This window comes from Homalodisca vitripennis, unplaced genomic scaffold (genome assembly GCF_021130785.1).
Source record: "Homalodisca vitripennis isolate AUS2020 unplaced genomic scaffold, UT_GWSS_2.1 ScUCBcl_4238;HRSCAF=10300, whole genome shotgun sequence".
In the NCBI taxonomy this organism is placed as follows: Eukaryota; Metazoa; Arthropoda; class Insecta; order Hemiptera; family Cicadellidae; genus Homalodisca; species Homalodisca vitripennis.
The window spans coordinates 36,447-108,535 of record NW_025780403.1 but is presented as its reverse complement, the minus strand read 5'-3'; the positions used below and the strand labels follow the sequence as shown (position 1 = coordinate 108,535).

General features: G+C 34.4%; 2 protein-coding genes across 2 annotated transcripts in view; one reads left to right on the top strand and one right to left on the bottom strand.

The window, feature by feature from the left end:
• Positions 1-10,254, bottom strand: part of LOC124372891 (DNA-dependent metalloprotease SPRTN-like) — a gene marked incomplete at its 3' end in the record, with an annotated part of 12,370 nt that extends 2,116 nt beyond the window's left edge. The window contains exons 1-2 of the mRNA XM_046831302.1: positions 10,147-10,254; positions 2,463-2,565 (exon numbers count right to left, since the gene is read on the bottom strand). Of these exons, the coding sequence (XP_046687258.1) occupies positions 2,463-2,552 (90 nt within the window). The remainder of the gene's footprint in view (positions 1-2,462; positions 2,566-10,146) is intronic.
• A 1,670-nt stretch (positions 10,255-11,924) lies between these two features.
• LOC124372892 (pre-piRNA 3'-exonuclease trimmer-like) lies at positions 11,925-58,529 on the top strand. The gene is made up of 14 exons (XM_046831303.1): positions 11,925-11,997; positions 21,866-22,014; positions 24,217-24,451; positions 24,957-25,244; positions 27,147-27,351; positions 29,099-29,200; positions 30,003-30,125; positions 30,505-30,604; positions 31,559-31,658; positions 34,410-34,496; positions 38,414-38,502; positions 46,388-46,486; positions 52,517-52,585; positions 58,335-58,529. Coding segments are annotated over exons 4-14 (1,188 nt in total). The 5' UTR covers positions 11,925-11,997; positions 21,866-22,014; positions 24,217-24,451; positions 24,957-25,031; the 3' UTR covers positions 58,336-58,529.
• Positions 58,530-72,089: the final 13,560 nt, after the last annotated feature.

Below are 72,089 nucleotides of genomic sequence, written 5' to 3'. Positions count from 1 at the left end.
ATTGAGAACTAACATGTGTTGTAAGTTTTTATTTTTAAGAATGTTCAACAAAATGTTAAATAGGTTTAAATCAGTTATTCGATTAGAAATCAATAGTTTCCAATTAGTGATTTTTATATATTGGCTGAGCTTTAGAGAAGCTTATTACTCAGGAGACTAGAATAATGTCATTTCTGTTCTCTCTGTACAGTATCTAAAAACCAAATTGAGGTATGAATTTGACACTTTGCATGAAGCTTCATATAGGCAACACAATGATGATAATCAATCTAACTTTCACTGGGATATCTCTAGAACGGATTGAGATTTTCTACTTGGAATGTTGCATATTATGCAACCACCAGTGGGCTAACAAAAATTTTGTTTATCTGCCTGTTTTTTTGCAAAATATCTTGAAAATAATATGCGCTAATTTCGAATAAAGCTTCGTATCTATTTAGGCAGAGTGTGATGGTAGTGCCTGTCCCTTTATTGTATTTCACTGACTGTTAGTTTAGTCTGTCTGTTTTACAGGATAACTTAATAACTTATTAAGATTCAAACTGCAGACATTATATTTTGCATAAACGTTTATTTCTTTATGAAAATATAGTTATAACCTACAAGTTAATTTATTTGATCAAGATTATTAGAAAAGGCAATAAAATGCACATAACTTGGAGTCCAATTTTCTCGCCTTACATTAAAAATACAATACATTTACTTTCAAAATTTCATGTAAGGGTTGTTTTTTTTTTTGTTTTAGGGTTCCTAAAAACCGTTTTTTAACTAGTATGCTAAGAACACAAACCTTAAATACTTTTTGACAGTTTTCCCCTTTAATGTTTGCCTGCACAATTTAATTAAGAAGGTAGTTTTTAATAAAGTAAATTTAGCCTATAAGTACACTTTTGAAAAAATCATCTATATTTTCTGTGTAGGACCCATTTTAAGCCTCCCAAATATTGATTCCCCCCCCCCAACTTTTTTCCTGGTTACGCCACTTCTGGTACTTATCATACCAACCAACTATAAATATTTATCTGACTCCCTAACGAACAAGAGAAGAGTGCACATCCCATCTGTTCTGTGGTCACAATCTCCACAACACTGGTGACCATCTTATCACATAAAGAAAAATTATGTGCAGTCATTCAGAAAGTAAGATCTCCAAATAGGTAGGGATAGCGGCACAACCTGGGCAGTGTGATAGTGAAGATCACCACATAAAATTACATAATTTTGTCAAATTTAAATACAATTAATTTATGCAATGAGTGTAACGAAACATAATAAACTACTTGTGGTGATTATGAAACAAAGATGAATGGCTCACATCACACATTATTAGTCTTATTATGATATTTCATAGCATAAAGATGTATACTGGTGATTTTTGCTATAATTGACTTTTTGCTTTATCCGACAAAGTTACATGCGTGATTGGTTACAAAGCCTTGTGTCTACTGTGGTATGTTACTTAGTTTGAATGTAATTATTCATTAGTAAACATAATGCTTTGAATATGATACAAGGTTGTAAAACATTTCTATTATTAGAACCAATTTTTAAGAAATTAAGGCATTTTTATTTACATATTGAACACTAAAGACAGAGTGAAATTGAGTCACATAATAGTCCAAATGTCCTGCTGCTGCGTTACTGTACCTGAAAAATTCCTCCAACTTTATCTTTCTGAGTAAACTAATTGTATCCTGATTTATGACAATTTGAAATCTGTAATATCGTTTGCTGCCATAACGTAAACAAATACTGATGAAAATAAAACATTATTTTTCAGAGCTTTATTTTAGAGAAGTAGCACATGTGGTACTTTCCACATGAATATGTTGTTCACGGAACGAAATTATGTCATTGCTTATAGAAACCTAAAGTGACATTTACAAAAGTATTCCTAACTTGAAAAGATACTCCCAGGACGATTGACTTCTGGCTGGCTTAAACTCCCAGTTGAACCTATAACCAAAAAAACCGATGTGTCACCTTAATCTGGGCAACCCCATGGATGTCCAGGAGCAGCACATCAATAACAGCAAATGTCGAGATATTGGGGGTGAAAGGGTAAATCCATAGATCTAGTATACTGCTAAGAGGGTTAATGCGGATGGAGCTTCCTTAGTGTTAAAGGCTGTAAACTAGTCCAAACATGAGAGAGTTACCTTCGCCTACCCGCTGTTGACTAGAGGCTGAAACAGAGCTGGCCTCTCTCTCCTTCTTCCAAGGGGACAAGACTGAGATTTAATGCTCAAAATTCTTTCTCGTGGATCTCGACAGGAGGCGACCCTACTCCCTCTCTAGCCATCCTGAATATCCTGTCACTCCGGAAGCAGTGAAAAGGTCTTTTACGGGCTTAAAGCAATGAAGAATTCCTTAAAACATTTTTTTTTACTTTTACGCTAAATCATTTAAGTCATTATTTATCCATCTTTCAGATGAATCTCACAAAATTTTTCACTATTTACCTTATCATTTTTCCGTTGCTTTTTAGCTTCTTCATTGAACTTTGCCTGTAGGAGTATAGCCATAGCATGATCTGGGTCGAATGAATTCATTGTCTACATTTATCTGCAAAAAACAAAAGGTTAAGTTCAAATCAGTGTATTTTTAAATTGGTAAGATTGTACATTTGTTTTAAGAAATAGGATAAACTATTATGTTTTATTCCTAAAATAGTCACAATATATAACATGTGAGAAAACACACACACACTTGTATACTGTAATCTAAGATAAGTTATATTTTTTAAGTTAACTGATTCAAGAAATCTTCATTTTGACACCATAGCCATTAGCTATATTTAATTCCAAAATGCATTCTACTCATTCCGAGAGTTTTATTGTAGAGTTTTGAAACCTACAATACATTAATTATTAAAATGTAATTTTGCATCATATGATTTGAGAGAATTAAATACTTTTTAATAAAATATTATTTAAGAAAATTAATTTTTGTATAAATAAAATAAGTCATTCCTTTTTGCATTTTAAAATACCAAAAATTAATAAAACCAGAGGGGGAATTGATAACGACCGAAAACTGCCTTTACAATATTGTTAATAATGTAAACTTTAATTAGCATCACAAACTATAGCGCAAAAACTAATTAACATTTTAGCTGCTGCATCAGGTCAAACAACACTCGCACGTTTGTTACGATGTAATTCGTCAGACGATATGGCAAGACAGCGCCACTAAGCAGCTGTAAACATTTTTACTAACTTCCCGTTTATTTCTGACAATTTGAACTAGAGAGAGTTGGACTCTTCGCAGGAATGGTGTATACATGGCTGACAATGTTGATAATGCTTACAACAGCTTCCTTACAACAATAACAATGGCAATGGACTATGCCTTTCCGGTAAAAAGGACAAGGCATAAAAAAAGCAAAAAGCTCAAAACTTTCATAGATAAGGAATCACTCAGCCTCAAAGCAACTTACCTTAAATGCCTTGACAAGCATCGACTCACAGGCTCTACCGAAGATAAGGCAGCAGCATCAAAAGCAAAAAAAGACTATGACCTCCATCTCAAAATGCTCAGGCAACAAGCATCTGCTGAATATATTAATAACGCAGAGAACAAGTCTAAAGCTGCTTGGCAAGTCATAAACTCTCAGAGAAATAAAGGCGTACAGAAGCCAACAAAATTGAAGATGGAGATTGACGGCAAGGAAACAAACAATCCAAACGAAATTGCAGAACATTTAAATAAATTTTTCACTAACGTAGCAGACACCACACTAGCAATAAATAATCAGCACAACAAGAGTACAAACACCATCCATCACAAACAAATAAATCACTATCTCACACACCTAAAACCTACAGACATAAAAGAAATACATGAAATACTCAAAAGCTTCAAGCCCAAAACCTCAGCAGGAGTCGATGGCATCTCATCAAAACTAGTAAAACAATGTTCCAACTCACTTTCACCTCCACTAGTCTATATTACAAATATGTCACTAAGAACAGGCCAATTCTCGCTCTCTTTTAAAGCTTGCAAAGATCTACCCTAAGCTTAAAAGTGGAAGCCAAATGGATCCAAGTAACTACAGGCCAATCTCGCTAATTCCTACTTTTTCTAAAGTAATTGAGCAGGTTGTGCTGAGAAGACTGTTGAATCATTGTGAGCAAGAGAAGTTACTTTCTGCAAGTCAACATGGCTTTCAAAAAGGACGATCAACCACCACTGCAATTATCGAGCTAGTGGAGTTTATTATAGACCACCTGGAGTCGGGACAGCTAGTCACTAGCATCATGCTTGACGTTAGTAAAGCATTTGACTGCCTTGGGCACAATCTAATTTTTAAAAAACTTGACAACCTTGGAATAAAAGGGTCCGCTATAAACTGGTTTAGGAGCTACCTGGAAGAACGAAGGCAGTTGGTGGAAGTTAAACATGCAGAAGGTGATAAAATTTACAGTGTGAGGTCAAAGCCTCTTCCAATAAAGAGAGGGGTCCCACAAGGCTCCGTCCTTGGCCCCATGATATTCATACCACAAATGACATGCCTCAATACCTCAATGGACTGTGTAATACACTAATGTATGCTGACGACACCACCCTGCTCTCCTCAGAAAACTCAACCGACCAGCTAGCTGTAAAGTCATTCATATCCCTGCACACAGCATACCAGTACTGTCATGCTACGACCTGGTAGTAAATATGTCCAAAACAAACCAGCTAGCTTTTGGTAGGAAGCGAGACCAGGTGCCAGCCTTGCCAGACGTTGACATGAAGCAAAAGACCAAATTTCTTGGAGTAACTATAGACGAAAATGTATCCTGGACACAACATGTAGACACACTATGCAGCAAACTCAACACCAGCCTTTATGTCCTAAAACAGACTAAAGCCATGAGCAACTCAGCTACAGCTAGAACAACGTACTTTGCTGTTTTCGAATCCTACCTTCGGTATGGCATATCTGTCTGGGGTGGAACTGCTCAACAGAACTTGTCAAGAATTCTAAGACTCCAGAAAAAAGCCATAAGGGTTATAAATGGACTTAGCCCAAGAGACTCCTGTAGAGAAGCATTCAAGGAGCTTAAAATTAAGACAGTGATTGCTCTTTATATCCAGGAGGTCATACTATATGTTGACGGCAAAAACCTGCCACGTGTAGCTGACCAACATGACTACTACACTCGTCATGCTGCAAACTACACTTTGGTGGCACATCACCTCACACTGTATGAGAAGAAACCCTCCTACATGGGCAAGAAGCTCTACAACCTACTACCAGCACACATGAAGACTCTCTCAGGAAAGAAGTTAAAAACGTCATTGAACAACTGGCTAACAACTAGACCTTTCTACACCCTGAATGAATACATAGACAATCAAGATATTTAACAAAATTCAGATTTTCATTCAAATTTTGATTACAACTTTCTAAATTTGGATTTTTTTTAACTCTAAATATTAACTATATATTTAAGTAACTTCAGGAAACACCTAAACACTCTAGGTTTACGAAATGAGGACTCGGAGTGTAGACTCTGCAATAAGTCTGAAGAGACTGCAAAACACATAATACTGGACTGTGAGAGACTGGGAGCAAGGAGAAGGGCTCTTTTCGGTGATAAACAACCAAGCGACGAACCAGATGATAGTATTGGGGAAAAGCTTCTTAGCCTAATTAAGGGCACAAAGATAGGCTTACCCCTCTAACATCAAAGGGGCACACAATAAGCTCAGGTTGACGTGTGAGGATCTATGAATCCACCCCAATATTCCAAAGCAAAAAAAAAAAAAAAAAAAAAAAAAAAAAAAAAAAAAAAAAAAACTTTTAATATTCTCGCAGTTTTTATCTTTTAGAAATATAGACCTTTTTTATTCATTTACCTCATGACAACATCAGGCAAAAACATTGTATGCTACTTGCTTTGTATGTAACTATTGACAACTTGTTTCAATTTATGTGTTGAACCGATTTGATAATCTTTTCTAAAACATTTTACAACACATGACTATTTTTAGATATTAAGAATTGACGCCATTGCTGTACTTTAAGTATATGTAAATAAAGAATCTTTGACTTTGACCATGTCTGTCTAATTATTTTTAGAGGAGTAATTGCGATTGAAAATTCAACATGATCGACCTAATAAGTAGGGCTACTTTAACCAACAAGTTTGTGTTGTAGGTTATACATAACAAATAAATGATTTGGCAATAAAAACAATAATATTGTATGGTGCTTTGCTTAATTCATTAACATACTACTTTTATTTTACTGAATTTTATACAAAAAAAAACCCACACATTAGACTACTTACTTCTGAAAATAACTATCCATAAATAGCTAAGCTATAATGTTGTGACTTTTATGGTTTTATTTTTATTCTAGCTGGTAACAGTGTAATTATAAATGATACATTTATATTTATTTATGTAATGTTCCATCCCATAGATTGATTTTATTTAGCAAACTGATTTTCATTTGTAAGTTTATAGGTTATGTTTCTTTGGCTGTTGTCCCCCATTTTCTTCTCTCGCTTCAGTAAGTAGTGGGAGCTGTCTATGAAGTATGGTGGGCTTAATGAGGGGAAACTCCTTGGTGGAATCCATTGGCAGTTTCACACCAGTATGAGTATCGATGATTCGATATCATTCGATTATCATGTTCGATTGTGTTGGTGGCCGCTTATTATACTGTAGCTGTACAAATAAAGAAAGCACAGATAGTTTTTAATGTATCATTTAATTTATTAATTTTGAAGGTTTTAAACCAGCAAGCTATATTATTATTTGAAATACCTATTAGATATAATTAGGTTAACATTTTGTTTTCAGTATTTTTACGAGTCATGAATACTGATGATTTAATACTAATAAATATTGATGATTCAATAATCGTGAATCGATTTTGGTGGTGGCCACATATGCAGGTCTAGTCCATAGTTGGTTTTTTATTTTGTTATGTTATTGTTAAATTTATGTTTTTTTAAATTTGTAATTTATAATTCATGTTGCGTACGATTATTATAAATTATAATCAAAGTCAGATAATGTATCAAACCATTTCATAATAACAATCAAAGGTAATTGTGAAAGTTACGGCTGGAATGGCGAAATACGAATTTCGCGTTATGAACTTATTGGAATCGTCCTACTGAAACAAAACAATATGAGGTTTGAAGGGGTGGAAATAAGAAATAACGAAGTTGTAGAACATAAAAATTGGAACAAACTGTTCACACTTGGAACAATATTTCCATGTTGAACATTCACGTTAGGTGTCACGTGACCTTTTATGACCGTGATTCAACCTTATGATGACATCATGGGATGCGGCACCATCTTTGGAAACATAAATAAAAAATAATAATGAAATGAGCCGAATTTTGACCCAAATGTGAATGATGTTTTTCTTAATTTCGAGCTACAAATTAATTAGCTGTTATTGGGTTGAGACGAATGCCTCCAGCCATCAGCGCAGGCTGCAGTCGGTGCTGCCCCACGCTGATGTCAACGAAAGAAAAATATCCCTCAAGATAGTTCCTGTCAGTAAAATATCAAATTCTGATCATAAATATAAATTGAATTCAATGCAAAGAAATTTATGTAAAGTGTAAAAAACGTAATAAATCATGAAAAACCCTAATATTAATATATAAGTGGACATTAATATAGAACACTTACCATTAGTGTGTTGGCGGATAGAGCTAAGTGGCAGCAACCAAAAATTGGTGGAGCCTGGTATGTGGGTAGGGTATTTGGCCTTGAAAAGGAATTCTGCCAGGTACCCGACAAAATGGTCACCCCGGACACATGTACCAGAGTCAACAAAATTAATAGAATGATTGACAGAAAAATGCCTGAATCCCTCGCCACCGAGACAGTTGTAGGCCTTCCAACAGTCGCTAACAATAATTGTCGTACCTGGCAGAACCCATTCTTTAATAATGTCCAGCAGGGTGTCCCAGTTACGTTGTTCAACAAGTACAAGGAAGGAATCTCTGCTCTACTTTTTGATTGCCCCAAAAACCTACTGCCCCTGAATTCTTCAGCTGCGATTGTATTTTATCCTTCCAAATTTGGCTTTATCAATTTCAATGACTGTCACAGAGGACTGTCAATTTTCTTCTACGTTGTTGAAATGTGATGGAAATACACTTTGCGGCAGGAAGAATACCAGTCCACCACCGAATGTGCAGAAACGCCAAACTCCAACGAAAATATAGCGTTGTCTCGGTGGCTTCAAATTCAATAACGTGGTCACCAAACCAAAATATGTCTCTATGTCTAATCACGTTTTTCAAAGAAGGAATCTGCCCGGGCCGATGTTTTTCAATTACAGCATTAAAAATTTGTTTACTACTTTTGGTATTTATTTACATTAGCGTGACCATGGAAAATGGACTTTTTTTCATGGGTTGGGCATTTATAGCCAAGTATTATTATCACAGGTGCATATGAACTGGGGGGAAAGTATATTATTGTATTGTATTGATGCCTTTCGGATATTATTGCGTTAAGGAGCAGCAGGGGCAACACGTGATCTGGGATTCAACTTTTGCAAGCTCGAGTTAATTTTTGTTCTAAAAGAGCAAGCAGTGTGCAGCACTGCGCAGCGGGCAGGCATCGTTGACAGGATTAACGTATACTCGTCTTTACGAATTGCTTCCACATGAGATACCGAACATCCAACACAAAGGTGTGCCATTACCACTACTGAACTAGGAGGTTAAGAATAGACGTGGAGGAACAACGGTAGTTCAAAATGGCGTCCCTTCTTTATTTGAGAAGGGTCGGAGTAATACCAAACTGTCAAATATGGATAGTGTTGCCAGAGGTACGATAATTATCGTAAAGGTACGATAATTTCATTGATTTTATACGCCGGTAAGATACACGATGGGTAGTTATTGATACCATGAAAGATTTTTGACAAATTTATACACGTAACAAACCAAAAGTTAATTATAACATAATTTATTACACGAACATAACATACTTTTTCATTAAATGTGTTTGGTACGATTATTTTATATGAAAGTACGATAATTTCTCGTTGTTGGTATGATAATCGGTTTTTAAAATCTGGCTATACTGAGTTTTGAGCAGATGCGGAGTTAAGTTATAGGAAACTTTCAAAAACGGAGTTTTCAGAGGATTTTTAAAAAAAAAATCGTAACTCCTCCTTTGATTTTCGTTGCAGACAAATTTTTTCTTCAATATTGTTTTTAGGAAAAATTGTAGTTTTCAGGAAAAAAAATGAACATACCTTTCCATGATAATGTTAATGTAAATTGATACCCTACTTTTACGAATGTATATTCATAAATAGTTAAGTTTTTAATATTTTAGTGTTCTGTTTGTGTGCTGTGTCTTTGATTTTCTGTTGTAATGAAACATGAAAGTCAAGTGTTTATAAACAATACGCGACAGCAAGACAAATAAATACACTCATTATTAAAAATTGCATGTTTTAAAAAAGGAAATAATCTTGTTTCGGTCAAAACGTACTCATAATATGCCCGACTAAACACTCACACAACACACAATTGTTGATACTCACAGACACACACAATTCGTCGAACTAGTGGGTGGTTGATCCATGACTGACACGTACTCACTAAATCCAAACTACAGTACACGATATCTTGTGAAACACTGACTACAGCCCCAGAGCGCTCAGATAACAAATATAGTATTAGTCCCCTTAGTCCCGGCTATAGATAACATTGAAGTAAACAGATATCCAGCATATAAATAGAACATTACAATATTAAAATCTTAACTATTTATGAATATACCCCCTAAAACCCTTATTTATCATTCACACCCCTAAAACCATATATATTTTTTGTTCAGTAGGATGAGTAGAATAGTTGATGTCAAATTTGTGATTAGCAGGGTCGACCTTTAACCTCATAGATACCCAATCAAATAATGATTGTAGGCCCCTTATTACATTCTCCCCCTCTAACTTAATAGCAGTTTACTGGAAAAGTTATAACTTCACCATAAAAATCTAGTATTAGCCTTTGCCTTCTAATAAGACAATATACTGCTCAACATATTGTTTGAACATAATAAGTGAAATAACTCTTATGAATTGCTTCAATATTCTTCCATAATAGTACACCTTACAGTAAAGTTATAAAATAGAAATGCTCTCTGTAAGTTACTTACAGACAAAACAAGGACGAACTAATATTAGGCCTATGAGGATTAATAAACTAAACTGACATTCTTTTAATGAACAAAATAATCTTATACAAACTGCTAATTCACTACTATGACAATATAACATTACTTTTACTGTGTAGATTGTAGAATGATTTGAAACCTTCCCTAGTCGAATGTTTTAAATTTTAAACAGCTGATGGATTTCCAGGTTTCCATATTGGTCTTAAAAATACCCACTAACCGAAATATTAGAACATTTTTATTGCTGAAATGTATATTCTGTACTCAAAAACTCAAACAATATTATGACAAACTCATTCGGTTACAATGACTGTTAGTTACAATAATAATAATATGTCTAAAATAAGTTGGTTAGAGTTATATCTCCATATATGAACCATTTATATGTTGTTTTTACACTGTAGACAACAGTATTTATAGTATTGATGAAAATGTTCTATAACTATAAATAAAATTGTATAAGTTAAATTGTGACTGGCTTATTTCCAGTTACAACATTAGGTTACAACCAATTTGGATATTTTTGACCTCACTTTGTTATATTATTGTCTTAAGGTTTTGTTACAATTCCAAAACTGTGACTCTCCTCTCTAATTTTAGAAACCGGACTGAGATGAGATGTTTTTTTAACTTCAAATGATAATTCAGCTTCTTTTCAGTCTGTAGTTTACTTTTTATGATTGTCCATATTTATACCTGATTATAAATAATTATCAAATAATGAATAACTTGATGAAGGACCAATAATAGACCAAGTACAAATCTTAACTACGAAAAATTACATGTTATTTTGAATTGTGTATTAAAGTAATATTTCTCTGTCAGGTTGGTTTATCCTTAAAATGGCTTGAACCCACTTTGGATTACAATCCTAGGAATATTGTAATTTACAGAAGTAGAAAGGAATATATCTTATTATATTTGAGAATGTTGTGTATAAGTGTTAAAAATATAAGCAATGACTCATTACAACTTTTATAAATAGTAGTTTACAGTACTTGATAAGAATTGTTCAAAACGCGGAGAATATTTTACGATATAATTAAATAAGTAAAAATAAAGAAAACGATTCATCTAACTGTATGCTCTATTTCACTTCGTTTTGAGTCTGTGCTTTTAATTAAAAGAATCATAACTAGAAAACTGTTTAAGTTGCAGCATTTTAATTTTGCATATTTGTCTTTCTTATTAGGATGATTTGTTTTTTTTTTTTTTTATTTTAAAGTAAACATTTCAGGAAAACAGACGAAAATAGAAAATATTGCTGTCACATAAAAGATAGCTTGTAATATGGATCATATTTTGATATATTATTTGTTAACGGAATAATTACTGGTAATGAGTGTTTACTACACCTGTGCAATCTACACATTTATACTTATTGACATTCGTTTACATATTCACATTTCTTTGATACTGAGAGATGTGGATTTCTTTTGACACCGCGGAACTTTCACCCTAATAGTTGTGAATTATAGAAATATTCTCATCCTACCCCTATGATATGGATCCTCGCTTGAGGAGATGTTGAGTTAATTTCGACATCTCATATAACTCAACAATTCGACCTATAAGACTGCAATGATTTTCTGCACTATGGGAATTTACAAGTGGTGTTTGTGTCATACTCATAGTCATAACTCTACAGTCAACACCGTGCAGGCATTGTGACAACCGACAATTGTTCGGGTTTATTCGGCTAAATCCAAATCCTACCCCACTAAATATTTGAGGTGATAGACACAGTATACTGTGATTTTGTTTTTGTTTACTTCCAATTTTCGAATCGAATCATTTACATGCGTCGGGCTGTGGGAGTGTGTTGAGCTAGAGGTTAGTTGTATATTTATTACTTATTTAAAAAATTAACATTTACAAAAATTATATATAAAATTAGTATTAGTGAACTAGATGATTTTGTTATTTCTGTTTGTCACTCTGTTTGAATTGCTGCCGAAATATTTATCTTAATCTATTACGTTTACCTGTTGCTTTCTCATCGGAGTTTAGATATTGTATTTGAAATTGACATACAGTACTTGTAAAATAAGTTTATGTTTTATCATTGCAATACATTTCTTGGTCTAAGGTCTGTTTAGAAATATTAGATAAATATTTATAATCTATTCTTGACAGAAACAGATGTAGGCCTTAAGACTCCTAGCCAGCCCATAAGTTGAGTTATTGAAGAAAATAAAAGCAAAACCAGTATTTTATGAAAAAGACACAGATTCAAAGCAAAACACTACCCAGTGTTTGGTAACCAATACCCAGTGTTTACAATATTACCAGTGTTTGATAGTCTCCAAAATCGCATTTGTAAAGGAACTTTACTTGTTAACAACCATGACAGGTTGTTAATTATTACTTTTATTTATGCCAAGTACCTTCCCGCTTGTAAAAGATGCTCCAAGAAAAAAGATACCTAATCCATATAATTGAAAACCTGTGCAGGGTCTGAAAGCACATCGCACAAGTTAATTTGGGTAGGGTACGATAAGTGGACCCGGTTTTTTAAACCAAAATTGGCAAACGATACTGATTAATTATTTTGAACAATTAACTTTAATAATCTACAGGTATATCAACAGCTGTAAACACTATCAATTAATAATACTCGTAATGTAATATTTCAATTTTATATAAGTAACATTTGATTATTAAAAATGGCAGTCAATTTTAGAAAACCACACGACATTGCTTTGAAACATGATAAGACATGTTTTTTGTGACTTCAACATGTTGGACTCGTACCGAAAAACCCATTAAGTAAAAATTTGTGGGAAAGACACAACTGTAACTGTGAGAGGAGCAAATATGGTCGTCTTCAGTTTCCCTAATTTTGTTTATAATAATTTGTTTGATCACTGTAAATATTAAGAGTAGGGTACAATAAGCGGACCTGGATTTTTTATAAAAGAATGTAATCATCGATACCTAATATTCGCATCACAAATCCTAGACTATCAATCGATATAAAAGTATCTATAGTCTTCAATAACAATCATATGTTTTAAATTAAAACATAAATTTAATATTTACAGTGATCAAACAAATTATTATAACCTAAATTAGGAAAACCATATTTGCTCCTCTCACAGTAAATGTTACAGTTGCTTCTTTCCCACAAATTTCACATAATGGGTTTTTTCGGTAAAAGTCCATGTAAAACATGTTTTATCATCTTTCAAAGCAATGCCGTGTAGTTTGTTTTAATTGACTGCCATTTTTAATAATCAAATGTTACTTATATAAAATTGAAATATTAACCTACGTGTATTATTTGAAAGTGTTTTACGGCTGTTGGTATAGATTATTTTAAGTTAATTGTTCAAAATAATTAATCAGTATCAATTGATTATATCGATGGTTATGACTAAATAATATTGTTTGCCAATTTCGATATAAAAAACCGGGTCCGCTTACCGTACCCTACGCAATATTAAATTCATAATTTAATTTAAAACATTTATGATTGTTATTGAGGACTATAGATACTTTTATATCGGTAAACGGACTGTAGGTCCACGTCATAAAACTGCCGGAAGCATTTCTTACCTACTTCTTAAGGGGTGGACAGTAGGTCCACGGTCCCGGCCTGGGACCCACTGTCCGACTCACGGGTTTCTTTTGACGAGGGGTTGATAAGGGATCGTCGTACTCACACTGCAGCACTTGAATGGATGTTTCGAGATCTAAACTCTATATCTGCTAAATAATTTTCAGTACACTACATAAGACAGCTGCAAAAAGAATGAAACGAAATTATATACATAAAATAAAGTCAGGTTAGTTACGCCATTTCTAACTTAAGAATGTCTGTAACGATTATAGTGTCTACTGGTATATACAGTATTATACAAACGATGGTCCAATATAAGGAATAACTAATACAAACTTACTGTAGATGTTTATGATTCATTAGGACAATGCCAACCAAATTAATCATATAGTAATATAATGCTATATGGAATTCGTTAAGATATAATCCATATTAGTAATCCACTTCATATGTGATAGCTTGAGTAAACTGTTGTTAATATTTGCTGCTTTAGCAGTACGCTGTGCGAATGTAGTGGAAGCATCACTGAACAAAATAAAGAATAAGTGCAGGTAGAAAACTAATGAACGGCCAGGTCAGTTTTGAAAAGTAGGACAGTTAGTCCACGGGTGTCGGCGTGGACTAACTGTCCTACCCTGCAGAAAAGTGACGTAAGCCACCCTCATCAAACTAGGCGTGGACCTACAGTCCTACAATCTTTTATATCGTACCCTACCCCGTTATTTTCTTTAAGATATTTGCTGTTCTGAGAAAACCAACTTCTTATGAAATCTTCTGTTACTGAACCCTCTAACAGAGCTCAACTTCTCTGGTTTTCTTTCAGAGATTTCAGGATACCTTAAAAGGTACACACAAAGCCATTTAATCCCTCGGAACCCATTGGAGAATTTATCTTGTAAGTGAAGATCTTTAGTGATCTGTTACAAAGAAGTGAGAAGGTCCTATTTGTTGACAGGAAATCCTAGAGCAGCTAAACCTTTTATCCAATAAGAAAGCATTTCCTCAGCTTCAGTCCCAAGAAGAGACTGTGGTCCTATTTCCCTATCTAGTGGTGTTTTACCAGATACCGTGTATGATAAAGTTGAGTGTGGGGTTTTAAAGCGCTTGCTGGTAGAATTGATGCTTTCACCCTTTTTAACAGCATCCAATCTAAGTAGGAGGTCTTCGTGTTTGTAGACAAATTTTGGTTTAGTTCTTGGCGGCATCAGGGAAAAATAAAATTTTTTCAGGTTCGTGTTATTAGGCCTAGTAACATTGTTAACTACAATTAATTAAAATTTTAACTTCTACATAAAATATTTAATTTTTAAAAGCTTCAAAAACTAATTATCAAACATTAGAAATTGTGTAATCTAGTGTTTGATAGTTATAATCAAACACTGGGTTCGAACACAATTTTACAATCCAGTGATTGATTTAGTTCCCTATTTTTTGAGGTTAAGGTTAGATAATTGTGTTTTACGCAATAGAAGAGAATTTAATGTACATTCTCTCTGTATATATCATATAACATTTAATTAATTAGCAATTAAAAAAAATATATATTTAAAATACTTAACTCTTAGCCTTCTTGTTAAGCAAAGCTCTCGATGCTGATAACAACTTACTCTAACAACTACCAAAATAGCTTCCCTCCAAATACAGAATTAATCAGCTGGATAGGTTAAACATTAATTGGCCTTCTTTCAAACCTCAAACATATAATTAAATAATATATGGGCTTAGCAGAAGCCAAACTAAGTTTTGGCCTATCAAAAACTGGTATGCTATCAAACACTGGGTGATTTTTTTTTTTTACTACCCAGTGAAATTAAACTTGTATTGGTAAAAAATTATCATTGAAAACAACAAAATATTGTTGACGTTCAGACTCTGAGGGTTAGCCTATTTCCCATGGTAAAATGTTTTTGAACTTTTGCAAGTGTGTACCTAGGTTTAATGTACTAAATAAGTAAAATAAATTTTAGTCTCCCAATTCCCTCCATTCTTGGGGAGAGGGAACTATGACATCTCTTTTTTGAAGCTGATCAATTTTGTCCAAATTTATTCTAAAACATATGTTTCAATCTTTATTTTATAGAAAACCGACTGAAAATTTTTATCCCCTCCAACTAACTTTGAGGAGACTATAAATTCCTGCCGAATGACATAACAAATGGTAGGTGGTATGTTTCGAGGTACTTTGGTATTATCCGAAGGCAGTGGCGTAGCGAAGGGGGGGGTCCAGGGGGTCCGGACCCCCCCGAAATTTTAAGACATTAAAAAATAAAGCATGGAGCAGGAGAAAAAAGGACAGTTATCATTACTCTTGTCTACAAACATTAAATTGATTGATTTCACTGATTGAAGTGACCGTTGTTAAACATATAATTGTCCTTTCGTTTAAATCATAAAGTATCAAACGATACTTTTGGGCTCGGCCTTTCGGATAGTGTAGTGTAATCACGGTATTTCTATAGGGTGCGGTCACGTGACGTCGCAAAGTCACCTGAACCGTAACACGACGAACAGTTTAAATTAGCGACCACTTCGTTCAAATTCGTCGTGGGGACGTAAAGTGACTGCTTAGAATTAAGTTAAGACGTTGATTTTAGGTGTCATTAAACTGTAATTGATTGAGGATCGCGCTGCTGTGATGGCGGACGATGTCCTCATAGAGGAAACTGATTCCACCAAGTTCCTCGGAATGTACCTTAATCGAAGTCTGACTTGAGACAATCACATTGAAAGTACCTGCTCAAAGGTTTCTTCAGGCATTTATGCTCTACGGAACCTTTCAAAATTTTGCTCCCGGGATGTACTAAAAATGGCCTACTTCGGCCTTGTACACCCCCATCTAATGTACGAGTTGAGGCTATGGGGCAGCTGTTCTAAATACAAATTTGAGCGAATATTTAGAAGTCAAAAGAAAGCTGTCCGCATCATTTCAAAATTGAAATCCCGAAATTCATGCAGAGATGCCTTTAGGGAGCTTGGATTGCTAACTTTGCCCTGTCTCTACATCCTCGATGTCGCCCTGTACTGCCGATTTAAGTGCGAGTTCGTCCGGGGCAGGGACGTCTATCAATACGGGACAAGATGCAGGGGCAACCTTCGGTTACATCCGCACAGAACAGCCGCATTCAAACGTTTGCCATCCGAGGTTGGTGTTAAGCTGATCAACAAGCTCTCTGATGAAATAAAAAATTTGAATGAACCAACAAAATTTTAAAGCTCGATTGAGACACTTTTTGGTGTCGAGGGTGTTTTATTCAGTGGAAGAGTTTATGATGAGCCGCTGGGATGAAATTTAAAGTAATTCGATCATCCTCTTTCTGGTGGTAAAATTTCGAAGATTTAAAAACGTATGGCTGTAAGTATGTATCAGTCTTAGGAATGAGTGTGGACTGTGTATGAACGGGTATGAATGGGGGCAATTTAAAATAGATATACATATTTCTAAATAATTTAATTTGACGATTGTATGCAATTTTTATTATTGTTGACACAATAAAAGTATTATTATAATCATATTATTATTACCTCCGGTCGGAATATACCGAGGAAAAAGCTCTACTGATTCAGATTTTGACGATTTTGGAATTCACAGGTTGAAGGGCCCCATACACCTGCGAGTCTGGCTCGCGAGTCTGGCTCGCGAGCCTGGCTCGCCGAGCCTAGCTCGCGAGCCGGACCCGCTGATTATTCACCTTACACCTACGTATTTTGCTCGCCCAGTTGCAAACATGAGTTTTTCGAAGAAGGTTGCATCTGCGGTCATAGTGTTAGATGAGCTAGGTGTATTAAGAAGAAACGGAAGAAAAGGGTAATGTGGTCAAAGAAATGGTTACTAAATAGAAAGAGAATTAGTCACATGAATTTATTGAATTTTGTTAGGAATGATAGTCGCCAAGACTATCAGAACTATTTAAGGATGTCAGCTGAAAGTTTTAACATGTTATTGGACAAGGTTAAACCGCTTATAACAAAGAAGACACTATACTGCGAAACGCTATATTACCAGAGGAAACGCCTCACTGCTACTCTCCGTTTTCGTACGTAATAAATGCTATCGGAAAATTTCGATACTCTTCAATAAATGTTGTTAAAAAATCAGGGCTCATAAATAACTTGGAGTCAGCCATGTTAACTCAAAACAAACAAAACACCTTACCCTTGGCGGAACGAGTGGTGCGTAACGTTTGGCCTACAGTAGTGAAAACTTTTGGCCTACAGAGTCCGATCCGTAATGCGCCATACACTGGCGAACTGATACTCGAGCCGAGCCGAGCCGAGCCGCACGGCAAGCAGTAGCGGATCCGGCTCGGCTCGCCTGAATTTGACTCGGCTCGGCTCTTTATTGTCCATACACTGACGGATTTGGTCCATTTCTAGGCGAGTCGAGCCAGGCTCGCGAGCCAGACTCGCAGGTGTATGGGGCCAGTCGTTGAGATAAAAGTGGTACTTAGAATTATGTTAGAACATTGATTTTAGGTATAAATTGAACGCCGATTAATATCTATATAATTATCAAAGAAAAATTGGAAAACGCTTCCGGTTAGATAATACACCGGAAAACTCTACTGATAAGAAGTTCCGACTACTTTGGATTTCACTGACTGAGGTATTATTTAATTTTCCTTAGTATATTCCGATCGGAAGTGATTATTTTTGTTTTTTTTTTCTCGATAATTATATATTTATTAGTCGGCGTTGAATTAATCTCTAAATTCAATGTCCTAACATAATTATAAGTACTACTTTTACCTCAACCACTCAACCAGTGAAATCCAAAATCGTCAAAACGAATTAGTAGAGAGTTTTTCTTCGGTATTTACCGACCGGAAGTGTTTTTTTTTCTCGATAATTATATAGGTAGTCGAGTACAGTTTAATGATAACAAAAAATCGTCGTCCTAACTCAATAAAAAATACCACGTTTACCTCAATAACCGAAGTCCGAAGTAGTTGAAGTTCTAATCATTAGAGTTTTTCAGGTGTATTTTATTTCCGACCGAAAGTGATTTTTCCTATATTTATATACTTGTCTACAATGTAATGATACAAAACATCGTCATTATAACTCATTCATAAATACCCTAATCAGTGAAATCCAAAGTGGCCGAACTTTTAATCAGTAGAGTTTTTCCAGTGCATTTTCCGACCGTTAGTTTGATCTGTACCCGAGCAAAGCTCGAACATCGCCCTTCTTTTCTAAAGGGTTTTCGGCCGTCAGTGGCCCAATGTCCCCGAAGGGGTATTTCATTTTCTCCACAGAATATAGTTGAGTCAATTATACGCTTGAGTGAAGCTCTGTTGTGTTTCTTTTTCTTTCTTATCCAGTGAATCCAACATCACTTTGGTGCCTTCTACTCGGCCAGAATCGAACTTCGTAAAGTTTCTGTAGGAATACAAGAAAATCTGTGGTACTAGAGTTGCTATGAGAATTTAATTTGCCTATTACATATTTCCACTTTCTATAAGGCGTAGTTACTAAAGCTCCATGTTTTTGGTAATTTCCTTTTACCAGTGAATTCATTGGCAAATAACACACAAAACGTCCCCCGGATCCCCCGGTTTCGGACCCCCTCCGAACGAAATTTCTGGCTACGCTACTGTCCGAAGGCCACTATTTTTGGAACAGTTTTTCTTTGGGAACCTAAAAAACTACATTATTAGATAGAACAGACTTTATTTGAATAACTGTGAGAGTCACATGTCATTATGGCGATCTGTTCTTGTTTCCTTCCTTCCCGAAAGGAAGCAATGTGTCAGCGAGAAGGAGGCCACTGTCCCTACTAAGTCCAATGAAATATCTTAATTGCTGTAAAACAAAATACATTGCATTAGCATTCGTCACATTTTCTAACTAAACATACTTTTTTTGCATTTCTCAATAAAATGGTGGTGTTTACATTCTTTCCGATATCTGGAAGGTTATTGAAAAAATTTATACAGTTGTAAAGGTTAAAGTTTTTGAAAAAGGCAGATTTATGGGGCGGTATGTTTAACTTGTGATGGTTTCTAGTTTTCCCAGTTGTCAAAGGCAAACATTTTTGAACATTTTTTTCATTTTTAATTAAAAATTTTTGGGCCAGGATATATATTGAAGAGAAGGTGGTCATTTTCAACTGTACAAGCAATGGAACACAGGGTTCTTTTTACCTATTCCTGCCATCATCCTGATGACAGTTTTTTATTGAAGAGTCAGGAGGGTCTTCGTGTGTGCTCTCAGACCTCCAAATCATGACTACATAGGAAAGGTGGAAAGTTTGGGTTCAGGAAAGGTAAATCAACTACAGTCGCTGTTGTGAATCTGGTTGACTTGGTTGTCAAAGGATTAAAAATATTGAAATATTACCCTATGGTGCGTTTCTCGATTTAAGTATTCGACTGTGTTGACCTCAAAACTGTGCTTGTAAAAACTGGAATCACATGGTATCCAAGCACGTGGTTTAGAGCATTTTTAAGCAACAGAACTCAAGTTGTCCAAATCTAAAATCAGAAATCCATTTGAGGTAAGGGGTTCCCCAGGGATCAATTCTGTTTCTCATATGTCAGAGACATTGGATCATCACTACTGCATGGAAAAGTCATACAGTATGCTGATGACATGACTCTCTGTTTTAGTGGAAAATCAAAATCTCTTTTCGAAGAACTAACTTAGGGTGAAATCAAGTTGCGGCCTAAAGACTCAGAATGTGGCCTTGCTGTTACGATGTCAGATTCAATTCTTGAAAAAGTCTGCAGCACTATTCCTTGGAATACACCTAGATTGAGGGTTGATATGGAATGACTACATTGACCATGTTGCGCCAAATTATCCTCAACAATTTATGTTTTGAGGTGTTTGCCAATATTGCTCAACTTAGGTTCTGATGATGTAGTATGGTGTCCAGTTCACTTTATCTATGGAGTGGTATTGTGGTGTGCCTATGCAAACAACCAGTAGGTGAGAGTGTTCAAATTGCAGAAACGAGCGTTTTGAATAATCGCTCATTTGAATTTCAGAGTCATGTAGAGAAACCTTAAAAAAAGCCTCTACAATATCGAAACAACTCTAATATGTGTGTCTAAATTTTCCATGATAAATGGCCAAGATATTCACACTCATATATGAGACCAGAGGCAGGGGAAAACTACCGAACTGATAGACACAGAACAGTGGTTAACGAACATCTGCCCTCATATGCAGGTGGTCACTTCACCAACAAGCTGACCAATTGGATAAAGAATGCCCGCAGCACCCAAGATGATCAAAACTCTTTTGAAACGCTTATCACAAGCATTTTATAATTTTTGGCATTTTGATTGGAAGATGGCCCAATCAAGGGATCGACTTTGGCACTGTAGGTAGAAAATTGGCAAATGGATGAAAGAAGTATGAATGTTGAATTGTATGTTTAAGTGTGATCCTGTTGTGGTAATAATGTACAAAATGTTAGTTCTAACCTTTTATAACGACGTTTGCTATACATGTAAATCATACCCCCAAAAACAAGTCAGAGGGATGAATATTTTTGGTAGGGTTTCTAGAAAATAGATATTGAAACATATGTTTTTAAAAACAAATTTGGTAAATTTCAGACCACTAAAAATGGGGGGGAATAGAAGTCATAGAACCCTCCTGAAGAAGGTGTAAGTTTACTTCACAGCCTTTGGGTGTAGTAAACACAGGCTTTAAATTACCTCTTCCTTGCTTACGTTATTGTATATGTTTATTTTTATGGGAGCAGCACAAGTGCTTGTACCCTCTCACTTCCTATAAAAAATGTTATGAGGAATAAGTGCATAGATTTTGTTAATAATTATTAGACTGTTATAAATGTGTGACTTTAGTAAGTAAATAACAACTGGTGTTTTGGGGTTTATAAGGTTACTATACTTACAAGACTTAAGGAATGAGGAAGGTTAGAAAAATAATATTTTGGAGCTAAATGAGTATAATTCAACACTAATAAATCATTGCTAGACCTATTATAATTGAAATTAAAGATAATATCAGTAGAATTAAAGTAAATTTCACTTAAAATAATTCTGTTTTAACGATATTAGAGTGTACTGTTTTATTATTGAAAACCAAACACCCCTTTCTATGTAGCCTACAAGGTAAGTATTCTCTAAACCTTTACCACTCCTACATTGATAAAACTGTTTTCAGGGAATTGCTGTACAAAAATGTGTGAAGTAGTCAAATCCAACTTTCAAGAGCTGTACCCTAAAATTGAGAAGTCTCTGAAGAAAAGTGCTTTTATTGCCATTGACTCTGAATTCAGCGGTTTTGGTCTCCCATTCCAAGTTGAAGAACAGGTAAGAGCTTGACCACTTCTGGTTTCACTTCGCTATCTTGTCCTGTATTTTGTTCAATGTTAAAATATAAAGTGAATTTAGGAACATGAAAATCATTTGTTGGTTGTCTTTTCTCACACCCTATTTGTCCTACAACTAAAGGAGATGAAAGTCATAACAGAAGAGGCAAAACATGTTCCTGCTATAAAATTATATCTGTAAATATATTATATTTAAGTAACATTACTTGTTGCGAAAACAAATTAACAAAAAGAATTTTAAAGTATATTATAATTCAATATTATTGACAACTCCTCGTCAGTAAGTTAGTTAATGTTTAACCACATAGATAATGTTTAACCCTTTAAATGGCATATTGGTAGTTGTTTTAAAATGTTTCATCAATGGTTAGTGACTACTAGCATTTTTGCATCTTCTTAATTCAAAATTTATATAATGGAAATAACATTTATATATATGTATATATATATATATATATATATATATATATATATATATACTAACTAAATATATATATATATATATATAAGTTATCGAATGATGATGCTTAGTAGTTAAGTTACTTTAAAAATATATAAAGCTGCAATACAAACGTTGTTTGATGCTTTTGCTCACCCCGTTTTCGAGGATTTGTAATAATGGAAATATTTCCGAGGCACAGAAAAGTTCCTATGGAAATAACAATAGCTCATCACTGTTTCCAGAACTACTTTCTCAACAAAAACATTTGTTTTAAAACATCTGAAATCCTTCCTTCTCATATAACATTTTTGTGAACGTTGTTTATACCGTTCTTGTAAGTATCGGTTCTTTTTCAGAGTAAAAACCACTAGTCCTGTAGTATAACTTGTCAATATTATTTTCTTTTTCTTCATTTATGGTTTGAATGTATCAGTATTTTATATGTAAAATTGAAATCGGTGAACATTTGTATGGTTCCATAGAGAAAAAGGGTTTTGCATTATTTTTACTTTCTTCTATGGTTCTTCAGTCAGCTGGCAGCTGTTTCAAATATCACAATCTGTTGCAAAACTCTTTTCATGTATTGTTGGGAAGTTTTGGAATGGATTTCAGTCAATTATTTGTTGAATATTAGTTTACAAGACATAGACTATTTACACAAAATAAATAGTATAACAACCACCCCAACACAGAAATATGGTTGAAATGTAGGCTACATAAATACTGGTGTTTATAAATACATAATTTAACTCGCATACAACCTGTATATTTCTGAAATCAGCATATATTTTTGATTACAGTAATATATATTGTAGTAAAATTTTTAATCAAGTATGAAACTTAATTCAGTGGGGGTGAAAATTTGTAAATTATGTTTGTATAGTAAATAAAATGTAAATTTTTAGTTCAAACACTGCAAATTTGCTAATGGGCCCAGAATCCTGTGAAATACCCCTTGTCAGAAGAGTGAATTTTTAAAAATACATACCTGTCAAATATTTCCCGGTATATAAAACATTTGAATTAGATTTGTTTCTTAGTCTAAATATCAACTACAAGTTACATATAAAATCAAATTTGGAGGTAAAGTTTTGTTCTACATAATTTTACTTAGTTTTCAAAGCATTCTAATATTACAATCATACAATAAAGGTAAATACAAAATAAATTGTCCTTGTCCCTTTAAAGTTATAATAGTAGAATGTTTTATATTTGGAGCATTGGGTGTGGTTGAAATAAGTTTTATAAAAATATGTAACCTATATCACCATACCGCCTCAGTTTGTAGCTATGTCAAGAGTTGAAGCCTGATTTTTAACCTCCATTAGACCAGAATAGTTAAATCTCTTGAGATTGCCAGACTATCAAAGTTTTACTATATATTTAAAGGTTATGAAGATAAAACATTTCATAAAGAAAATATAATTTGAGAGACCTGGAAAACTAGTGGCCACATGAGATTTTACATTGCTGGATAATAAACATTTTTTGGTGATTATAGGAATGTTCAAGAATGTTAAGGATAAAGTATAAGAAAACTCAATTTAAGAAAAAATACAGAATTAAATTAACTCCAATTTATTATTTAAAGAGAAAAAGGATAAAGTCTGTGCCTCTGAATAAAATTAATTTTAAATGACAGTTACTCTCGTAAGCATAACAATAACAGTGTGAGATCATTGATTATTATTTACTAATGCTGGTTATTTTTGTAAATATGGTCTTGATTTTCTGTTCTAGTCTATTTGATACAAGTGCAGATCGTTATTTGAAGCTTAAGTGTAGCATCGAACAGTTCACTATCTTCCAGTTTGGACTTGCCATATTCCATTATAGCAGAGATGAGAATAAGTACACAGCGGACGTCTACAGTTTCTATACTTTTCCTTGCTCATTCGGCCCAGTCGACAACCGCTTCTTATGTCAGGCCACATCTTGGGAGTTTCTGCAGGCACACAACTTCAATTTCAACAAGGTAGGCACAAGTGTACAACTGATATCTACAGTTTCTACACTTTTCCTTGCTCATTCGACCCTGTTGACAACCGGTTTCTTGTGTCAAGCCATGTCTTGGGAGTTTCTGCAGGCACAGAACTTCAATCTCAACAAGGTAAACACAAGTGTACAATCAATCTTTACAGCCTGTATACAATTCCCTAGCACGCTTAAGTTAAGTTTCAGGAGCATTTAAGTTTTCATTCTGAGCAACTTGAGGAAGAAATGTTTAGGTATGTTATATAACTATCTGACAGCACCAACTGAAATAATGAAAGTAATAAGCTTGTAGTAAAAATGTAAGAATTTAGCGAAAAGGCTAGCAAATATTCTAATACCTGAAATTAAAAAGAGATATTACACAACCTCTTGTATCATGTATGTGATGTCCACCTTAGTAGAATGATTTGGAATGAGCACTTACATTAAAACATAGACTCGAGTGGCGAAAAAAACATTTTAAGTCTGAACCAATGGTCACACAGGTGGCGTATGAAGGAGTCCCCTTCCTGAGCGAGGTCCAGGAGAACGAGATCCGGAAGCAGCTGGGTGCTGGGACTATGTTCAGCAATGTGGAGCGCTCCTTGTCTTACCGGGATGAGGATCTGCTGCAGGCAGAATGTTCGCGGGTTGCGCAGTGGCTGCCGCTTGCAGCACTCGGAGATACAATGGACATTGTTGTTAATGACACACAATACTCCCTCATCTACTTCCTACACAAGGAACTCAGGACCAGGTTCAAGGACGTCTGGACCTTCCCACATCGTGACAAGGTTAGTTCATCCTTATGAGTAATACTGTGTCGAATTTTTACCAGTTTTTGTGCATTCTATAGATTGTCATGTATGTATGTTAAACTTCTTTGTTCGTATTTTTATAGCTTCTGACATTTCAAATGGCTGACTTACATGTAAAATTAATTTTATTGTAAATTTTTTCTAACTTATTACTTGAACAATAATTTACACTCCACTAGCTGCTGTGTATTAACACATTCGAGTCTACGCTCGAGCCAGACGCGAGCGCCATTGTTTAAACCCCCGGCCAGCGCTCGAGCGTGACTCGAGCACAGCTTTGCCGATTGATATACAGAGTTGCTCGAGTGATATTCGAGTGCCGTCTGCTGCATTAGAAAGCCAGCTTTAATGGTTAGTTCAGAAAAATTCCGCTAGGCGTTACTACGTCATACCTGCTTGAGGCTTTTGTTTATCCACTGACGTGGCCTGGCGCGTCGTCAGTCTGTCTACAACAATAATCATTTTTTTAGCATTTGAAATTTTTTTTGGCAATTAAAATAATTATTTTTAAATATGTATACAGTAAATGCCTTTAAAAAAATTGAAATTACTTGTTTTATTTATTCAAAAGTTAGTTTTCAAGTAACACAAGACATGCGGGAGTTTTTATTTTTCTTAAAAAAATGTAAGTTTTGAAATTTTTTAACAAATTAATTAGATTTTATAGGAATACAGTTTTACATATCATTTTAAAGAGGAAAGATAGAACTTTCAAGAAAATATAATATCTTATACATAATATTTAACAGTTTTCTAAAAAAAAAATCTGAAAACCAATTATTTTATGCAGACCGGGTTATAAACACAGCAAATAGCTAGCCAGACTCCAATGTGTTAATACTAGTAGTTTTAACGGTATGGTACATTTGAAAGGAGTAGCCTATGTCGTCTGTCCGATGCATCCCTTCTCCCATACCATCAAATACTGACACAATCATCAGCGACATTGTTAGATGCGTTACCAATAGAAAGCTTTCAATTCATCATACTCAGTCCAATAGCTTTGTGGGATTAATCTTCTGTGTAGCCAAGCCCCATCTAATTTCGATGCCATTGTTTTAAATACCAAATTCCAAAAACATTTTTTTCTGATTCCAATACAAAAATTGTATTTTTTACTCTGATTTCTGTGTTATTTGTTACTATAAAATAATAATATAGCGTGTTAATAAATATTTTACCACATTTTTATTAGGAACAAAATAATACCAAAAAAATTCAATTCCAATACCAAAATTTGGTCTTGAATCTTGATTTTGAATTGGATACAGATACCTGCAGGCTTTTTGCCATTTTTAACCATAAACCAAGGACTTGGTATGCTAAGTGGTTTTGTTTTGTGACCATTAAAGCAAATCTGGTTATTATAGGAGCGGCTATGAAATGTCAAACCACCCTTAGCTGAGATAATACCTTTTTAAATCATCCCATTCATAGTTTTAAACCCAGTCTACATGATTAGGAACATAATCGGATACAGCCAACATAAGAATTAGGTTTGTATAGGTACACAAAATACACAACCAGACCAGTAATTATGTAGTTCTGACTCCAAGTTAAGTAGTAAATGTCCTAGTATTGCTTTTGTATGGCTATTAATTAATAACCCTTTCTGAGAATCTATTAATATTGGAAGGTAACAAGACTACATTGGGCATCACTCATTCTATGTACCAATTAATTGTTTCATTTCACCCATGAGTTTTGAGACCTTGAGGTATAAATAAATAATATTGCAAATATATAGGTATCAAATTGCATATTATTGGAAGACAGAGAGATAGACTTAGAACTGGTTACCCCAAGATCAGTACCTGAGCACCTAATGTGATTTCCACAAATAAAGGCTGAATGTATCAATGCCTTCCTGATTTGCAGGTACAGGTGAAGAAAATGAGTGCAGAGGAAATACAGAAGGCACAGGAGTCCGAAGGCAGTCAGTTGGACTCTTCACTGATACACAACCTCCTTGGGTTCACCAAAGTGTTCAAGCTATTAGTAGCTCTGAAGAAGCCCATCATCGGCCACAACCTACTGTTGGATCTGATGATCCTGTACAACCAGATGTACGAACCTCTGCCCAGTAAGTAGTTCTCCTGTCGATGATCAGGCTGTAAGGCTCCACATTTCAACAATGATAGACAATTTCCTCGAGCTAGCTAAGGAGTTCTTGCTGTTTGTATCACTGAAAAGAAACCTTTCATCGGCCACAACCCATTAATGGTTGCTGATCTGATGATTCTGTACTACCAGATGTACAAATTAAGTAGTTTCTGTCATTGAATAGGTAAGGCCTACTGAAAACCTCTATGGATTCACTTCAGTGTTCTTCTTCTTCTTCTTCTAAGGAGTTGTCTACTGCCATGCACTTTAGCCTCAAGGGCCTTTGTAACAATACGGTTACTAATAATGCAAAACTACAAACTACTCATGATAGATGATGAATTTTTCAACCATTAAACTTACCACAAACAACGAAAGGTGGTGTACATCAAAGTTGGTCAGTCTCTACATCATTAGCCATGTTCATTCTTTGAGCAGAATAGCTGACAGAGCTTATCTAAACAGCCAGACAGACATTAACACAGGCTATTTGGTTATGGAAGAAGGACTGCTGCTAACTTCACCACTTCAAACGTTTGAGTAAATAAGGTTTATCCTCCCTGTTAACAACCCAACAAACATTGTTATAGTCAACTTAGTGAACACTGTGATTTATTTTGTACTTGAGCATTGAGAAGTTCTTAATATTTATAGCTACAAACAGTGAAAGTTACAATCAAAATTGTGTTTTGATACAGGATAACAGTGTTGGAATCTAAATCAAGCATTTTTTAATTATAATACCATTATTATAAAATGTCATAACTTTTGTTATTTATTGGTGAATGTTTATAATATTTGTTTTTTGTTATAAAAATGTGTATATTAACACTAAATATACTCTAAAAACTTATACTACGAGAAAAACAAAAAATAACAACAATAAAATTTAAAAAATGTGTTTGTCCTCAACTTTTAGCTTTGACATTAAAATTAGTACCCAAAAAATTATCACACTCAAGAAAGTCAAGCACACTAAAAGAACACTTTATTTTAAACATATCCACAAATGTTTATCAAATTATCACTAAAAATTAAAATACTGTAGCATTTTTTTAGCGTTCCTCACTTTTATATATATAATATATATCTTGATTAGCAAATGTCCATTTCCTTTACTGATTTTACTACTTTTCTTATGAGTGATAGCCATTATAATAAATATATAACACTGTAGAACAGAACAAAAAAGAATAGGCCTATCATGATTTCGGCTATTTATAAATATTTACAGAATAAAATAAATATAAGTTACAAAGTTGCTTTTTAGGTACTCATCCTCCACCACTCATCTAAGAGTATTTTCATTCAGTGGGACCTTGAATGATTCATAATACTTCACTACTTGCCTAAATTACACATACACTCTATTTGGTTATATTATAATTATATAAAAACGTAAAAATAACCACAACGTTCTATCAGAGCATTTGCTGAAACAGCTGACTGACAACTATGAAAACAGCGTCTCGGCTATGACAAACTCGGCCAATTTCATTGTAAACTTTCATCATTGTTACTGATAGATCAGCTGTGTTTTTACCCTATATTCCTAAAAACAGCACTTTATGTATGTTTTTAAAACGTCCGGTAACCCGGCTGTTGATATTAAAAGAGTTAACGCCAAACTTCAGCCTTTTATTAGCTTGTACATCTCAGTGTTTGAAAATAAGTTAAGGAATGTTTTACTGTTTGGGAAAATGTATTTAATCAATGAAAATTTACAGGTACCTATGAGGCATTCAAGAAAAAAATCAACATTTTGTTCCCGTCCATCCACGACACCAAGTTTATTAGTTATCAAGTTCGCCAACTATTAAAAAAACAAGGTGAGTAACCATCTCTCAAGGAATTTTTTGTACACTAATGAAAGAAAATATAACGTTGTTTCTTATAAAAAAAACTACAACAAATTGGAATATTGTTACGATTCATTGAGTGTTGTCTTTATATTGAACTCTCTCGCTTCCTTGAGGCATGGGGATTTTGAGTAATGAATAATTCATGATAACAAATGTAGTATAAAATAAATTAGTTACACTATTTATTTTTAATTGAAGAATTTTACACAATATGTTGTGTACGCTAATATTGTGCAATATTTTGATAGTGCTTCTATAATTCAATGTCAGACCGTTGTTGGTTGAGTATTAGCGAAGTCTTTCACTTGAGGGGCTGAAAAATTTCATTCCTGTCTGTCTGTCTATCCGTCTATGTGTCTGCATTTTTTTCAAGAATGAACTGATCGTTAGAATTGAGACTTTGCGTGAAGTTTCGTTTTGATATAAACAACATGGAGTTCAATAATAGTGCGTGTCATTCAATGGGATTTTGTTCAGCGTTAGCGAACATTTTAAAATTTGTCTTATGGGTAACGATGATGGCAACGAGAAAATTGCTGAATAAAATAACACATGTACCCAAATTAAGTGAGTTATAGGCTTCAAAGTGTGCATGCAACCTAAGTGAAGCTTATAATGTGACATGTGGTGTATGGCGTAGCCAATTACTACCTTGTTTAATTCAATCAATTAATTATAGGCTACATTTTTAGCAATAAAAGTTGCTATAGTAGCAGCAATAGCAGTTGGTAATTTTGTTATTCTGTTACATCTTTATTATTTGCTTCAGAGACCTGGTCATCCAACAGTCTGGATCATCTGTACACATACTTCAGCACCAACAAGGGTTTGTCTCTTGCATCCTTTTCACCCACAATCAAGGTCAACGAGAGTGAGTGCGGGCACATAGAGAGTGAGTGTTGGTATTTTACAAGAATCTGCATAAATATATGTATGTATGTACATGTAAATAAGGGCTTTTATAACCTCCGATGTGTTATAAAAATAAACTTATGAGATACAAAATAAATGTATTATTAAAAGTTAATTAAGTCTATGGTTACATAATCACCTTTTAAATTGTGAGATATTATTATAGTGTTCTATTATTTATTGTAAAAAAATTATACCAAATATTGTTATGTTTAACAGTTTGTAACAATTTATAAACATTTTTACACATTTATGTGTTTTTGATGTAGAAACCCATGCTTCTTGTACTACTTTCAGTTTATTTGGTAACATTCCTACGATTTTAGTTTGATTCATACTGTTGTGTGGTTCTTCCACAGATGTGGAGAATCATGTTCACGAAGCAGCCTGGGACGCATACATGTCTGGCTATTGCTTCATACGATTGGCTCACTTCTTGGCTATCCGCAGACTTGGCGAGTGGGTATTATACATCATATGTTTGTTCCATTCTGTCTGGTTTATGTTTTTGGTTTTTAAAATAATCAAAGAATGTGAGGAATGAAAATGTACACGTTGAGGTTAAGACAAACGGATTATTAATATTACACTATGACTAGTGGATATATTTGAATAAGTTTGAAAAGAGAAAGTTTTAAACAAAAAGTAGGCTATACACTCCCACCAGCTGTTGTATATCACCCAAGTAAGGTTGATAATGGTGACAACTCTTGCACACTTAATACTTAAAAGAGGAATGGTATATAGCAGGGTTCTCAACCTATATGCCTCCACACTGACATTTGGCCACAGCTCCCCTCTACCATCATCATCGCCTTATATGGTTAAAATAAATAGAAAAATTTCAATTAGAAGATTAGGGTATATGTTGGACTTGTACATTTTAAATTTAAATATCTGGTAAATGTTATATAAAACATTTAACATTTTTTGAGGTATTTACCTCAAATACCTTTCTGAACTTACAGTCTTTGGCTACATTTATTACCGCTAGTAATTATTGTACATAAGTTAATGAAAAACAGAATTAAAAATATATTGTTTATAAAATTTACAAAAGGAATTCAATGATGCTATTATATTGTAACTTATTGAGAAGGCATTGTTATTTTACAAACCTTTAAATATCTGGTTGTAACTATGACTAAGCACATTTCGGGTAACTTTCAAAGTCAGGATACATCCTGTTTCCTTCACAATCCTTCCATTGTCAAAAACAAACTTCAAACCATGGGATCTCCATCTCGACAGAAGACAATCCCAATTCCCCATCCTTAGCTATCTTGAATGTCCTTGTCACTTTCCAAAAGCTGGGTAGAAGAACTTATTTATAGTTTAAGTGTAGTGAGTAATTTCCTCAGCCCCTTGTTCTTGTAAGAAAGTTAATGTGAACTACTGTAAATTTGTTGCCAGAGGTGCCTTGCCACGACCACTGTCCAGGATAGAACATCTCTCTGCAGTTGCAGATTACTGCAATTGTATCAACGTCATCCGTGGTAACGTCTCACACATGGTTAGTGGTTGCCTCAGATCTTTCAAATTTGTTTTCAACATGTAGGAGAAGTTTATCAGTTACAAACTATAGTTATACTCAGAAGTTAACACACTGGTGATTAGTAATCGTCGGTCCCATTTCATCGATTTGGTTCTTGATCCATAATTTATAGTTGGTTACAATCACAAATTAAACGTTTTCCTATTTCGACTGAAGATTTTTCCGTCTGGCTTACATTGCAGTGTACACTATGTATAAATAAGAAACAATGTGTAGTTTTGTAAGTACCATTTTACTGCTGTATCGCTGCGGTCGGTGTTTCTGCAAAGTGTACTGTCTACCTACACGTGTTGGAAAGCCACAGATGTCATTCCGGCTAAAATCAGTTGTTTTTATATTTGTTAATGCATATTTAAAATTTATCCATCAATTGAGAACCCCACCGTCTGTGAATTATGTGCTATTATTTGTTTTCTTGACTAAAGGCCTGACAGCATTGAAGTTCACTGTTCGAACTGTAAGGTTTATGTTAAAACATCATGAATTTTGGATTGGTGTGCAAAAGGGTGAGGGAATTTTTATCGTCTATACTTGTTTGTTATTTTTAATTGCATTTTTCTTTATTCAAATAATAAGCTAATCCTACAACCAAAAATAAGCTCGTAATTTAAGTGCATGAGGTTTAACTTTGATCCTATACGGCTAAAATAAAGACAACTCTCAGTATATATTTAAATACTATGAATATATTTAAAAGAAAAACAAACGAAGAAACCGTTCATTGTGGTTTGTGCTCAGGATAACGTATTCAGGAAGTAAGTGATAACTAGAAGGAAATGGTTGATAATTTCCTCTTTTAGAAGGCTAACTTACTTACCACATTTGTAGAATTAAATGGTGTCTTTATGATAAATTATTCCAACACATTTTGCAGTAATCTCGTAATTAAAACTTTTATTACAATGCATATAGAGTTGTTTTGATGAAAAAGTAATGATTAAAAATGTGGGTTGTTATTTTTTATTGCATTTTTCTTTATTGTATTGTAAAAAAGATTTACTCAACAAGTCATCAGTCTTGAAGAAGATGATAACCTTTTATAATGTAGAAATGTTAACGTTAAATAAACTTTTGTTTACCTTTTTGGTACTAACGTTGGATTTCTGAATGGTTAAAGAAGTCCTGTGAAATAATAACGTCCGGAAAACCAGATGTTTTGTATTATTAATTTTGTAGTCAAATTGATCAGATTTAGTAAAACACTGATCATGAGAAAATGTACATTAAGAATATATTATACATAATAATATAGTTATCTCTTCTTTGTTGTTAATTGGACATATGAAACTTTATTGGAATCTTTGAATGTGCAGTCGGGTTTGGTTGGAAGATGTGATATTGACTTTGACTGTATCTGGATTATTAAAAATATTATCATCAATTTTCAACATATCATCGTAGTTTTTTTCTAATTTAATAGTATAAACTTCGTTTTAAATGGCAGATAACTTCATGTTAATATTTTATAAAAGATACAGATGTATTATTAACCACTAGCAGTATAAAACTCGTTTCATATTAATTCAGTACTGGGATTTATGAGAATATTTACATGATTTATAATTAGCAGTGAAAATGGTGGTCATCATGACATATTAATTAATTAGGAACATGGGGTTGTATTTAATTAAAATATTAACAATACTGTCACTCACTAAATCTAGCTTTGTTATGTTAACAATTTGGTAGTTACACTTTTTGCTTTCAACAAAAGAATTATTGTATTTATAAAGTGATGACTGTGTTAATCTGTTTTATATTCTCCGTATTGTAACTAATGTATTGTAACTTTCTGCTCATAACAGTTAGGATTCAGTAGGAGGGCTATAAAGCAGTGTATCTGTCCTACGCACCCTTATTTTGGTTACTAAAGATGGTGTAGTCTATAATGAATGTAGCAGTTTTGTAATTAATTCTTAAAATTTAATTTAGTTCTAGTTTTAGCCTATTATAAATCCAAAAAGCTAGGAAGGGAGAAGTGTATTTTTTGTATATAGTCATATTTTTATCATTACAGATGGCTAATAGAGAATGAGTATTGTTTATAGTTGTTTTTCCATAAACGTTAAATTCTAATTTAGCCCTAGTTTTATTTAGCTTGTTGTAAATCAAATAAGTTATGAATGGTATTGCCTTCAATATTATTAAATAATAGGTTCAAAAGACATTAATAAATGTAACATTTCACTGCTGTTGTGTGGTAATAATGACCTGGTATTGTGAGTTTATTAAGGTAGCCGAGTCAACCAATAATAAGTGCGGTTTCTTAGACAATTGGATTAATCTTGCCCTTGGATTAGTCTGCTCCTTTGGCCATTGATGGTGGTTCAGAACTCACCTTTAAGCCCTTTGTCTTCAGGTTAAATATTATAAAGAGGTTCCAAGTTACAACTTGGCTGGGTGACAACTGGATTAATCTTGCCCTTGCAAGCAGTCTTCCTCCTCGGCCATTAATGGTAATTCATAACTCACCTTTAAGCCCTTTGTCTTCAGGTTAAATGTTATAAAGAGGTTCCAAGTTACAACTTGACTGGGTGACAACTGGATTAATCTTGCCCTTGCAAGCAGTCTTCCTCCTCAGCCATTAATGGTAATTCATAACTCACCTTTAAGCCCTTTGTCTTCAGGTTAAATATTATAAAGAGGTTCCAAGTTACAACTTGGCTGGTGATGAAATAAACTTCTTTCAACCTCTTTAACGTTTTACAGAACATAGGAGGGAAGGAGCCTCTATCCAATCGTCCGAGACCTCTCTACATCTCACGACTCGACCGTAAACCCATCGACATTGACAAGGTAGGTGAAACAGAATGCTACAGGATCATTATTGCAAAAGTAAACTTTTTAAAATAGTTGTAGACTTTGGGTAGGGGTATATAACAACTGATGTAATATGTGCTTATATTAAGACTGTATAAAAAGATATTAAGTTGAAAATTTCCTTCTTCATAAAGAGTTGTCTCATTGCATCACTCCAAGCCTCTATTTTTGAGATTGTACTAGGAGGATCCAATTTTATCACTTAAATAAAAATACAAAGATTCACTGTAGGCTGCAATAGAAAGTTCAACTATGAATATTTTGTTTACCAAACAAGAGATCCCAGCAAACCTTATAAAAGTTATAAATTCATGAATATTCTATGAAATATATTTATATGAATATATTTTATGAAAATTAATTACAAATCCACTAAAATATACAAGTAAGTATGAGAGATATCTATAAAATAACCTGCATTCATGACTAGACCAAACTCGCACTCAAATTGTTGTAGTATATAATATGTCATGTTTTAACAATTTGTAGAAATAAACAGTAAAACAAAAGCAATTGAAATAAAGCTTAATAACTATATAAAGACAGAACACAGTCGAAAGCTTAGTAAAGCAGCAGTGGATTTTTTAATGACTATACCAATGTTCATAATAAAATCACATGAATGTTAGTAGTGATAATAGTTGGTCTTGACTTGTTCATTGAATTAACTGAGGAAATAAAAAAACCAATTTATAAAAAAATATATTACTTAAAGTTATTTAAAAATTTAGAAAATTACTGTGCTCCCTCTTCATTGATTCTCCTAAAAATGTAGAAAATTAAAATTTGGATAATACATAACATATAAAAAAATAGTATACATGTAAAATGAAAGATTGATTACCACAAGTTCTATCTGTGTCACTTGAATTCTACAAATCCTTATAAACCGACAGATAGACGTTAATAAGATGTGTATAACGTGGCAATGTTATGTAAGGAAAACATTAATGAATTTGTACAGTTACAATTAGAATGTTAACTATGTAAAAAATAATTATTTAAGAATGTATTTTTCAATTAGTGTGTGTGGTTTTACTGGAACTTTTCTTCAACTGTTTTAAGGAAGTAGAATTTTCCAACCAACCAAATGGATTTATGTTGTATATTGTCATTTTCATCATTGTGATAAAGATGAAAATGATTTTTGAAGAAGCCCCTAATTTGATTGTAAGTCATTGAATTTGTTTGGTAATTGAATTTATTCAATAAAATATAAAATGCAGGTATGAATAAAAATATATCTATAGACAATAGACAAGTTCTTTGTTTACATAATCTTGAGATTAGTAATGCGTTATGTGGTTTCAGTAATAGTTAATTATTTAAAATATTGTCTGTTTTCGTGTACTTATCCATTGAGTAAAAGGTTCTTTTTATCAGCCAGTCAGTCAGTCGCTTCTTTAGTTGTTGTGTAAGTGTGTTCTTCAATTCTTCTGGCAGCAGGTTGAACAACTTCGCTTCAGCATATGTTGATTTTTTGGTGAAAAGACTAAAGTGATGAGGTTGTAGATCAAAGCTGGAGGCATGTCTCGTGTTATGGTGGTGTATATCTTGATGTCTTGGTTGTAGACGAGTAAAGACTGTGTGCAGGATAACTTCTTATATATACAGTGCCACCACCGTTAGAATTTTAAGTTCGGTAAATGCTGTTCGGAAGCTTTCTCGGTAAAAATGTACAGGTCTGAAATTTGTGATCATAGTTGAATCGACTGTACCTTGTACCGTTATTTAGTTGTAAACTTCACTTTTCCCGACTACAGCTGCACTGTTGAGCCAAGATGCTGACTCCCGCCCTTGTGAGTTGACATCAATGTGAAGAGAAATCAGTTTTAAAGTTTAATAATTATTAGTTCGTATGCAAAATTCCATTGAACATTGGAACCAGTAGGCCCACCCCCATGATATCATTTAGTTCATTATCCTTCTATTTGGCAGCAACGTGGCAATACGTTATTTTTATTTTTAACATCTAGAAGCAGTGCCTTTATGTTTATTTGCCACGATTAAACATATAAGTAAACTCTGCAAATCGAGTATTCATCACCTCAGCAGTAACCAACCCCATGTGTTTCGTCCATCCGGTACAACGTTGACGTGCTAATACTTCATTTCAACATGAGTACAGAATTAATAGGAATGCTGTTTTGTACTCTTCAGCCAGAAGTTGGCCATAGAAAAGAAATCAAATGATATATACCTTTGTTTATGAGGTGGTGGAGTTAGGCTGTTTTAGGCTCAATCTCATGATAATATGGAAAAAATATAAACAATTCATGTAACATTCACGATATAAGACAAATGAAAAAGACATTTTAAACTAAGCTGTATGTACTGAATCAATATTAATACTAAACAGATTACATTAGAAACTTAAATATATTCAGTTAGTTAACCCTCTCCCGGGCAAATGCCTCGAAACGCCTCGGCAGGGTGCCTGGCGCTAAAGTCCAAACGCCTCCAATCGCCTCGAACTGCTTTATCAACGCCCTCTGCTTTGTGCTGCTGTCATACGATTGTTTGGGGAACTATTACTGGAAATATCTATTGGCAGTGTCATTGTTGCCTTGTTTATTCATAGTTTTATGACTAGGGACGCTATCTAGGATTAATAATTTGAAACAGTTCATTGATTACTTCATTGACGGTGATCTAGTTGTTTAGCAGTACAATTCTTTCTGACTTGTGCTGCTATCTTACCTAATTTTATGAACTATTTGGGACTTTTTATAACCACTCATTTACTTAAATCATTTTGTTAGTCGTTTTTGCAGTCAATTAAAACAAGATTTTTCATGTGAGTTTGACTTTTTGTTTGATTTTAATTTACCTCATAAGGTTGATATTTTTTTTAATAAATACAACGTTATTATAGAGGATTTAATCATCTTTGTAACGATGTACAATACATAATAGTTTTATTAAAATAAAGTTCTTAACTTAGTAAAAACGTGAATAAGTGTCTCCTCGCGGCAGAGCGCCCGATTTAATTCAGCCCAGTAGCGCCAAAAGCCGTACTCATCCAACCCTTCACGCCACCTGTCCACATGAACCCCACAAACTCCACCAATCACCACCCGTACACACCCGCATTTAATCCTTGACTATCGCACCGAAGTGAGCACGACTCTCAATATTTCTGATATTGTCAGGGTATGAGTTACATAAACGGCCAAGCGTGAACAGTGAACAACCTGTTGAAAACTAATGAGGGTCATCAAATCTGGTAACAGATATGAAGGTAAAATTGAGGGACAGGTAACTTGAAGACTTGAACTTAATCATTGAGTGTAAAAGAGTGAAGATACGGTATTCATGAAGTTGAAGTTTCAGGGGAGAGTTGTTGGAAATAAGGAAAACATGTTCAGCAGGTCCAAGATTGAAAATAAATGTACAATAGTTTTGAGGTCGCTGAAGCCTGTCCGATTGCTTGACTGTCATATCACAATAGTTGAAATGCGGAAACACAAGAATCTTAACTAATGTAACTTAGACTCTGAATGGCAGGTATAGAGCTAAATGTTTTTAAATGGCAGATCACATAGATATCGTCAGATGCTTCAGATGACATCTGTATGAGATCTGAACAAAATTTGGAGCATGTGATCTTTTTGCAGCCTTTCTACATTCCCCAGAAGGATCTAGGACTTTGTGTTCTTACATAATGTGGTGAGTAGATCAGAAGCCCGGTGATCTGGTGGGAATTTCATCCCATGAAAGCACATTAACCTCCCTCCTCCATCCCACCCCCCAAACTATGTTTGCAAGACCTGAGTCAGATAAAATGATTAAATCCAACCGAACTAGCATGTAAAGAACTTGGAGTTCTATGTGGAATCAGGAATTTCTCTAAAATCTTGCATCTGTCATGAGTGATTCTGCTTATTGCCCAGGTGACAGCACTGATGGCGTCCTATGGGTCCGTAGACGTCAAGGCTCATACTGTCTCGAGTGCTCTGATTGCTGTTTCCAGTCGGCAAAGGTAAATTTTACCTCCATTCAGTACTTTTACAGACAATTGATAATAAACCATGAAAACATATTCAATGAGAACAATTGCATTGTTACCTAAATTTTAAGAATTTTTTCAAACAGTTGTTAATTTATAATATGGAACTAATGTTGACCTGCTTTCTTAAGCAGCTTTAATACTAATAACTAATTTGTAATTGCGTGTGACAATACAATTAGTACTCTATGTTAAATGCCAGTAGATTGTTGTTGACTATTTTCAAAGAATGCTGTCAGCAAAGCTATGTGCATAATATTTTGTTTTTCAGAGGGATGCCTGTGCTCTGTAAATGTTACTCTGTCCTAACTAATCCACATAATGAAGAACTATACAGCACTCGATATTTTACAGAGAGAATGGATGTACTCCCTAATTTACTTAGGTTACTAATATATCAAGTGCTAACGCTTAGTGTTGAGAAGGCCCAGTCTTAGTGCTCTTGGGTATTCAGCGTGTGAATTATAATTGCAATATAACATAATGCAAAATATAAATGTCAAAACATGCAAATTTTTGTTTAATTTTAGTGTTAAGAAGTAAAACTACATTGTGTAGCTTACAGTATATACAAAAATGTTATAATAAGGTATAAAAAGCAAATATGGCATAATATTTAATCTAATTAATTTGAATAAAGTTGATAATTGTATTTACATTGAGTTTTATTATTAAAAATAAATCAAATAGTGGGGAAACATATATGTACCTTACGAACAATAAAAAGGTATAGTATACGAGGCGTGATCAAAAAGTTCCAGGACTGAATTTTTATACATTTGTTCATACAACATACTGTACAGGTTATTCGAATTTGTCTCCTTAAAAGTACTCCCCTTGGGAAGCTACACACTTTTCCCACCGGTGTTTCCACTGATCAAAGGCCCCAGAAAACTCTTCTTTTGTAAAGGTGTTTAGCAGCTCCGTTGTTTTTTCTTTAATTTCGTCAACTTTTTGAAATCTTCGTCCTTTCAGGGGTCTCTTGAGCTTCGGGAAGAGAAAAAAGTCTGCTGGAGCCAGGTCAGGTGAGTAGGGGGGCTGAGGAATGACAGTCATTGCGTTTTTTACACAAAAGTCACGGATAACTAATGCAGAGTGAACAGGAGCATTGTCATGGTGAAGGACCCAATCACCACTTTGCCACAGCTCAGGTCTCTTTCTTCTCACAGCATTATGCAATTTTCTGAGGGTTTCAAGATAAACAAAACGATTAATTGTTTGACCTTGTGGAAGGAATTCATAGTAGACGACATCTTTACAGTCAAAGAAAACCGGCATGACCTTCACATTTGATTTGATTTGACGTGCTTTCTTGGGTCTTGGAGAGCCTTTTGATGTCCATTGTGATGATTGGGCTTTTGTTTCCACATCGTAACCAAAAACTCATGTCTCGTCTCCCGTAATGACATGATCCAAGAAGCTTTCGTTGTCATTTGCCTTTTGAAGAGTTCCTTAGAAACATGAATTCGGTGTTGTTTTTGGTCTTCAGTCAACAGTTTTGGCACAAACTTTGCTGCAACACGACGCATTTGAAGTTTTTCAGGTAAAATTTCCTGACATGACCCAAATGAAATGTTACACTCTTCTGCCATTTCACGGATTGTTAGTCGACGGTCTGATCGTACGAGAGCGTTCACTTTAGCAACATTGTCATCATTGATTAACGTTGAAGGGCGTCTGGAACGAGCATCATCGTCTGTGGAAGTTCGGCCATCTTTAAACCTCTTGAACCACTGATGGCAGCATGATTGGCTTAGACATTCTTCATCAAAAGCCTCTTGTAACATCACAAAGGTTTCAGAAAACGTTTTGTTCAGTTTCACACAAACATGTTGCTCTTCTTTCCAAAAAGGTTTCAGAAAACATTTTGTTCAGTTTCCCACAAAACTTTACACAAACACTTTCCTCTTCTTTCACATTCATTTTCATTAAACAAAAAAACAGCCAAACTCTATAAAACTAATCTCAAACAAACTGTGCTAATGTTACTTTCAGTGATGTTATGATTGATCTGCAAACACAGCTGTGTTACTGTTGAGTCAGGGAATACAATGCTGCCAACCGCATTGCTGTGAGACATTGCGTTCCCATAGTATATAAAAAGTTCTGGAACCTTTTGATCACATCTCGTAAGACAAGTTGAAAAAATAAACCAATGTCAAATATTTACTATTTTACAGTTTTATTCCAGCTCACTTGAACATCTTCATTGTGTAGTATTTCAAGAAACATTGAGCCGAGTGTATTGCTGGTTCCTTGCTGCTTATCTTACAATAAAATCTTGTCCGTTTCTTCCCAACCTGATCGATTGCTACACACGGCACAGTCTTTCATCTGTTTTCTTTCATGAGGCATATAAAGTTTTCCATTAAGCTTTCCATTGTCATCAAAACTAGCAGGTCTCCTCCTCTTTCTCGGATTTTTTGTTTCTTTTACGAGTTTTTTTATCAAACCTTTTCTGATCTAAAGCTGGCATATTGCTCCCATCCAAGTGACATGTTGCTGTTGTATAAATGACGGGATTCACAACACCACTTCCAACAACCAAAAGAAAATGTTGTCTCACTACTTCCTTGTGAACGGATATGAAGTAATAAAATGACACCTCCCATCAATTTGTTGTAACTGCAGACAATAACAGGATTCTGAATTACCTCTTCAACTCCGCTTTTAATTGTTTATCTCACTTTTCCATAGATTAGTCAAAGAGACTACATATCATAAGAACTTCCCTTTTGTCTTTCAACTGTAAGATACTAATTGTATCATCTTTCCTGTAAGCAGTGAAAGCCCTTTTAGCATTTCCTTTCCTTCTACGGGTGAACTCTTTCTGTTCCTAGCAACGGTTCCTGTTAAATGCACTTTTTCTTTAAATAACTCTGTGGCAAGTTAAACATTAGAATATCTGACACAAAATACATGAAATCCTTCAATGCTTCCATGTGTGCTTTTGAGGCTTTCTAACAATGTTGTTTGCACCCCTCTTGTCGTTATCGGCAAATCAGCCTTATTGACAAGAATGTTAGCTGTAGCTGTCCTTCACTAAGGTTGAAGAGCGCAAATTTGCAGAATCAGTGAGGATGAGCACTTAAATTCCCCTCTTTTGGGGCTCATTCTTGCTGTATACTTTTAAAATTATGTTTCCTTTAAACCTTACTGTGCTTTCATCGATACTAATTTTCTTTTCAGAACGATAATACTCTCTAAACTTGTTTTCCAAATATAAAACCATATTTCTTACCTTGGCAGAACGTAAAAGATCGACTAAAGCATTTGGACACATTTGAGGGCATGAAGGTAGGTTCCAACAAATGTGTAAAAATCTCTCTTTGCTGAATACATTTTTGAAAAATGGTTGGGAATCCAGCCAATTGTTTGAAAAATAATCTCCAACCAGTTCTGGTTTTGGGTGTAAGCCCATGTATAAGATTACTCCTAGGAATGCTTTAAACTCTTGAAGTGTTATATCTTTCCAGGACTGCCACATTGATCTCTTTAGAAGAAGTCTTAATATGTTTATTTTGTCATTGGCAAATCTGTTATAATCAATGGCAATTTGTTCTAAAAGCTTATCAGGTAAAAATAAGCTAAAACAAGCTATTTCATGACCTCTGTCAAAACCTTGTGGCGGACAAAATCCTCTTTTGTTTTTATAAATAATGTCGATAGTTGCATTAAAAAATTAGTAAGGCAAATTCCAACAATGTCTAGTGGAAGTAGGATGAACTAAGTGAACAATATATGTCAAATGTGCACTATAACCATCTGAATCACTTTTACACCCATCATAGCATAATGGGAGATAATCTTTTTTTAAAGATGTAATTAATACTCATCCAAATGCTTTTTAGTTGTTTTTGTAATGTAGATTTGTTGAGTTTTTCAATAATGATGTGCAAGATGGATTGAAATTTTTTTTCTGAATAACCAATAAAAATATTGAATCAGAATCAGAATACTTTATTCATGAACATAGAGTAGAGAATAGGCGTCAAAACATTACAGAGATTTAAATAAAAGCGTATATAGTTGTTGAGCTTTAAGGCGCTGTCGGTGGTGATGGTTACGACTACGAGGGTTGTGTAGCTCTCACTGGAATACCGGTGATGTTCTCCAGTTCATGAACTCCTCAATTGTGTAAAATGGTCTCTCCACAAGCCAAGCCGTTAAGCGTTGTCTGGTGCTGCTGATGCTGGGGCCTTTTATTGTCTCTGGTAGCAGGTTCAGGAACTTCGCTCCCATGTAGGAAGGCTTATCTTCAAAAAGAGTTAGATGATGGACTGGAAGTGTGTAATTCATAGCCTGTCGGGTGTTGTGGTCGTGCCTATCCATACCTCGTTGGAGCTGTAGCCTGCTTGTGTAAGTAGCCACAGCTAGGATGTACAGACTTGTAATCGTTGGGATTTTTAGTTCACGGAATTTTGGTCTGCAACTGTCTCTCTTTCCAATATCTGCTAATATTCTTATTGCTTTTTTCTGGTGGATAAGCACACGTCTGATGTTGGTTACTGACGAGTTCCCCGATACTTCAAGGCCATATCGAAGATGTGATTCAAACAGTGAGTGGTACGCAATCTTGGCTATGCTGGTGTCACTTCTGGTTTTTATCCTCCTTATCACGTAGATGCTGCTACTCAGCTTATAGTGCAGTCATTGAAGCATTATTGCTCCGAATTTTTTTACTGTGAACCGAATTGCATACAATTTTGGAATTAGGTTCATCTTACCCTTAACTTCAAAAGTGAAAATGATTTGTACTCCGCAACCACCCTGGGGTTGGTTGCCACCCCTTCTCGGGGGGTGAATATTTTGTTTTTCAAAATAACCTCGGATGTCGATAGAAGGCCTAATTTTAAGCAAAAAATCATCTATAAAGTTTTTCGAAAAATCCAATACTTTTCAAGTTATTGGCAATTGAAAATTCGCAATTTTTTCACGTTTTTCATCGGTTTTTTTTTGCAAATATCTCCAAAAATATACGTTTTAATTTAAATCGAAAATTTTATAAAGAAAAAAAATTATATCAGGTAAAAAAATTAACAATTTGGTTTTTTATAAAGTATTTTAAGTGCAATATTAAGCTAGATATTAAAGATCAAAGCCGTTTTTTATTTTGTCTGAAATTTAATCGATGTGGTCAATGCCATCTAGCGGCGAGCAGATGCATTTTATGCATTCTAATAAAAAACGGGTTTTGTAGTGCTTGAAATAAGCTTTAAAATGAGCAATATTAAAAGTCTTTTGCACGTAAAATAAGTGAACTGTATTGCAAATAAGAGGAACATCTAATGTTTTTTCTTTTAAATCAATGGGTTTCATAAGTGCCATTTGCACCAAAATTGAAATTAATCGTATTCCGCCTAGAATTAACTTTATTATGAAGAGTTTGATAGATTGTATCAGTTTGGCTGCTTCAGGACACATATTTTTCAAAAAAGTCACGATAAAAAAAATTCAAATAAAAAAAACCACCTTTTTCATATCTCAACAATGACAACAGATACGTATAAAAGTGTAAGGATAAATAATTTTGGTATTTTTCTGACAAAGAATTAGGGTTTTTTGTTTTTTCTGTCAAACAAAAATTGACGGAGGTATGATTGTTTAAAGAGCCCATGGCAGCGCAATCACAGCCTCTCTTAAGCCCTTTAACCCTTCACCATTTGAGAAAAAGGTTTTTTACTATATATTGCAATAAAGGATATTGTAGCTCTCTTAATTACCTTTACAATGGTTTTTTTACAAATTGTGATAGCATGAAAATTGAAGGAGTTATGGTCCAAAAACTTATCATATTTTTTTCTACTTAGTAACTGAAAATTTCGGAGTGTGAATATTTGGAGCAATGTGAAAGTAAGCAGTATAATAGAGACCAAAAACTATTGTAATGTATATATATATATATATATATATATATATATATATATATATATATATATATGGCTCATATTTTGGAAACGTAGGCATGAATACATACCAACGTTCTTATATGTATATATAACACATTAGAGTGAATTTTATATAATTTGTAAATATTTTATTGAATAAATGGCAATTTTTTACTCTAAATTAAATTATTTTTAAATATGTAATCATATATATTTACAGTTTTAATTTAGGGGTAGTTTTAAGTGTAGAAAAGCTTAAGAATACGATCATCATTTTCGAGAGTGTGGAATAATATTTAAATCCTTTTCATTTTATCAAGCAAAATTTGTAACAATTTTTATCAAGGGGGTAGTTTTCAAGGGTTGAAAGGGGGTTAAACATTTGATAATTATTATAGAGAATATAAAATATTACTTACTCTATACTTACATCTTTTTATGTCATACCAAAGTATTTTTTTTGTGATTTTTTCAATTTAGGGGTTGTTTGCAAGGGTTGTACGATTTTCAAGGGGTTGAAAATAATTTTAATATGAGGTAATTGTGTTAGAAAACACTTTACAATTTCACCACTTACTTACTATTAGACATGTGTTCTAGCGATAAAATGGCTCAATGTTAATTTTTCCATTAAGGGGTTGTTTACACCCCTTAAAAATAATAGGCGGAGTTCAGATCATTTTCACTTTTGAAGTTAAGGGTAAGATGAGCCTAATTCCAAAATTTCATGCAAATCGGTTCACAGTAAAAAAATTCGGAGGTAAGACCGTATTTTTCGCTTCAATGATTGCACTATTACTACACAGGCTGTCAATGTGGGGGGTCCATGTCAGTTTCTGGTCTATTATTAAACCTAAATACTTGGTTTCTTCTGGGCCTTCGATGTCTGGGATCCTGCTTACCCCACCATTTCTCCTGCCAAAGACCAGTTATTGTGTTTTTTCTTCATTAACTACTAGGCTGTTGTTTTGGCAGTATTGTATTGCCATGTTAATGGAAACAAACGAGCTGGTTTCAAGGGCTTCAGGGGTTTTTTTCTCCAAGGAGGAGTACGGTGTCATCCGCATACATTAGAGTCCTGCTGTAGTCTTCCAAATAGCGAGGGAGATCATTTGTAAACAGGATGAAAAGGATGGGGCCCAGCACAGGGCCCTGTGGAACTCCCCTCACTACAGGCAATGACTTTGATCTTACTGTTTGTGTAGATCCCTTTTCAGTGTATTTAAGTTCAACCATCTGACTTCTTCCAGTTAAATAGCTCTTGAACCAATCTGCAGTTTTCCCACTAATCCCAATTTTTCTCAACTTGTTACACAATTGTGTATGATCTAAGCAGTCATGAAAAATGTAAAAAAGCGTTTGGATGCATATTAAAGTATGATGGATGCATATCTTTAAAATGATATATCTCACATTAATCTACAACTAAAAATGAAGTCATAAAAGTGCATGAGGTTTAACATTGTTTTTAAGTGGCTACTAAAATCAAGATGGCCACCAGTAGAGCCTGCTCTTAATGAGAGTAATTGTTGTTGAGATAAATGGATCTCTTTGTGTCCATTTTGATGTTCATTGTGGGAATTAACCTTTTAGTACTGTCTAAATAAATTTTGCATGTACTACTAATTGTGTAAACTTCCAATTGAAGTTTGTGAACAGTAGTAATTCGAAAGCAATTTAGAACTTATAATTTATTTATAATGCATACACTATCTCATGTTGTAAAGAATCTAACAAATTTTACTCGGAGTTTTGGCCTAATCTTATAGTTGTTTTGTATGTTGAACCCATTTTAACATGTATATCAATATATAACTGTGATTGCTTTGCGTACATTTTCAAATATTTTATCAGCTTAAAGGTAGACTGATACTTACTATTTTGCTTGTAGAATTTATACCAAATCCAAAATTCCTGTTCAAGTAGGGTCATTGTATATAACATTGCTGATTGAAATGTGTTTGTTTCAGTGCAAGAGACATTGTGAAGGCGTATGTGGCAGACAAAGAGTATAGAGTCGTACCTTACTCCTACCTGAGACACAGCTCCCTCTTAAGTACAATCAGCTGGTAAGTTGACAATTTACAAATAAATATTGGTTGGGTGTTTAGTTGATGGTAGAGTCTATATATAAGTCACTTTCAGTAAGATCTGAAGGGAATATAGCAAAATGATTTAAGATCCAAGAATTTTACTAGTCATTAAGTCTACAATCATATGAAATGTAATTAAATGAATAATGTTAAATATTTTACTATTTTAAAACTGCTAAATGCACATAACAGAGATTTGGTTTCTTCAATATAAAAGCTTTCAGTCTTGACCTAAGTAAAATTGTAATGTTTTTTTTCTATAAGGTAGAGTCTAAAATGTGAAATTCTAATATTCAAGAAAGGATTCATTAGCAGGGAATTTACTTTCTTGTGGCTGAAAGGCTAGATTTCAGCAGTCTAAGACATTGGACGTTAAATATGCGTTAGAGATTGCGCAGGTTTAAATCTTGTCTATGACCATAGCACTTTTTATCAGTACCATCGACTTTGTACTATATCGACATTCCCCTTTATTCTGTTTGATAAGATCCTCGCATTGCCATGAAGATGGGAAAAATAATGCTTAAAAGGGGAATGCTTCTCCTTTCTTATTAAAACAAAATTTTTTTGTTTTAAGTAAACCAAATTGAAAAGCTAGACTTAAATCAGGCTTGGATGCCAAAATGAATAGTGTTTAAACAAATTAATACATTTTTTGGTAGAAGATGAGAAGGTATACAAATGGTAGAGGTTAAATAATACTTGATCTAATAGTCTAAATAGTCTTGATCTGCCACTCAGTAGAGCACAAGAGTAAGGTTTACCTCCTCACAAACGGATTGTCAGAGGATCAACACACTGTCTGGGCACTTGAGAATAGTTTACAGTTTTTACAGTACAGTCACATGCCAGTACAACTTAAATTCACCTGGCATTGTAGAGAGGAGGGATTGGTAAAATAGAAAAATCCACAACACAACATTTAACACGTTCACAACGTCAGCGTTTTTCTGAACTTTTTTATTGGCCGTCAAATTTTTCAATAATAATGGAAATTTGTGTCAAAATGAATAGTGTTTAAACAAATTAATACATTTTTTGGTAGTAGATGAGAAGGTATACAAATGGTAGAGGTTAAATAATACTTGATCTAATAGTCTAAATAGTCTTGATCTGCCACTCAGTAGAGCACAAGAGTAAGGTTTACCTCCTCACAAACGGATTGTCAGAGGATCAACACACTGTCTGGGCACTTGAGAATAGTTTATAGTTTTTACAGTACAGTCACATGCCAGTACAACTTAAATTCACCTGGCATTGTAGAGAGGAGGGATTGGTAAAATAGAAAAATCCACAACACAACATTTAACACGTTCACAACATCAGCGTTTTTCTGAACTTTTTTATTGGCCGTCAAATTTTTCAATAATAATGGAAAAAAAACCGTAATCAGTTTTTTTACGTCAAATGTCTCAGTATAATGAGAAAGGTATGTCGGTTTCACAAATTTGCAAAAAAATTATTATTGTATTACATTTTTTTCAATTTTTCTCCGTACACCCCAAGGGGTACCTAAAAAAATTAATTTACCTTCAAATTAAGCAATCATGTGCCCAACAGGGTACAAGATAAGAAAACAATAAAAACACAATAATGAGAAATTCATAGCACTGTGTACCCCTTCGGGCGCACAACTCACTTTACAAAAGTCCGGTGTGTACCTGATCGGCTGCACAACGGCAGTTGTATTATACAGGCTACCCTGTATTTTTAAAGTCATCATCACCTTGTGAAATACAGTTTGAGTGGGTGAAATCACACACTTTGTAAAAATACAAAATTCGGTCAATAATTTAAAGAGGGAAGGCAAGCGGACACAATGTGCTTAGCCCAAAATGAGTGACTTTACTAGAGGAACTCCAGAGTGACACAGAACCAAGTGTATCAAGAGACACTAAGGCTAATGCCATGCCAATTAAAATTCATGGGGATTTGTATTGCTCCAGTCATTCAAAGACAAGGTGGGGCATCATAGATCTTACAGTAATTATTTGTCAGCTTACCTTAGAGTGAAAATAATATTTTTATATTGTAATGGAATAGTTATATAAATATTATACAAGGTATAGTTGTAAACTTCAGTGGAACTCGGTCATGTATTTTTGTCTTTTGTATGTAAAATAGACAGGATCTGTTTCTAAAGATGTGGCACAGTCATAAGTCAAGGATTTACGCTTTAAAAAAAATTACTTTTTCAAATTAAACTAGTTCAACTTCTGTGCAATATTTTAATGTACAAGGCATATCCAGAAAGTCAGTGTACTGGGGCTGTCACGGCCTTAGGGATTTTTTTACATTTTGGCTACAATGCTGTGTTTGAAGTATGTTTGATGGTACACATATTTTTGTTTTAGAATTTTTAGAATTTAAATATACAGGAAAATTTCCTCATAGTTTAGTACTGTGTGGTTGGGACTGTTCCAACCCACAATAATTGGCAATGACTATTAATTCTGTTTTTCTTTCATATTGTACTTGTTTATTTAACGATTTAAGAAGTGGCTGTAGTAAATAACCATGAATTTTTCCATATAAGAGCAATGTTAAATCTTATTCAGTTTTACACGTATAGTTTTAGTCATAGAATTATGGAAGACTAGCACATCCCCACGTCTTTGCCCGCAATTTCTATGCAACATTGCGTGTATTTGTTTGAACAGCTCCCACGATTTCAGTAACACTTTAACTATTTTAGATCAATGTAAAGCAACTCCAATTTCAAAGTTCATAGTTTTCTTAGTGAAAACACTTCTGATGAAATATGATAGGGTGCTATGATATTTTAAAAGTGGAATTAGTCATTTATCATACATCAGGTATCCATTTTATGGTGTTCATGATTAAGAGTTACGTATAAATGTGAGTAATTCTTATTTCAGGTTTTGTACATCTAGTTCAAATTAATTATATTTCAGACGTAAAATTGTAGTTCGCTATTTTACACCGAGAAACAGTATAAACAGACCTACATAATTTTGTAATGAGGTTGGATTTAAAACAGTATAGTTTTATAAATTGTATGGATGTAGAAATTGTTATTGAAAATTAACCCTTCCCACGCGGAATTTATCTTTCAATTTTGACTCATAACGGGTAATTAACTTTAACATTTTTTTTTACATTTTACCAACTCTAATTTTATTTTTAGTTAGTGGTAGCTATTAGGAATAAAAAATAATACAGTATCACAAAATAATCAGACCCCTATATTTTTTAATAAATTTTCAAATTTTACAAAAAATTGTCAAGATTTGCCATTGCATAGAACAGTATAGGCCTATAACGACACAACAAATAAAGTAATAACAAAATAAAAAGATAATATAATGCTAAATACAACAGGAACACGAACAAGGAAATATGGCAAAACAGCGTTAAACACTAAAATATGCCGTCCCGGGATATATTCGTTTACCGCGTAATGGTTCGCCGCAGACTGAGGCTAAATCACGCCACGAGGGACAAAGCCACGCCCTCCCACCACTGCGACGCGCCAATGAGGTTCAAACTGTAACATCTGCTTTTCGGAACAAGTATTCAACACTCCCTTGAACTCTAGCGGATTCCATGGCAACTAAAATTTATTAAATAACACAAAATATACTTTGAAGGATTTATTCGTTTACCGTGTTTTAGTCAAAATTAGGCGTAACGGATATATCCGTTTGCCGTGTGGGAAGGGTTAAGAACTACATCAATAATACAGGGTGACACAGAATAACGGGAATTTTTTAAAACATTCTAAAAAATAAGAATGATGGAAGAAAATGGTTTTATTTGTATTAAATGAAACATTAAAACTTGCCATTTATGAAACACTGATGGAATTTATAATTTTTTTAAAACAACATCCTTTAGGTGGCGTCCTCGTCTACGAATTCATTCTTGAAATCTGCTGTGGAGATTCCTCATTGACCGCTGCAACATCTCAACTGGAATACTGTTAATTTCATCCCGAATTCTCTGTTTTAATTCATTTACAGTTCTTGGTCGAGTTGTGAACACTTTAGTTTTGAGGTAGCCCCACAAAAAGAAATCGCACACGGTCAAATCTGGCGATCTAGGCGGCCAGGAAACGTTACTGAATCTTGAGATGACACGGTTACCAAACAATACTCGCACAGCTTCCATTGACTGTCGTGCAGTGTGTGATGTCACACCATCCTATTGAAACCAGGATTCTTGAACGTCTGGAAAATTGTTCAATTCAGGTGTAACGAAACGTAACATTTCCACGTAACGATCAGAATTGACAGTTATTGCAATCCCCCGTTCATCCTCAAAAAATAAGGTATAATGATCCCATGTAATGAAACAGCACACCATACTGTAACCTTATTAGCGTGTAAAGGGTGCTCATGAAGTTCATTAGAATTTCTGTCTGTCCAGTATCGGTAGTTCAGCTTGTTAACATAACTTGTGAGATGAAAGTGGGCCTCATCTGACATCCACAACTTGCTTAGAAATTCATTTCATTGTTTATGTGTGTTAAAAATTTTTGGCAGAATTGCAATCACGACTGGTAATCATTTTCCTTCAACTGTTGCGCTATCTGCAGCTTGTAGGGGTGAAATTTTAATTCGAAATGAAGAATTCTGTGAACACTCTCACGGGACATTTTAACTGCAGCTGCTTGCTTACGAATCGAACGGCGTGGACTCCTCAATACAGATCGGCGTACAACATCAATGTTCTGTGGTTCTGTGCAGTACGAGCACTTCTTGGTCGTCCCGTTGGTTTCTTCTTTAAAGCTGATCCACTCTCTTCAAAATTATTAATCCAACTTCTAATGGCATGTTTTGACGGAACAGAATCATGACGTCCTAAGTTGTAAAAACGTCGGAACTCAGTCTGGGCAGCTTTCAAACTATCACCGTTTTTATAAAATATTTTTATAGCTAACGCACACTGTTGCCTGTTCCACTGGTCCATGGCTACTGTAATGGCGGCTTGGTCACTGTCACTGTCCCGCAGTGCTGCCACCTGCTCACGGCTGCCACGACGCGTTACAAAAATTCCCGTTATTCTGTGTCACCCGTTACAAATCCATTTCATTACTTACATTATGTTAGTTGTCATGCATATGTAAAGATAATAAATAAACAGTAGAGTTATTGCTTCCCAATACATGTTCGAAATATATCATACTGTTTCCTATGTCCAGTCCAAGAATTAAGTATTTATATACCTAATCAGTATCATACACCTCATCAGTGAGAAATGAATGGGATGGAACCTAGATGATTTTCTGTCATAAAATTGCATTTTTAGTGTCTCTTGCTTCATGACCCAGAATAAATTTGTTTGTCTTATTGTCACGATGTTGAAGTGTTATTACATTTGTTATGTTTACACTCACTATAAAAGTTAACAAATCGAAATCATTACTTAAAATAATTAATCATATGGTTGTGCTGTCATAATAAAATAAATTAAGTATAACAGTTGAATACATTAAACTCTTTGAATTCACATTACACAACTTTAGAGACCAAGATGGAAATTTGTGCTCCTTTAAAGACCAGTGGGGTGTAAAGGATTTACAAAATAAGAATAGTCCTATGTTCATCCTAGTGACCCTAGAAATGACCATGTAAAATTTCAGTACAATTGGTTGAATAGCAAAACAAACAAACAAAGACATTTTCACATTTATAATATTATTAGGATGTCTCATTTTAAAGATAATTTAATACACATCCAAACACTTTTTAACTTTTTTTTATTTTAATGAAGTTTTATAAACAAAATGTTATACTTTGTTGTACCTCAATGTTATTCAAAAAGTAGACTGCACACTTTACAAAAAAAAAATAAAAAGCAATTGGCAGCATACTAATTATATCTCTAAAATGAGATACCTCTTATAACACTACACTACTAAAAAATAAAGGTTGTAAAACTGCATAAGGTTTAATGTTGTTCTTAGGGGGGAAAGTTAGTGTCATTTTACTATAGTTGGCTCTTAACAGCATTATTTTAATTTTCCCTCGAATTTTCTTTCAGGAGTGGGTTGATTTTATCTGGGACAGTCTGTGCTGCGGTTTTGATCTCCAGTGCTGTGGTTCGGAAATGGTGAGTTCATTGATTATTTATTGTTACAAGAGTGCTTAGAACAAGTTTTTAAAAATCTAGAATTGCAGTGCACCTATGAGACTTTTTCTTGATCAAAAGAACTGTATTTTTTGTCATTAAGCATTACGATGTAAGAGACAACATCAATATAAAAATAATTCTAGGCCATATACTATACGAGGTGTGTTCAAAAAGTATCACGAATTTTGTGTATTTTCAAAAATTATTTATTTATTCGTGAATATCTATTTTGTCCCCTTCAAAGTAATCCCCTGGGATATTATACACTTGTGCCAACGTTATTTCCAATCTTCGAAGCACTTCAAAAAATCATTTTTTTGTATCTTGTTCAGCTCCTCCTTCGATGCTGTCTCTATCTCGTCAATCGTGGCGTAGCGTCGTCCTCTCATGGGCCTTTTCAGTTTCAGGAACAAGAAAAAGTCGCAGGGGGCCAGATCTGGGGAATACGGTGGCTGCGGTATCATTAGTGTGTTGTTTTCGGCCAAGAAGTCGCGTACAAGCAGCGATGTGTGAGCAGGGGCGTTATCGTGGTGCAAAAGCCAATTTTTGTTTTTCCACAAATTCGGGCGTTTCTGGCGGATTGCTTCGCGCAAATTGCGTGTAACTTGCAGGTAATATTTCTTATTCACCGTTCTACCTTGTGGCAAGAACTCATGATGCACCACGCCCCTGCAATCGAAGAAAACTAAGCAAAACTTTCACATTCAACCGAACTTGGCGTGCTTTTTTCGGTCATGGTTCGTGCGGCAGCTTCCATTGAGATGATTGAGCTTTTGTTTCCACGTCATAACCATAAACCCACGATTCGTCTCCAGTTATGACCCTCTGGAGCAAATTCGGGTCGTCGCGGACAGATTCGAACATCTCCTTAGCAATGTTCATGTGATGCTACTTTTGATCGAAACTGAACAATTTTGTTATGAATTTTGCGGCGACCCGTCTCATGCCCAAATTATCGATTAAAATCGAATGGCACGAGCCAATCGATATGCCTAGGTCCTTGGCAATTTCTCTAACGGTGATTCCACGATTGGCCAATACCATTTTCTTCACTTCATCAATTTTTTTTGTCTGTTGAAGTGCTCGGGCGTCTGGCACGCTCTTCGTCGTTCACATCTTCTCACCCTTCTGAAAACATTTTGTACCACTGATAAACGTTGCTTTTGTCCAAAGTAGCTTCTCTGTATGCCACAGTCAACATTCGGAATGCATCCGCGCACTTAATTGAGTTTTTCACACAAAATTTGATACAGGTTCTTTGTTCCATTTTTTGGAATAGGTAAAAATCTAAGACGAACCAAAACACGTGCAAGCAAAGCAGCTGTCAACAATCAACTGAACATTCAAAATGGCCGAAATTGTCAACATAAGTGAGAGACATATGTACCAACATAACGCCACAAAAAAAAAATCGAAATTCGAATATACGTAACCCGTGAAAATTCAAAATTCGCAATACTTTTTGAACACACCTCGTATAAGAAAATAACGCGTTAAAAGTTGTTAATCTAATAACCAACAAGAGCTATAAATAACAATAAATTCTAAAAATAATATTAATGATTAAATAAGACATTACACAGAAACATGAAAATAGATCTGATAAAAACTATAATTACATTAAAACTTTGAGTATTAGCCCCAAATTACATGTCTCTTTATAAAATGGTGAGCATTTTTAGTGATTACAAAATATGTAATATATATAAAAACTATTATACATAATATACAAGAAGTGCTTACGTAACTGTATTTCTCTTGTTTTCTTGTTTATTTTCATTTAAAAATTGTTAAATTATGTTGAAAATTGCTAATCTTCTCAGCACAGGTTTTAAAGGAACGTTGTTTTTAATTATTTTGTTTATTAAAAAAAATCTAAACTAATAGATTTACAATCATTTTACAATGCCTCATTTGAACATAGCATTCCAAAAAATGTTAACCTTTATTCAAAAAGTACAAATTTTATAAAATACTAAAGCTTATCCATATGCATTTATTATATCTTTAGAAGGATACATCTTCCACACTTCTGCAACCAAAATTAAAAGCGTTGAAATATAATACAGTTTTTATGAAGTAAAACTTGAATTACTCAGTGAAACTGAAGTAATTTCATTACAAATTCATTATTTAAGTACCTACTTTCACTTTGTAGGTAAGCGAGTGTTTTGTTGTCCTATAAGAGTAATGCTAAACAGTAACTCATTTTACACCCTTGTAGTAAGTTCATCATAGACTTTGTAAAATGTGTTATTTTAAAGATATAGTTTTTTCCCCAATATATTGATGTTTATATACAAGGTGTAAAAAAAGTCCCGCACGGGCTTTATAATTCCCGTACAAATAGAGGTAAAGCAATAAAACTTGGTACATCATTACTCATCTATAAATCTACCTTTTTAAGTAACTACCATTGTTTTGTCATGTCAGAGGGAAGGCCCACAAGGAGTCAGAAGGAAATCTTAAATGATAGCGTAGGTCGAGTAGTACATCAAATTAAAGGTCTTTATTAGTAGAGTACAATACCGCAAATCCGATCTCAAAGGGTTCACTCTAAAAAATTATGTTGGTTTAAAGTTAGAAACATTTACAATGTAAGTCCTGTTCTAGATGGTTTAATATTCTTGTCTTGGCTCAAGTTGTGGAAGTTACACTTAGTAAATGAATACTGGACTTAAGAAAGTTATTAAGGTAGTTAGTGACTCTTCACATCCAATGGAGGATGGTCTACAAGGAGTTGGAGAAAATTTAACGTAAGCATAGCTCAAGATGTACATTATTTTAAAATTGTTAGAAAATGTTTTTTTTTTAACCCTACCTCAGATGGTTCACAAGCTATCTTAAGGACAGAAGCTTTGTCGTTAAAGCAGTAGGCATGCTGAGTAAAGAGAAGAATACAAAATATGGGGTGCCTCAGGGAATCCAGATCGGACCAGCTCTGTTTAATATTTATCTAAACGAAATATTGAATAAAATTACAATGTGTGAGATTTTTGCATACGCTGATGATGTGGTATTGGTGACACAGCATAAAAACTTACAGAGAGTACAAGATATTTTACAGGAGGAATTTAAGAAGTTCACTAAGTGGAGTCATGACAAAGGACTTATTATTAACAAAGAAAAGACTAGCATCATGCATATATGTCCTAAGAACATGAAAATTAATATTGATATAAGTATTAAATATCATAGCTGTAAGTGCCTGCATGAGCAGAGCTTGTGTGAATGTGAGAATATAGCCATGGTTCAGAGTACATCATATCTAGGTCTGATTGTAGATAATAAATTAACGTGGAGTGATCATGTGAGTAGATTGCACAGAAAGCTGTGTCCCGGCACTGCCATGATGCATAAACTTAGAAATAAACTTAGTGAGAATGCCAAACTAGCAGTATACAAAGCATTGATTGAGTCACATATAAGATATGGTGTATCTGTGTGGGGAACAGCAGCAGTAAGCCATTTAAATATAATAGCTGGTCTTCAAAAAAAATGTTTAAGGGCACTGTTTGGTAACGGCTTTGATCAAAACCTAGGTATAAGAGAATATATGTACAGTTATGCAGGACAACTAACGCCAAAGGGTTTGTACACGTTAAATATCATGACAAAATATTATGGCAATATGGAATTTTAAAAAAAGTATAGAAGGAAATTTAACACAAGGAATGTTATTAAATATGTCACACCTATTCCCAACACTGTGTACGGGCGGAGATTGCCGAATTATATAGTCCCAAAGTTATTTAATGCATTGCCGGATGGAATTGAGAATATACCACACTTAAAGACTTACAAAAAATGTATTGAACTATGGCTATTGAACTTAGAAATGTAATTAAACTGAGATTTACCTGAGAAAGAAAACCGCAATGGCGTAATAGTGATGAAACACCGACAACTTGCTTTGGATCACTGTGAAATACTGGTTCACTGACACACATTGGATATATACCATATGCATATATACACAGTGGACATCACTCTGGTGCACTGAATGACGTGACAAGTGACACAAACACTGAACACTGCGTATTGTGGGCCTGCAGTTAAATGGATTATTATATTAATAATTGTAACATTGTTATTTTCGCTGATAATTTATTGTTACTCGTTATCTATTTATAAATTATATTGTTGGCTATTTGAATTATATCATAATGTTAATCACTGTTATTTAAAGCTTTGAGGCCACAGTTTTAGAAGTAAATAAGTTATTCTGACATTGTTACTTTCTGTATATGTTAAATATTTATTGTAAATCGTTAATTAGTGGTTAACATTGTTATTTTCTCTGATAATTTATTGTTACTCGTTATCTATTTATAGATTATATTGTTGGCTATTTGAATTATATCATAGTGTTAATCACTGATATTTAAAGCTTTGAGAGCACAGTTTTGGAAGTAAATAAATTATTCTGACATTGTTATTTATATGTTAAATATTTATTGTGAATCGTTAATTAGTGGTTTATCTGTATTTTATGCTTGGTGTTAGATTTTGTTGTACCGTTGATACTCTAGCTTTAAAAATAAATTAATTACATGTTATTTTTCATATTTTTATTAGTTTTTTAAGAATGTTATTTATGGTTTCTGTTTCTCTCTCCGTTGTTAGTGGCGATGAATGGCTATAAACCTCACAGGGAGCACCACAGCACAGTGTTGCGCACACACATAATTAACCTAATTGGACAATTTAAACACACTAGCATTGACACACACTATAACTAACGCACACAAACACCAACACCGTGAACACTACAAGGGGAGCACACACACAGTACCGCGCGCCGGAGTTCCCGTACCTCCTCAGTCATGTTAAAGCGAGTAGCGGATTGAGTACCGCACTGTCCACTCTAGAAACATATTGGAATTTGACTGAGGGCAGGTTTTATTTGCTTATTTGTTTAGAGATAAGGAGATTTGGGAATTCCGGTAGCCGGCGTTGTCAGATTTCCTGATGACAGGGTTGCCATTCGTCATTGCTGAGGGAAGAATAATTAGGATTTTTAGGGACTCAAATATGCGGTTGATTTTAACTATTACTATTAAGTATTATTTTTTTTAAATGTACTGTTTCGATCAAATTTACCACACATACCAAGATATCTAAGCTAGTGCCTGCCCTAAACCGCCGAATTTGAGTTTATAGTTTAGTAAATTAAAAGAAAGTTAAAAGTTGAATATTTGTATCAATGTGTTCTATATACTTTTTCAAGTGGTCCTCACCGACAAGTTTTGTTGAACTTGGTGAGGCCAAGACTATGTAAAACAACTGTTTATAAATAAAATTTTAAAAAATAAATAAATAAATAAAAATCTCCCTGACATGATAAAAAATGGTAGTTACTTCAAAAAGTAGAGTTAAAAGTGCAGTAGTGATGAATGAGGTTTTATTGCTTTACCTGTAATCGTTCGGGAATTTTCAAGCCCGTGCAGAAGTTTTTTTTACACTCTGTTTATATCACAAAACGTTTTTACTACAACGCTAAATTTTTCTGACCTGTTTCCTGTATTTAATCTTAAAATTTTTGCTGATTAAATTATGAAATTCATTATTGATTTGTTACAACACTTTGAATTCATTCAATTTGTTACAGTAACAAATGACTCGAATAGCTGTGACATTTCTCCTGTTCGATCCATTCTACCAAAATCATCTTTTTGAATGATTATGTTATTTAACACAATGTTTTGATTTTGTTTTATTTTTTCAGAGTATTGAGTCTCATTCATTCCGGCCCTCTTGCTGCAACACACATCAGTCCTGTATAATTGTAAAATATGTTCTGTATCACTTTAAACTCTGTAAGTAACATTGATAGTTTTAAACTGTTAATACTCAATATGACACAAATTTAGATTATTTTTTATAATTAATTGTAAAGCAATAAATATTGTGTAAAAAGTTATATGTGTAATTCATTGTGTACTTGTCTCTAAAATTGTGTCTTCTTGTGAAATTAATTTGACTTGTTGAGTATCAGACATGAATTCACTATCCCTAATCCTAATTTTTTTAGCAAACAAACGTAACATATTTTATATCTTTGATTTCTTAAAGTGTTGTGTTGGAAAACCTGTTTGGTTTTAAATATTTAACTGTGTTTCTTTTATTGTGTACAAATAATATTGTATTGAGTAATTCAACTTTATTAGTATGACCAACTAATTTTTGAAAATTTGAACAAATTGCTAAAGAAAAAGGTTATGTTAGTGTGTCCTGTGTGTATATTATAAATTGGCTAATTTTTAAATTTTTGTGAAAGATTTTGTGGGAAATGTGTATTAGTAAACGTAATTTTCACACACAAAAAATCTCAATTTACAGTATGAATACAATAAAATATTACAAAATTAATATATATATATATATATATATATATATATATATATGTTTGGAACCTCAGCACTTGCTGGTCCAGGAGCGTAAATCGTGCGTACCTTGTTGGTCATCGCGCCTCATGCTGGTCCGGGCCTTGAACGTGTTGGTCCGGACCCGCAAGTTACGAGGCTCTGTATAGAGCGTGTAACATCCTGGACCAAGAAGTGCTACTTGCCTGTAAAGTTCATTTGATTGTACAGTAGCTCGCCTAGCGTGAGTATAACGAACTAAATACTCGAATGAGGGGAAATCCCCCACCATTCTCGGACCAAGATTTGCCGGGTTTCTGTACAGGGCATACTGTCGAACATTGAATAAAGTGCTTTTTCAAATCAAATCAAATCAGTCTTTATTGCCTTTTAACAGCGCATACAATATTGTATAGAAGCAGTCTGTATTAGCCAATGTATTAGCCTATCTACTCATTCATACACAATTATACATACAAAAAGTTCCTCATCCAGACAAACATGCAATGGCTAATCGGATCCTGTTAAAACGTGTTTCCATTTTAATTGTCTATTTACGGGCGGCTTTCCATGAACTCACATACCGTGTCAAAAGCACCTGAAACCAATAGGCATTGAAGACGAGATTCAAATGTTTTGGTACTGCCAATGTTTTAAGATCCTCAGAGAGCCTATTAATCAACCTAACACCAGCCTGCGATGGCAAATTATGAGACGCCACCGTTCGATGTGGTTGACTGCGATAGTTGTCCCTGCCTCTTGTCTCATACTGGTGAATGTTCCTTCCCTGAGCCAATGTGCTCTTTGATTTACAGAACACAGCCACCTCGAAGATGTAGAGGCAGGGCAAGGTCAGTAAACCAAGCTCCCTGAAGGCATCCCTGCACGACTCTCTTCTCTTTAATTTTGAAATGATTCGTACACAGTTTGTTGTTTGCACAGCTACCCCAGAGTCTTACTCCATATGCAAGGTGCGGATAAACAAGGGCAAAATAAGCCATTCTCAGAATGTCGTGAGAACAGTGTTTTGCCAGATTCCGCAAAGCATACAAACCTGAAGTTACTCTGGAACAAACACTTTCAACATGATTGTCCCAGGTCAGACCTCGATCTAGGTATATCCCTAGGAATTTGATGGAGTCAGATTCCTCTAAGAGTTTGTCATCTACCAGGACAGCAGGTCGTGCACTACCTTCACGCTGTCTCAGACAAAAATCAATTGTGTTTGATTTTGAGCTGTTTGTTTTTAAATTGATTTCCGAAAAAATTGGATGCATGAATTCACTGTGACAAATAAATTAATTTCAAGCTTCTGCAAAGAATTTGCAGTAACGCAGAGAGTCGTATCGTCAGCATATTGAATCACCTTTCCATTCTGAACCGATGAGTTTAAATTGTTAACGTAAATAGTAAAAAGCACTGGCCCATGGATCGATCCATGAGGGACCATTTGCCATTTTCAATTTTCCTGACATGGCATTTGAGATCTGCACGCACTGGTCTCTATCCTTATGTAGGACGAGATCCACCTGTGTGGTAGACCCCGTATTCTTCATGTCGCTAACTGATGCATCAGTGTCAAAAGCCTTAGAAAGATCGATAAATATGCTGAGCACCTTATCCCGTCTCTCAAAACCATCGACAACAATATCCACAAGACTTGAAACCGCATCAATTGTTGATTTGTTTTTATGGAAGCCGAATTTTTCAGGACACAGTATATCAAATCTTTCTCCTATGTATGTCAAAACTCCAGATAGAAATGAGGAGTTTACCATCTTTTTTAGTGGAGTCAAGATACGCTTGGAGCATTTTTTGACTAGCCACATGGACATACCACTGTTGTTACAAGATTTCTTTTAATTTATTTTTTGCACAATACCAGCCATCTCAGCCTTATCGACAGGGGTCAAGATCATAGACGATACCGGTTCTCTACCAAGGTTGCGGGAGAGGGTTTCAGTGAAGCACTCATCACACGAACCAACTGAGGCAAAATACTAGTTAAATTTGTCAGCAATTTTTTGAGGATCATCTATAAGTTGGTTTTCAACGAGCAGTAAACATTGTTTTGATTTTTGTATAGGATGTTCTCGTTTTACGGATTAATTTTCCATGCTGTTTTTGAAAAGTTTTTGGTATTCTTTAATAGTTTGTTTAATTCATAGGCTTTAGCAGCTTTTATAACTTTCTTATATATTCTTCTATAATTTTTGAAAAATCTTTGAAAATTTTAGTTGTTTGTATTAATAAAAATTTAGTGGTAAAATTTGAGTTTTTCACGAGATGTGAGAATACCTTGTGTAACCCAAGTATTCTTATGTCACTTACTGCGTACTTCAAATTTTCTGTAAGGACATGAAATATTTAAATAATAGAGAAAGCGTTCATTAAAAGCAGTGTAAACTTTATTTGGACACTGAATGTTATTTAAAAATTTCCAACTTTCTCGCTTAAGGTGATAAATTAACACGTTAATATTTTGAGGGTTTAGAGCTCTTTGGACCGTATTTTCTGCAAGCCTAGTCACCGGATCAGGTCCATTAATCAATCTCCTGAGCGAAGTGATCAGAGATGGCAGGATTGAACACGACAACGTCAACTTTCGGGATGTTGGTGATAACGTTGTCGATGGTTGTACTCGTCGTGGCACATACTCGTGTAGGAGAGTTCACTGACCAATTTAGACCAAAAGCTTGAAGAATATCACGCAGCCGCCGAGTGTGGGGGTCGGGGTGGTCCAGTGCGTTTATATTTAAATCGCCAATTAAGAGAAATAGTTGATTGTTTGAAAACAAAAATTGGTTAGCAGGCTCTCTGGTTTTCCAAAAAAGGATGAAATAAAACTTCGGTTGTTGTTTGGACGGTATATTTCAACAATATTAACTTTTTCGGATGAATTTAAATTTATATTATTACCAGCAGCCTCAAAATCAAATTCTAGAGTATGAATTACTTAATTTTTTCAAATTTCAAGGGGACTTTTACAAAGATTGCCACACCACCTCCCTTAAAATTGGAACGAAGGAAAATATGTGCCAATTCATGATTTTGCATTTTTTTAAATGCTGATCGGTTGTAAAACAGTGTTCCGATATTACAATAATATCAGGTTTTCGCTCATCGCACATGAGGTCCAACTCTTCTAACTTATTGGTAGCGGATTGAGCATTTAGGTGAATAATTTTGAATTTCGAAATTTTATGAAAATTTTGAGTGGTTTCTGAAAACGTGTTCTGAATAAATAACGGGATCTGATACCCCTCTCTCGTTTTACATTCGTCATAGGCTCTTCGTTTTTTTGACAGGAAAGCGTAATATTGTTTTCGTCAGGTTTTACAGGCGAAGTAGCTTTGATGAACTGTCATGCTGCATGAGACGGTTCTGGGCAGGACTGGCGAGCGACTCACAGGTATCAGCAGCAGCAGGTGAGGCAGCGGGCACTAGGCAGTGTTAGAGACAACTCAGGCGCAGCAGGCGGTCCGACAGCAGCAACCAAGCCCTCCACTATCATTTCGACCAGCAGCTCTTTACCCGGCAATTGCAGATGCATGTCATCCGTATGAACAGTTTCTTCCGATATCATTGATATCGAGGAGCTTGAGGTTTGAGTGTCTCACGCATAGCTCCTCTATGTAGTAGTTGGCGAGAATGGTCCGTTGGTCCACAGGATAGCTAACGAGCAGATCGTGAAGATAAGGGATCATTGCCAAGATGACATCGGCCGAACTCAGTCGAACGGTGACTCTTTCTTTCAGGCGATTATAGATGTTGTGTGACTCACCGGCAGCGATGTCGTTGGTTCTGGCGAGCAGGATGAAGCAGCTAGAGGGAGGCGAGGGGCTGCTGGACGTTACATTCAGGAGTTTGGCCCCAGGCTTACATATGCCAGTCACTTTGGCAGCCGATGAGACGCGGCGCTGCACAATGCAGGCCAGGAAACGGGTATTACTGTCACCCTCAATCACAACATTCCAGAAGGAAAGCAACTCTCTTTTAATTTTGCCTTTCAATTTTGGCCTTCTATCAGGAGAAGACTTTGGAGGAGGGTGTTGGCCGGATGGTTTACTATTGTTGCAGGTTATTGTACGGGGATATTTTTGTTGAGCTGCATTAGTGGTTGCGATGGTTTTGAGAATGGGTGGTTTTTCGTTTGTATTTTCTAGAGGTTCAAATCTATTGCTGGTCGTAATAGGAACATATTTTTTATTTTAACAGACAATCCAATCACCCGTCGCCTGAGAGTAGCCACAGGAACACACCTGGACCTCCCTCTCGGCCCGTAGACATTCAATCTCTGCCTCGAGTACCTGAATAGTTGTCCTCAGATTGGTGACGAGGTCACGAGTCTCGGAGCACTGTGAGACCTGACAGCAGGTGGTCACCGGTGGCTCGCACTGCACAGCGCAGTCTCTTACAGAAGCTCCCGCTGATACTCCGGACAGCGAAGATCTCGCAACAAAAATGTCATTTGTATGCCGAAGAAGCCTTGTGTGCGATTCAATGGAATGATTGACAACCCTCATCAGATCGACATTGAGCTGCCTTATCTGCTCCTTTAATCTGCAGTTTTTTTGACGCAAGTTCGTCAGCATCAGAGGCTCCCGACGAGGCGACAGGCGTAGGCACTTCGAGTGAGTTTGTAGTAGCGAGCAGGTCAGGTTTTGTTGCAGCGACAGGGGTCGGTTTCTGTCCCGTAGACGCGTGGAACGCAGTAGTCTCGCCCGCCGGTGAACTGATCGATGTGGAGGATCTGGATGGAGTGGCGCTCAGCGCAGGGTCCGGGGCCAGGCGTGGAGCAGGCAGGCGGCGAGTCAGATGCAGGCGGAGTAGGTGAAGCAGCGTCGGTCGCAGACCGAGTCCTGGACATCGGTGACAAAAGCGAACGCATGGTGACTGGGTGTTCGCCGCTGTGTTTTTTATTGCAAACAGTCAGTGCCGTTATATTTGGATCAGTTTTTAACGATGCACTGCAAATTTTTTCCTAGACATCGCCAGAATACAGGGTTTCCCGGTTTTTGTTTTTTCTATTGTAAATTGCATATTTTTGTCAATAATAAATTAATGAATAAATAAATAAATAGATAAAATGAAAAGTCACGATTATTAAAAGAAACTAAGTAATAAATTTATAAGAAATAAAACTTATTAGATTAACAATAAAAACAGTTTCTCTACAGCAAAAAGGTGCTTCTGTCGTGGGAATCGAACCAATGTGTACTGAGATGCTGTGCCGTGACCCCTACTGATGCTGCCACGCAGGTAGACAAGATGTGGTAGTTACTTCTTGTTCATACGGCTCGTCGCTCTGTGGTTGTGTCAAAAATGGAGTTGCACAGTTTTATTGCAAGTCTAACCTTGCTATTTTTGCGACTAGGTTTAGGGCTAAAACGCCTTAGGGCTCACTGTAAGGCGTTATTTATCGGTAACTTAAAAGTGTTCTTCAGTGACTAATTCTAACAAAACTGTGACGTAAAACCTTGCAAAATTTCGTCTATGCCAGTGCCGCGCTCGTGTGTACTTTCTTGACAGTATACTTTATCAGTAGGATATTAATACGTACAGATTCGAAGACACTAATGTTTCATTTTATAGAGCCTAAAAGTTAGTTTTGTTTTCAAAAATTATTTTTCAAAGTTTGTTATTTCACTTTTCATTCTTCATGTATATAAAACGAGTTCAGGTACATTAAATCAGGTATGCTGATCGTCTGATTTTAATTTCTAACATTCACTCTATTCGCATCAATTTGAGTGCGGAATTACTAAATATATACCTGAAAACTTATTTTATTTCAGTTTCCTTATTCTATACACCTACAGGTATTGTTATGTTCATATATGTATTTCTTATATATGTTACAACCTTTTATCATAATATGTACATGTTAAAAATTTTATTTCTGATGATAAATAGGCAGTTTACTAACCATATGAAATACCTTAGATAATTACCGGTTTCTCAGATCAATCTAGACCAGAAATTAGATGAGCTACCGTTTGTAAAGACAACCTTTCGACACTGCGTTGAAAACCCAATATCAAATGGTCCTGACGTTAAAAAAAAAAAATTAGTTCCTCAAAAATTTAGTTAATTACTGTAATAAAATCAATTACTCGAAAAATTGAAATATGTGGGAAAATATTTCAAAAACCATGGATATAAACAAAGATAAAGAAAGGATTCCAATTAATTGATCATTTCAATCAAGGGTCAACGAAAGGTTAAAACTCTACGATGTAAAAGATGAAGCAGATTTATTCCAGAAATATTACGCGAACGTCGGGGACCGCCTAGTCCAGTTTTTCCTGTAACCTGGGTCGTCACGAAAGATACTGAGTACCTGGTGGACGCTTACTTCCGGGTAGAATCTATAACGGGCCCCGAACTCCAGCACGTATTCACGGATATGAAGGGCGGCTCGGCTCCCGGCAGTGATAACATTCTATCTTAATTCCTTCAAATTTATTTGGCCTATTTAATTTTTCCCTTGCTTCATATAATAAATCAGAATGAGGGCATTTTCCCAATCACTTTCAAACTTGGAAAAGTAATCCCGTTTTATAAAGGATAAAGTAATGATCATGATTTTGGGCGGACTTTCCAAGTACGTTCATTATTAACAGTAAATATTCATTAAATTTATCTAGATTAATGAATGTGATTGAATGATAACATATAAAATATATCTTCTTATTGGCCGTTTTTGTATATGTTTATTCTTTACGCCTCTGAAACTAAGTTGTAACGTATTGACTGTTTACATTTCTTTCAGCGGCAATCCAAAATTTACCCAAAGAATTATATTGCTTGTTTTTTTACGGTTTTTAACTATTGAATTGTGGTATAAGAGCACAATCATATTTTTAAATTTTTGCTATGACCAATTTTAAAACGGCGGTTACCCATCCAAGCAGCTGCCACGCTCGGCGTTGCTTGATCCCGAACCGTTACACTGTGCCATTGGCAAAAGGAAATGTTCGCTGCCACAACTATAAAAAAACTAAGGTTCCTATGGGCTAATAAAACAAATCATAGGATTTAGTTACAAATACTGCTTTATCTAAACAGTGGTTTGCAAGAAGACCTATAATATTTCGTGAAAAAATATCCGTATTGCTTTATAGTACCTTGAGAATGAAAATATTTCCTCCATATCTGAATTTCCTAGTTTAAATGAGGATAAATCACTATAATGGCCATAGTAGGATATTATTAATATTTAGGAGAACAAGATAATTTAGAAAACACATTTTCCTAAACCAAGCATTTTTCAGACATAATATATTTGTATGTTAAACTTTTTTATTTTAACCCCTAAATATATTTTAATGACAGGTGGATTTATTACCAAACAATACAAACTTGGAGATGAACTATTTCGATATAATTTAGCGTTATGCTCCTTATAAGTATAATGTGTATTTTTGTGCATTCAATAAATTAAGGGAAATCAAGTTATATGAAATCAAAGTTTAGTTTATCCGATTTCTATACAAATATTTCAATATATTTTAATTTTAGATTGTTTTGTTCAAACGCATTTATATAGTTAAAGGACGAAACAAACACGATAATAGCACTCAAGAATCAAGTACTTAATAAAACCAATATCCGTAAAAGATTTAAGGGTATCATAGGGGTAACACGTTCACGGTCAAAATTTGTTCAAAGAACTTTTATAATTACTTTCTTAGAAAGACGGCTGTAGGGTGACTTGAGCAAATTAGCAGTTCTACATCAATGAACCGCAGTTTACAGAAGTTGATAATAATGAAGCAATGGGGATTTCCAAAATGGTCATTCCAATGTATGTCCGCTATATTTTTAACTAGACCAGCGGATGTGTTTTGTTATGGGTGAGAGGCATTACGGTGCAGTAACCATATTAAATAAACCCAAAGTCGCAGTTATTTCCTATGAACGATTCCCTTACGGGGAGATTTGTGTTCATGGAAGGTTTGTGAAATGGCCATATACTCATTTGATCTTTACATTCATGCAAACAATGTTTTGTATAAATAATTTACGGAGTGTTGAATGAGTAGACTGTAGAAAACAAATAACACATGGGCGTTACAATAAATATATCTATTTAAGATATAAAAACATCCTCACTACATGCACAGCACATAGAACGCCATTATGTTTTATTTAATACTTACTTATGTTAACGAAAGTGATTTATTGCATTTCTCAGTCAACATAATTTGTTTTAGATAAAATATATGTTAAGCGAAACGTACAACTTTCCTATATGACTATATGACCATTCGTATCCAAAGGAGTATCCAGGAGGCTTTTGGGGTAACCCCCCTCCCCTTATTGCTACAAACATTCAAACTAGGCTTATATTTTAAATTACGTTAAACAGAATTTATACTCGTTGTCAAACAATGAATCAAACTCGTAGTTCAGTTTTGTTTTTTATTTGTTTCGATATTTTAACTATAACAGCTGACATATAGTAAAACACAGGACTTGTGCTTTATAATTTTTCTCGGAATGATAAGTCCGTCTGCTACCTCTAGGGGTTGACAAATAATATAATAAGACACTGTCGCTTATCAAAAGGTGTTTTATAGTTGACCAACATTTAAAAATCAAATAATGAACTTCAACCCTTTGGTAGTGACTTAAAACACCCAAAACGTTACGTAATAACCCATGTAATTTATTTTATACCATCTTTTAATCAAATATTTACAAAAACCATTATTCCACAAACAACGTAAAGAAATATCATGTTAATCATAATATTATTGGTATCATAATATCTGACTTAAAGTTCGTATATTTTTATTTACTTAAGTTTTTATTTAAATAAAAGAACATATTTTATTTACATCAAATTCCACAAACAATATATAAATAATAGAATAATATTAACAAAATATTATCATAAAGTAAATTTGAAATTCTTAATGATATCAAAATGAACTCGAGAACTTTTTGCAAACAGTAAAATGTCTTTCCGATCAGATAACTTTTGAGTTTTGAGGCATAAATAATGTAGGACTTAAGTAAACAATTACATGTTTATAAATTTGCAAGTTCAATTTTTTAATTTTTATATAATTCTAGTTTCTATTTAAGAAGCTTTGTTCTGGACTTTCAAACATGTGTTAGTTGCGGAAAGCAATATAACTGCAATAATAAATTAATTAATAACAGAGAATTGAGATGCTATATCACGAAAAATATTCAAGTATTTAATTTTTATAAAACATATATCAGCCTATAGACTGAAATATACTACCGTAAGTCCCCCTGAGAGTATCATGGTCGGTAACGTCAAAACCGTAATTAAACAGAACAGAGAGAAATATTATGCACATTTCACTCAACGGCGGTAACTGCTTTTCGAACAAATAAAGAAAGGCAAAAATTGTCGAGGCATTATGAGGATTAGGATTTGGATGAACAAAATGTATTATTGCTTTTAATAAAATAGTGTTTTATGGTAATGGATTTGAGTAATGTATTCTAGTCCAGTAACGTACAATAGATTTTACGTTATTCAGAAATGTACTATGTTCTCAATATTAAAAAGATCCTATGTTATCGAGATATCAAGGTTAAAATTTAATTTTTTTAGGATTTGAAAGGCCTTGCTAATTTTAAAATCAGTTGAGAAAACACCTTACGTGTTTGAGGATAGTAAAAAAAGTCGAGTTAAGGATTAGACAAATACATGTTGTTTGACTAGAAGAAGACAAGAAGAAAGCTGGATTCAAACAATTCGATTTTGTAGAAATAAAATTAACTAAATATACTCGTATTATAATATAACAGTTAACAGATCTAGATTGAATCCTATAAGACTGACCAGTTTATCTATAAGTCTGGTCTAAAATCACAACACAGTAACTTTAAACTAATGTCACTTTTGACATAAATAGATAAGATTCTCGACAAATGTGTAAGAATTCAGTTACCGAGTTACCTAAAGCAATTTCACATTGTAGCTAACGAAAATTATGGTTTTAGAGAAGAAAAAGTACATCCGATGCTTTAATTGATGTTACTAAGTTAATTTCACATACATAAAAAACGCGTTATAGTGACATTCCTAGACCAAGATAAGGTTTTTGATTCCGTTAATAGAAGAAATCTCATTAGAAAACTAGAAATTACTGGAGTTAAGAACAACGACGTGGAGTCTCTGCAGGAATTATTCCAGTACATTTACTTTTTGCAATTTCTGTAAGTCAAATGTATGTATGTATTGTTTCGAAACAAATAAATGAAATGAAATGAAATGTTTACTGGAATAAAGGTAATTCGAATTATATGTAGCCGAGCAGTCCATAAAGTTAGTATTATAGTTTTACTGTAGAAATTTCTTTTAGATCGTGCGAGATAAAATTGTTGAGTTTAAATTCTTACATCTCACGTTTATATCACGAAGATTAGTAACAATTTTCCAAGTTGCACTCAAAAGGGTTCCCACCTGTCAAAATCTACTCTACGTTAGTTAAAACTTCTTTAACTGTGAATAACTATTAGTTCTATTGGGCCATTGAATTGTAAGATATAAAGTATCTTGAAGTTTTTTTTGTCTATTAATTAAAACAATTATTAAACAAAATTAGCTTATTACAAAGTGATAAGTGAGCTTTGTTTAAATAGTCTTTAATAGTTTCGAAGACTTATTAACAATTTAACGATTTCTCTAACGATCTAACAGCAATATATCGAGAACACTCTACTCCAATTTTTATTATGCATTATTTTTCGTTAGTTTTCTTACTAAAAACTATCACCTTTACTTTTTCAGCGTATCAACGTTCTAAGAAACTGAAAAATAAAATGCTAATTTGCTACGAAACAGATTTACGAAAATGTTGTATATTCCGTGCCTGGGGAGGAAATACACTATCATCTCAGATCTATCTTATTGTCAGATCTCAGTTTGAAGACTAATAGTTTGTCTAAAACTGTAAATACAAAGAGTATCTAATATGACATTAGAGTCTGTGGCATAATTAGAGTATTGAAATTAAAATTGTCAACAAACTAAATAGATTTTTTTGTCCATTTATATTGGTATACCAGCATTAACTTTTATGGTGGTTATTTCCCTATCGCTATAATATTTTTGTGTCACACTTTGTGTGTGGACCCTAAATTTAGACAATGGAGGTCAACCACTCACATACAAGGCGGCGGAAACACATACAATTACTGATTATTTGTCTAAAAATTTGTGCAGTTGTATTTACAGTAAATATATCCTTTATAATGCCTTCGTATTAATAGTATATCGGAGAAATTTTAACCTATATTAGTTAGAATGTAATTTAATTATACTTTATAACCTGTCCTGCTGTGATATTTGAAATCGCAGATTTGCCCTTAATTCAAAAATAGTTACCTTAGTTGTGTCTTTCTCTCTATAAGGACTTCCTGATACTTGGGACTCTTTGCAACTCACGTTAGTCCGGGCAGGTATTCCCCTCGGCGCTCGGAGTATCGATTTAAAATAGGACTCACAATGGTCAACCCAGGCGAGCCACACCGCCCGGTTCAGAAGGGCCGGTTTCGTCGTCGGCCTGTTGTAACTGACCATCAGCGCTTTGGCATTTTGGTTGATATAACCACAAACGCACTCTCATTAAAATTCAAACCATTGATATAAAAAGTAAATGCACAATCAGCCACGTTGTTAGTCTACATTTCCACGAAATGAGATCAACCCGGCGATGCCTCAGTTTGAAACTACTGCTGCCACGTTTAGCTTTATAGTTTGTTTATCGTATGATGGTTGTTCCAGATCAGTATTTCAAGAACGCAAATTTAATAGAATAGGCATTCCAAACTGGAAAAAGCCTTCCTCTTTTCGTTAATATGTTCAATAGACTGTAATGCATCTCATATGGAGGCTAATTTTAACATATCTACTGTCTTATTGAAATAAAATAGCTGGCAAACTTAACGCGGCTACTTTCTTCAAAGGTCGCTTTCATCGGGTACCAATCCCTCTTTTAGAAAAAATATACTAAAGAGCCTTCAGTTTTGTCATTAATTTATATTTGCATCTAGATAACTTCATTGCTTTAAGAAGTAATGCTAGTTGGCTTCCGGCCACGCATCTGAGTCAGATTTTGCCATGGGGCCTTGCAGATTTTGCCTTGCATACCAATTGTATTTCGAGACCCTTACTAGTCGTATCCTGTCCGTCCACATAGGCGACCAATCAATACAAGGATCTTATGAAACAGAATAAGGAGGAAATTTGGTACAGAGAAGATCGATTGTATTAGTAAACGATGTAGCGGTCACAGAGGAGAATTGATTTTGCGCTATTATTACTTCAAAGTTTTAGGTCCGGCAACGAATGCGCTAACACTACAACTAGGTCGGGCTACCGTACTCTGCTGCATTGATATCACATTGAAACCTTATGAAAAATAAATTCCCCTTAAACTATAACCAAAAAACCCCTTTTCATATCGAAACCATGGTGTTTATATAATTTGCGGCGGTAGTCTGAATTTTAATGACGGTAAGTTTATGGCCGACCAAACTGATATAGCAAAGTGCACTGATGGTCATTCTTTACTGAACAGATGATAGCAAAGCCGCATCTTCCGATCATTTATGTATACAACTACTAGATAGATAACTGAGCAATTTAAAATTTGTCTTGCCGACTGGGATCTTTGGATCTACCAGACGACAATAAGACGGCAGCTGCAGTAATTACGTATGGTGATCCCCTCGTTTTTTTTGTACTTGCTCAGTCAGGTACGTAGTTATACTGAATGTATGCTTAATAATCATGTATATTTTTTACCCGGTGATAAAAGGTTTAAGAATCATGAACTGAGCATGAAGAATTAAAAATGATGAGCAAATCAAGAATTGATTTACTTCTTCTTGCTGTTTGACTCAAATGTCACATGTTTTAATGATAGACTTGTCACATCCGCTCGCAAATTGTAGAAAATTCATTGCTATTCGAGGGTAGGCATAGTTGGTACTTTTATTCTAATAATTTTTAAAATATAGGAATTCACACATTGGTAAAATCTTTTAAACTATTTGTAAATAGTGATTTATTCAAAGTTTAATATTTAGTGTTAAAAGCAATCGTTTTCACGGGGAAAATATTT

What these genes read in the sequence shown, in the direction of transcription:
- LOC124372892 (XM_046831303.1), top strand. Translation starts at nt 25,032, where the DNA reads ATGTTCAGCAATGTGGAGCGCTCCTTGTCTTACCGGGATGAGGATCTG. An exon ending in GTGGTAACGTCTCACACATG is followed by an intron (nt 31,659 to 34,409) that starts GTTAGTGGTTGC and finishes AACGTTTTACAG; the next exon opens with AACATAGGAGGGAAGGAGCC. An exon ending in GCTGTTTCCAGTCGGCAAAG is followed by an intron (nt 38,503 to 46,387) that starts GTAAATTTTACC and finishes TGTTTGTTTCAG; the next exon opens with TGCAAGAGACATTGTGAAGG.